Source organism: Notothenia rossii (assembly GCF_949606895.1).
Source record: "Notothenia rossii genome assembly, chromosome: 1".
NCBI classification, from domain to species: Eukaryota; Metazoa; Chordata; class Actinopteri; order Perciformes; family Nototheniidae; genus Notothenia; species Notothenia rossii.
Window position 1 is genome coordinate 65,383,808 of NC_136912.1, and position 72,089 is coordinate 65,455,896.

The 72,089-nt window shown below is 41.8% G+C and overlaps 2 protein-coding genes and 1 long non-coding RNA gene across 8 annotated transcripts; 2 read left to right on the forward strand and 1 right to left on the reverse strand.

The window, feature by feature from the left end:
• Nucleotides 1-5,910: 5,910 nt before the first annotated feature.
• On the forward strand, nt 5,911-42,607 carry LOC307025296. Its single transcript, XR_013804138.1, has 4 exons — nt 5,911-6,071; nt 39,239-39,356; nt 40,042-40,082; nt 41,277-42,607. It is a non-coding gene; the product is annotated as an uncharacterized lncRNA (long non-coding RNA).
• On the forward strand, nt 24,303-28,325 carry LOC307031831 (uncharacterized protein). Of its 4 annotated transcripts, none has more exons than XM_079669288.1 (5): nt 24,303-24,527; nt 25,241-25,340; nt 25,881-26,622; nt 27,227-27,445; nt 27,909-28,325. In XM_079669288.1, the coding sequence occupies exons 1-5, from the start codon at nt 24,480-24,482 to the stop codon at nt 28,123-28,125; spliced, it is 1,326 nt and encodes a 441-aa protein (XP_079525414.1). In that variant the 5' UTR covers nt 24,303-24,479; the 3' UTR covers nt 28,126-28,325. The 4 variants fall into 4 exon arrangements, with proteins under 4 accessions (XP_079525414.1, XP_079525417.1, XP_079525415.1 ...); XM_079669289.1 differs by lacking the exon at nt 24,303-24,527 and adding an exon at nt 24,536-24,745; XM_079669291.1 differs by lacking the exon at nt 27,227-27,445 and having other exon boundaries at nt 24,304-24,527.
• Nucleotides 28,781-33,894, reverse strand: LOC307031820 (G2/M phase-specific E3 ubiquitin-protein ligase-like). 3 transcript variants are annotated; one of them, XM_079669260.1, is made up of 13 exons: nt 33,681-33,893; nt 32,721-32,838; nt 32,474-32,586; nt 32,044-32,353; nt 31,827-31,918; nt 31,386-31,427; nt 31,091-31,158; nt 30,915-31,007; nt 30,498-30,808; nt 30,211-30,389; nt 29,889-30,061; nt 29,542-29,756; nt 28,781-29,430 (listed from the first exon to the last, which is right to left on the reverse strand). In XM_079669260.1, the coding sequence occupies exons 1-13, from the start codon at nt 33,726-33,728 to the stop codon at nt 29,189-29,191; spliced, it is 2,004 nt and encodes a 667-aa protein (XP_079525386.1). In that variant the 5' UTR covers nt 33,729-33,893; the 3' UTR covers nt 28,781-29,188. The 3 variants fall into 3 exon arrangements, with proteins under 3 accessions (XP_079525386.1, XP_079525385.1, XP_079525387.1); XM_079669259.1 differs by having other exon boundaries at nt 32,465-32,586; nt 33,681-33,891; XM_079669261.1 differs by lacking the exon at nt 30,915-31,007 and having other exon boundaries at nt 32,465-32,586; nt 33,681-33,894.
• Nucleotides 42,608-72,089: the final 29,482 nt, after the last annotated feature.

Genomic DNA, 72,089 nt, shown 5'->3' on the forward strand with positions numbered 1-72,089 from the left:
TTCGAGTCCAGTATGACTCCAAAATACTTGAAGTGGGGGACTAGTTCTATTTCTGCTCCGTTTAAAAACACATTGGATCCTTCGATTTTGACTGGTCGTTTACTGAACATCATGCATTTTTTTTTTTTTTACGTTTAACTGTAAGTAAATGTTGTTCAGCCAGTGTTGAACCTTGTCCAATGCATTTGAGATACAGGATGAGATTATTTCAGTCTTTTTCCCATGTACAAAGATGACCGCATCATCGGCATATATTTGTACATTCAAATCAGGACATACATTAGGCAGGTCATTAATGTACAGAGAAAACAGTAATGGTCCAAGAATAGAACCTTGTGGAACCCCAACAGGGTTGACAACGTAGGGGGATTTGGCACCGTTGACCAAAGCACACTGTTTTCTGTTCAATAAGTATGACTCAAACCAATGTATAGAAACTGCAGAAAAATTGAAATGAGTTAGCTTTGTAAGGAGCACTTGGTGGTCAACAGTGTCAAAAGCCTTCCTGAGATCAAGGAAGACAGCACCTACATATGGGCTTGTGTCCAACATACTGTACATTTAACCTTTTCCACAAAGACACAGTTAGCTTTCTCAGTGGAGTGGTGAGCATGAAAACCAAACTGCATTGGGTGGAGTGGAGCGAAACCTTTATTTAAATGTTTGGTGATTAGTTTTGACACCCATTTCTCAGCTATCTTAGAGACACAGGGGAGGGTGCTGATTAGTCTGTAATAGGACATCATTGTCTTATCCCCAGATTTAAAGATCGTGTCACCGTGGCCACTTCCCAGGATGATGGAACTTCCCTCGTGCTGATAGATTGATTTACTAGCATAGTAATTGGTTTTATTAGACTGTAAATATTTGTCTTTATAAAGTTGGTGTCTAAATCACCCTCCCTAGCCTTAGAACCTTTTAACCCTAAGGTTACATGTTTTACCTCCACCTCTGTGATTTCCTCCAGGTCAAAAACTGGATGTGCATCCACAGTGGGGCTATGGGAGACCTCATATGGCGGGAAGAGCTTTGTGAGGTCAAGAGCACTATTTATAAAATACTAATTTAGAGAGCTGGCCAACACTGCAGAGTCTTTTATCAGGGCATCATTGATTTTTAATTCTAGAGCATTATTTTCCTGTTTATTATTTTAACCTAATAGTTTATTTAGGATTTGCCAAACCTTTTTACTATTACCTTTCGCACCTTCAATAATATTGATGAAAAAGTTTGATTTGGCCTGTCTTATAGTTTGAGTTACCTTGTTACGAGCATGAGTATGTCTGTCGGTGGATAGTCCGGATTATAAGCTCTGCTTTAATAGTTGGTCTCTAGATTTAATCAAATTCAGCAGGAGTTTTACCTGGTCATAGAAATCCACCTTAGCGGTGGGTTGTCGGTACAGGCCAATCATGGTGAGGGATATTTCCTCAGAAAGTGTGAACACAATCAAATGCAATATTAGCTGGGAGTGCAATCTCCCTAGAAGTAAAGGTATCCCTCACATAAAGCAACACACCCCCTCCTTTTCCCTTCAGTCTGCCCTTCCTAAACACGTTATCCTGACATAGATACAAGAGTGGATGGTGACGACTGTTTTAGCCAAGATTCAGATATTCCCAAACAGTCAATATTGGTCTCAAGGAGGAGATGTTCTAGTTCAGGGTTTTTCAAAGTGTGGGTAGGTGAGCCTCCCCTCAGAGAACATATGAACAGCCGCGCCCCCCCTCCCAATTATTATTGCTGTTATTATTGTTATTATTATTATTATTATTATTGTTGTTGTTGCTATAATGCAGGGGTATTCAATTGCATTTCAAAGAGGTCCAGTAAGAGAAAATGTAATTAAATGCTCTGTTTTCGCTGTCTACCTTCCGCCATTTTAAATTACTCCGACTGTTTCTCTCCTCTTGTCTCGTCTCTGTGTGTGTGTGTTTGAATCTATCGTGCTGACTGCACCGATTTGATTGGCTGAGTAGCGTCACCTCCTTAAAACATTAAACAATAACTTTTTTAAACATTTTTATTTTTATGTTTTAAACATATTGTATAAAACTCCCCCACTACTTGGACTATTCCTTGCACCCCTCTAGAATAAGCCCGAATGGTCTCAACCATATTGCATCAGTAACATGCACTTGTTATTATAACAAGATTGCAAGGACACTGGTAGCGATCGAAAAATTGAGTGTTGTTCAGTTTGTGTGTTGTGGAACATGCGTGTCCGTGCATGAAAATATACCACACACCCAATTACAATTGCATGTTCAATTCACTACCCTGGAAGTTAATACAGTTGTTAAAGTTGGAACAGCCTGTGGACAGCCGTTCTTCCTTGCATGTCAGTCGCTGACACCTTCTTACAGAGGACAGGCACATCTAGCTGCAGCACGACCCGTATATTTCCGCACGCCGTGTTCTCAAGACATATTTTTTTTAACATTTTCAACATGGTGGATAAATCCTTATATGCTCCCGGTAAAACACTGAACGTCAACTTTGCCTTCTTATTACACTCACCCCTACTTTAGTGGGAACAATGAGTCTGCGTCTTTGATGCACACAGGAATAAACGCAGATCATACTCTGGCTGCAGTCTTTACCGGTACTTGCTTTTGATCAAAGTCAATGCGGAAAACCTGCACTCACACAGGTAGGTGGAGGTGAAGGGAATGAGCACTTTTACAGCCTTTTTGGCGAGGTGGGGGAACTCGGTCTCCAAAGACAGCCACAAGTGTCACTTTACTCGTCTTTTTCTCGTTCTTTTGTGTCTCACGCTGTGCCTCCCCTGAAGCTCTCTGGCGCCCCCCAGGGGAGGCGCGCCTCACACTTTGAAAGCCGCTGTTCTAGTTGATCATGTTTATTGCAGATGCTGAGGAAATGTAAATGTCCACTGAATAGTCCCCTCAGCTTGCACATTAAGGCGTGATGTAGTTTGTTTGTAGCCTAGCGTTAGCTTGTTACTTCAATTGCATTTTATACTTAAAAAAAAATCACGTTAATAGGTATAAATGATCCTGCTGAACAAAATGTGTTAAGTATCATAAATGTGTGTTTGCCACAGAGGTTGTTTCTGCACTATATATCGAAATCCAATGGAAAAATCCCAATTGGACCCCTTGGGATGCTAACTTTCAGAGGGAGGGAGAGAGACGGAGGACATGTTTCTTTGTTTCGGCTTCTACTCTGCAGGTCTGAAAATTGAAGCAGTTTGACTCCAAGTTTTCTATTAATTTGCCAACATAACTTTTACAAGGTGTAAATTAGGGATTCTGTTGCTAAGAGCTACACGCCCACTCGCACTCTCAGGTCAGCTGATCAGTTGCTCCTGAGGGTGCCAAAAACAAAGTCTAAGCGCAGAAGTAGATTGTTGCTTTTATTTGCTTTAAGTGGTCTATTGTTTTTACAATATGGTTGTTTTTATTTTTTAATTGTTACGTTTATTCTGGTTTGTTTTGTGTTTGTATATTTTGGTGATTTTATACTTATTTTTATGTTTTGTGAGCTGAGCTGTGTGATTTTATATTGTATGTATCTCTCTGTACAGCACTTTGGTCTGGAGGTTTTAAAGTGCTGTATAAATAAAGTTGGATTGGGATTGGAAGAGACAATAGCCACTCCACTTGTTTTAGGACAGACATTTTGTAACTGACTGAACTGTTAAAACTCATAGCGTATTATTTGCAGTTATCAGATTTCAAGACAAAGGCTAATGTTTAAACGTTCACTCTATGGATGAATGAACTTGTAACCCTGCTTCAGTGCACTGAGCTGCGTGAACCCAGAGAAACTTTGTGTATTGTGGAGCCCTCTCCTGGGACCCACAGTCTGCTGCTGTGCTAACTTTCATGTTGAAGACTGTAACCTCTCTAGACCAAAATTGGCTGCAGGCAGCATCTGCTGCTCTGTTGTTTCATCAAACCCGAGGCCACATGCAATATGTCCAAGTTGCATCATTATTGCAGTATGTTGTTAACAGTGAGAAAATCAGCATTTCAGTTTTATATTGTTTTCCCTCCAAGTATGTAAAACCTAGCATTTGAAGGGAGAGTTTCCAAGATTCAAGGATAATGTATTATAACTATGCAAACAGTTTTAAACAAATAAATGAAGTTGTTACTTGGTATAAAAACATTTTAAAAAACGTTTTCATCATCCAAGGCCCTTAAATTGTATAATATGTAATATAAGGGATACTGTGCAGAGAGGAGGTCAATAATTAAAAATATCACTGACATGGTGATCAGGAGCATATTGCATCCCCACTTATAGACAAGTTTACGCGCCAAACCACGGGTAGCGCCATAACCCTACACAAATGCACTTCATTTCCGCCGGAAGTCTTTTGCACAGCGTCTGTCGGTGTAAACCGGTGTAAACAGTCAGACGGGCACTGGTGTAAACACAGCGATTTCGATGCTAACAGTGATGCTAGCTTGGGAACACGATTCTACTTCTTTGACTGGAGATGGCGTTACTCTCCCCCACCCGAATTCAGTGCAAAACTGGGAGGATAACATGACGACGTGGCCCAGCATAACGTACAGCAAAATTTGCTCCTACTTCGTTCAATCCATGGCAATAGATGGAAAAGCAATGGACAGTCTGAAGGCATATCATAAGGCTGCGCACATTCTACTTTGCCCACATGCTCCCGAAAATTGTTGACGATTTTGTTGAGGGAAGGTTACAGTTCTGCAGTAAATATCTCAGCATTTTAAAACCAAAATAAACTGCCTTATTTAGGTCATGCCCACAGGAGCCAACAGTTGTCTGTTGTTTACATAATGCACAATTTACATGATCTCTTTATGCTGTGCAATATATCATATGTGCCTGTACTGTTTGAGTGAAAATAAAGTTTGATGTAATTTAATTTCATTATTGCACTGTTATTGCATTATTGCATTTCATATGTTCCTTAGAGTGCTACAATTTCTTTTAACACAGTTCATCATTCATATTAAGCTCATACTGTACATAAATAACTCTGAATGAATTAATTGTTGAGAGGAAACTAAAGAAATGGCTTCAACAAGAAAGATCACATGTTTAATCCTAACAGGTATTACAAATTAAAATATAAAAGCAGCCCACACAATTACATCACTATGAAAATATTCATATATAATATTAAAAAATACAATGCATGCAGTATTTGTTGTGTTTATCTGTATTTAATGAACAACATGGCTGGGTGCTGGTTTGTGGTCGTAGCACTCTCTATCTAACCACTCGTTCAGGTGCTTTCTCGAGTGATTGCAACCAACTACCGCACACGTAGTTCCCGAACCACTTTTCTTCATGTTGTAATTGTTATATCCTCTTTGTCTCTGCGATATCAGTGCTTTGTCGGCACAACGGAGCTAGCTAGCAAAACAAACCCAGTCCGCCAAAACGGAAGTGCATTGCATCGAAGGGAGGAGTTCAGGATGTAGAGCGGAAACGGCTCAATAACTTGTGTATTACATGGCTATGTGGTGGCTGTACTCTTCCAGCCGCCTCCTTCGTGTTTGTTTCCCTTTTCCCTGTCTGTGTTTGTGTGGGCGTGGTGGCTGTCACTCCTGGCTCCCGGCTCAACCTCCACTCACCTGCTGCAATCAGCTGTGCACCCTCCCCGACTACACACCTGATTACAACGGCATATCAGCGGAGGCTCCACAACCTGCTGAAGCAACCCCCAGGATTGCCAAAGCACCCCCTAAGCACCCCCAAGAAATATGTTTTGTTTTTTTTTCGAATGTTTTTTTATTTTTTTTATTAAATTAAATTAGACAAATTATTGATTACATCAATGCAAATGTGAAACAAACAAATGTTTGACCAAAAACATAAAGCCAACACAGGTCAGGTGATATGATTGGGCCAATGGCCAGCACCCATTAGATTTTTGACCTACCCATAGGCTAAATTACTTTGACACTTGAGTGACTTCCTGTTAGCTGGAGCGCCAAATTATTTGCTAACAGCAAAGTGACAAATGGATCGTTTTTTAGTCCTTAAACGTCCACGTGTGGACACTCAATCAAAACCACCTGAAAGCGAGAGGGATTCTGCACATAATAGGCCTCGTGAGTACAAGTAGCTTACTTCTGGCTCTCTGTGTTTCATTCAAGCTCTGCTCTGTGTGTGTGTGTGGCACGAGCCATTTTGTGTGCGTGCCCAAGCACCGGTGGGTCTCTACCGGAGATCGTTGTGGTTAGCATCTCGTGCTAGCTAGCCAAGCTAACGGATATAAGGAGCTTTTTCAACAACAAGGTGGAGGGAGAACTCTCTCCTGTCAGACTGAGAGTCTCAGATAACCTCAGCTCAGGTGAAGTAAAGGACTCTCAGTGTTTAGATAGTTAACTTTAGTCTAGTTATCTCAGTGTGTCTCAAACGGTTTGTTTTAAAAGGGGAGTGATTTGTAAAATATCTATAAAGAAATAGTAAATCTGTTTACAGTTCTGTTTCATATGTATGTTGAGAGATGTATCCATAGATATCTTCATTTTGATCTCAAAGTGCACCAAATTGATGCTTTTAACTTCAATATTTAAAAAAAAAATCTTCCCAGGGAAGCATACCCCCGGACCCCACGAGAGGAGGTGAGGACCCTCCTAAAGGAGGTGAGGTCCACTCCCCACTTGTAAAAATAGCACTTTACCCCTGCTTACACCTATATGCCGTGAGCTGATTACCGAGCCTTCATTGTAACAGTCGTGGGTACACTGTGTGTGCGTACACTGTGTGTGCGTGTGGGGAGTGTTGCATTCATATGTTGCCAACCTTGAAACCTCAGAAATCGGGAGCATTTCAAAATGCAAAATGGGGGTGCTAGTGGATCGCCGGAGCTGTTAGAACTACAATATAAGCATGTTAATGTTAATCTAAGTGCAATGTCTTGCGGCCTGTAGCACCATCTTTGATGGAGCATATGTGTGGGCAGGAAAGGAGTGAGTAGAGTAGTTGTCGATTTTTGTTCTGTTTTCTGTGACTATCTGCCTCACCCTCTCAGACTTTCAGTTGCACCCGCTATTAAAGAGACGTGTTACCATGGAAACCAAACAATGGTATAGCTGTATTAAAGTCCGAGTGGAAACAGTCCTGAGTAAATCTGATTTTGTCAGAAATCGGGAGAAATGCGGGAGAAATATGACCCCGGAAGGAAACCGGGAGAGGGCAATGAAATCGGGAGTCTCCCGCGAAAATCGGGAGGGTTGACAATTATGGTTGCGGTACAAAATTCAACTGTAGCGCTGGTGCATGAATGGGAAACCCTTAAAGTTTGAGCACCCTCTACGAAACGTCAAGCGACCCCACAGCACCCCCTAGAAAAAATCTCTAGCGCTGCCACTGCCTAGCCTACTTAGCATTATTAAGCTATTTCCTAAAACACTGGATGTTCTTCTTACGTGTTTTCTTCTTGTGCTCCAGGATCATTCTCCGACCGCCGTGTTGTCGTCACTAGTCGCCATTCCAGCCGGATTATTCTCCCCGCTCCTCCACCTCAAATAAAACCTTTTTTCAACACTCTGCCGTGTCCTGCGTTTGGGTCCTCTCAGATACCGTAACAGGCAGTGATGGCGAGATGAAGCCTTATGAAGCTTTCCAGCCAATTGGTTCGCAAAAGGGTTCATCTCATGAGGCTTCATCCTGGGCTTAAATTTGAACACAAACCCCCTGTTGGTCAAAGTGTCTAAAACAGGCAGATTGGACATCTCAACAGTGCTCTATCTCATACCGAGTTCCCAATGAGTAAAGCCTTAGAATAACTCTAAACAACGAACATTATATGTTATCATATGTTCATGTTAACAATATTGTTTTTATTCCAGTTGATTGTGATTGAAAAGCCTAAGGAGGCTGGTAAACATTGCAAAGAGGGATTTGTATTCCTTACTAATATTCATAAACTTAACCATGTTGTAGCCTGAGAAAGGCTAAACCATATCAAAGAATACATTTATTAACTACATTATCTCATTTAGCTGTAGCTTTTATAAACAACAAAAAAGACGTATTGACGAGTCGTATAACCAGGTACCCTGCGGTCGTGAGTCAACTGCTTTCCAGCTGAGCCACAGCACACACGCTGAATCTCCCTGAAAACACTAACATATGTATTCCTGTTTTTATTCCTACATTTATTTATGCTTGTATCTATTTATACTTATGACATGTTCCGACCTCTATATAAGTGAGGTTCTGAGCTCTTTTAATTCCATCGTGTCACCAGCGGACCCGGGTACAGGAGGGGTAATATCGTTATTATTATACATCCATGGGTATTATGAGTGTTGTGGTTCAACCATGGTTCAACCTACATCCATGGGTTCAAAAAACGGTTCAACCGATCTGAATCGCTTCCTGAAGCAGTCACGTGGTATCGACAGGCAGCGAGGCTTCGTTTGTCATCGATGACGTCACTGGCCCAAAACGATACAAGCCTAGATAGATGCTTCACAAAAAGCTTCGGGGATTACTCGACACACGCTCCGAAGCCTCGGCGCAATACGTAACATCACTAGTAACAGGCTACCAACTAAATAAACCAACATTTTGACTTACAATATTTAGTCAGAAAGTATTTTATTCATTTAAAATGATTGTATTAAAACATTTATCATGCCAACGTCTAGAACTACGGCGACAGCAACGTTACTTAAAATGACGGCAGAACTGATCGGTTATATGTTAGTGTCCAAGTACCAGAGTACCAAGTACTTCCTGTCTGTCTTCCTCTGTTGATTTCTCTGATGTCCAGTGCTGTGCCTTTTAACCTTTTTCCTTAGCAACAGTCTGTTCTCCTTAGCAGTGGCCTGTTGGAAAAAATGTGCAACCTCAAGAATTTCCGAATTGAACAATAAGAAACAAGTATTCAACTAAGCTGTGTGATAATCATAAATAAGAGCCTCACTGAGGATGTTTTATGTCACGCATTACAGTAACACAGACTTACAGTCATTTCTAAATTCTCCTCTAATTCACCTCGACTTCTACCTGACGTCTCTGTAAGAGTCTTCCTGGAATATACCGCAGCATTACTTAAGCTAGTGAATTCATGCAGAAGAGAATAAGGAGGGAGCTATGTTTCTCTTTAAATGACCTCCCACCATCTGTTTCCCTCCTTTCATTGCTCTGGAGACCCTTACACACCCGGGTTTAATCTCCTTCCTTCTAAATTGTTTTGAAGGAAACTCACACAACTTACTCCACACAACTTTACTCACTGTAATGAGTTGCTGAAACAGTTATCTGGTTCATTAATAATTCATTATATATTATTGTAATTAATAAATCAGTTTAGCTCAGTAGCTGGGGATGTAGTTCCTGTATATCCCATGCATATTGTATACATCAGCTTATTTAAAAATAGAAAGCACTCTGGATGAAAGCCTCCAACAGTCTTTTCTTGACTGTGAGCAATCTGCTTCTACTCTTCTGCTGCACTACATTTCTCTGTCCTGTCTCCAGCTCAGCAGCCATTGACCCCTCCCTCACCTATCCTAACCACTTAATCTGCAGCTGGCTGCAATTGACACCAATTACAACCCTCTGTGACAGACCTATGTAAGGTGTTTACCTGCCTTCACCACGTGCAAATCAACCAATTCATCAATAAATAAATTAAAATAATGTATTAATCCCAGGGGGAAGTTACGTTTAGTGACAGTTACACCAAATTATAACAAAATAAATGTATATTTGTATTAACATACGTTGGAGTCAAAATGATAAGTCCTTGTAGCGTCTGAGGCACAGGAACAAGGCAGGACGTCCTCATCAGCACAGGGACCCTCTAAAGCAGGGGTGTCCACACTTTCTTCACTGATGGCCACATACAGAAAATCTAAAGAAGAGCTGGGCCCCTCACTAGAGGTATATTGCCTCATAAATTGAGTTATAGGTTAGCAAAATCAATCAATTTTAGGTAAATTATTATTGATAATTGAAAATGCTTTAAGAGAAAATACAGCCTACATCTACGAAATATGAAGCGGTATATTTCAAGCTTGTTATGGAAATAAGTTACAGTATTGTGCTTTTATTATCCACTAAGGTTTGTTAGAAAATGTTTTTAACTTGAATTGATTGAATTTATTTGGAAAGTGGGCTAATTAAAACATGATATATAGTTTTAGCAGTGGCGAGCCGTCAGGGCAGGGCCTAAGATATTCTAAAAAATAATATTTGAAAACATAAAAAAAAATAATATATATATTATATATTTTTTAATATTTTGTTGTTGTTACATCTTTTATTAGTTTTGCCAAAATAACTTGATTTAATTGTATTTAAAATAACATTTCCAAAGAAATAAATCCTTCGAATCTGCCTGTTCAGTTTCTGTTGGAATGTGAAGGGTTAAATGCAGTTGTCGGTACCATATGTGTTCGGGGTACCATATGTGTTCGGGGGCCGTCTCTTACAAATGACGTCACGCATTGTACACATTGTGATTGGCTGTACGGTAATTTACCCAGGGGTGCTCGGGGGCAAATCACATCTACAGATCATGACGAACCGAATTGAAGTATTCCTATACTCCTAGCGTGTGAAAATGTTTGAAAAACATGTAAAAAAAACATGAAAACGGAGCAATGGCTGTACGCCATTGGCTGTACGGCAACTCAAGAGGACCATCATACACTGTCAAATTCCGAACATTTAAACATAGCCTACACTTCATTCTTTACTTTGTCCGTTATTATATGTAGAAGATATTACTTTTTTCATGTTGTTTCCATAGCAACAACTTCAAACAGGAAGTTAACCTAAATTACATTTAAGACACTGCAACGAAAGTAAAAAAAACAATGTAAAATGTTTGTGAAAAACGTGTGCAAAGTCTCTGAAAACGGAGCAGTGGCTGCGATGCTAGCTTTGCGGCTAGCAGTTAGCATTTTCAATGGAAATATACATAGAAACATCATGTTTCAGTAAAAACAAGGCCCCACTGATCATCTAATCTCTTAGACGATTCCAGGGATGCCTAACTTGAGTTTCTAGCACCAGGGAAAGTGGACAAAAGTGCCCCAGATCAGCCTCTTAATTTACCCAGGGCCTAGTGCTTAGCTTTGGGCATGAAAATTGACTATTTTATTACATATCTCAACTTTGGAGAGGAGTTGGGGGACAAACGACACATCAAATCACATCTCCACATCAAGCCGAACCTAATTAGAATATTATTGACTGCCTAGCCTGCGGGGAAATTGGTGTGTGTGACGTCATGACGTCGTGACGTCATTGGTAAGAGACGGACCCCACATATGGTACCGACACCTTCTCTGCGAGTTACTAGGCTTGTTTGAAAGTTCGCCTCGAAAGTAGACGAGAATAGCCGATCGCAGCCGGGGGAGGTCTCAAAAAGCTCGCCTGAAGTCGGACAGCTCCGAGTCGGCTTCTTCTTCTTCTTCTTCTTCTTCTTCTTCTTCTCCTTATTCACCTTCTTCTTCTTCTTCTCTCGGTTTTTTGCCGGATTGCAAACAACTTTAAGGTGCATACCGCCACCTCCGGAGTCGGCTTGACTCGGTTTGCATTTATAAAGAATGCATACATGTGTTTAATCGTTAATCTCAGATATACTAAGTAAATACATTTGTTCCTGCTCAAGATTAGATTACACTTTATTGTTATTGCACATATTACAGGTACTGAGACAACGAAATGCAGTTTAGCTTCCAACAAGGAGTGCAACAAGCGGTAAAGTGAAAAGTAATGTAAACAATCTACAGAATAAAATATAGAATGAATTGAATAATGAATAAACAGTGAGGGGTATGAATATACACAGCAGCCTGTGAGCAGTATGAACAGTGTGTATGAATATGCAAGGATATATAAAGTATGAAAACGGTAAGTAGTGCAAGTATAGTATAACATATATAGATATTAATTTCATGATGATAAACATTGTGGAACAATCATGAAAAATGTTAATGGAGGGGGCGACGTAAAACTGACTCAAAACAACAACAAACTTTTGCCGAGCCAATTGGAGAGTTTCATCAGCAGCACGTGGTAAAAACCACCAATGAGCGCTCAGCTCGAGATACCAGCGAGTCGTTTCCCATCAAGCATTTCGCTTCCGCAGCCCGTGGAGAGGAACTGCGCCGCCTCGCCCTCAAGGCTGCGGGCGTATTTGTCCCGCGAGATTTCAACGTCTCATGTAGGCGAGCCTCCAGAGCAAGTCGGACAAAATGACTAACCATCATGCAACGCACTAGCAAGACGTTGATCGAAATTGCGCAGGTCTGCGCAGGTCTCGCTTGTCTCAAACAAGCCTACTGTGAAGACGGGAGGGCTTGTTGGTCCCTCTCTACATTCACAGAGGGCCCGCTATAGTAACTCAATGAGAGTAATGTCAAATGACAGTACAATTGACCAATCATATCTTCCCTCTAAATGGGCGGGCTTTATTTTCGCGGACTTTATGACAAGTTCCGCCCGCTGTGAGGTCTATGCAAGTGGTGCAGTGACGCGTCCTTAAACCCGGAAGTAAGCTGCGCTCGGATTCCCTCGACAGAAAGCAATGGGATTTCATTTCTCCATAGGATTTTGGAAAATAGCTCTAAATAAGGTCTGTGGAAAACGAACCGGTTAGATAAATGCACGTTTTGTTCAGCCGGATAATATCCCTACCCTACTTTTATTATTTTCGAATCATAAATCTAATTGATAGATTACTTTTGTTTAACCAATGAGCTGCATGTAAGTTATTTGGCATCATGATGGATGTCCAAGGATTAACATAGTGCGACCACACAGGATCTATTCTTGAGATGTTGTCTTGGGACGAATAGAATTGAACTAAAAGTAGTTCTCTACAAAGACATCTCTAGTTACCTGCACTCTCTCTGTATCCCGATACATTTTCGGTTGGTTGTTGATATAATCAGAAAACGCAGAAAAAACCGGCAGGCAGGGTGCTTTTGCTGCGCCTCTTATCATCAGTAACGTACATTATTTTATTTTTATTTATAACTAATGCTGTTGATAAATTGTGATTTTAAGGGTGCCTATTACCATCTGGCCGGGGACAACAGCTGGAATTTAGCCATGTCGGCTAAAGCTGCTCAATTTACTGTTTTTGTGACAGTTCATCGATGGGAACTGTCCACAACACTATACATAAATAAACTAAACTAAACATCTATGAAATAACAATCATATCTGTTGTCGTTTTTTACATTTAAATGTATCTGTTTAGCTATAATTTCCTTTCCAAGACAAAATACTAACATGTCACATTCAACCCGACACAATAACAATGACGCAATAAAGGTTACTAAGTGGATCAGCAACATATTATAGACTTTGAAATTATCCCTGAGGCTCAAAAAAGGTATTTTTCATTTAAAAAGCTAAATTAAAGGAGACCTATCATGCTATATTTAAATGATATAGTGTATGACCATAGCTATATAAGGTATATTTATACATTTTATTTTTCAAAATACCAAACCGATCATTTTTTAGCCATGCCTCGTTTAGCTCATTTTCGCTCTATTCCAAGCCTGTCTTTGAAAATTCTGAGCAGCAGCTGACCACGCCCCCCTGCAGAAGAGGGGGGCATGAGCCGGCAAGAGTCACGTTACCATGTTTGCTGTGATTACGAGTGTGGAATAAACATGTCATCTCAGAGCAATGCATGTGTTCAAGCATATTATCAATTTGATCCAGAAACTGACCCTGAAGCAGCGGAGGTTTTGGTGGAGGTGCAAACATCTTGGTTGCAGCAGGACGTTTCTGAATGGTTAGTTGACAACATACGTGTCAACCCTCCCGATTTTCGCGGGAAACTCCCGATTTCATTGCCCTCTCCCAGTTTCCTCCCGGGGTCATATTTCTCCCGCATTTCTCCCAATTTCTGACAAAATCAGATTTACACACGACTGTTTCCACTCGGACTTTAATACAGCTACACCATTTTTTGGTTTCCATGGTAACACGTCTCTTTAGTAGCGCGCGCAACTCAAAGTCTGAGAGGGTGAGGCAGATATTCACAGAAAACAGAACAAGAATCGACAACTACTCTACTCTCTGCTCACTCCTTTCAAGGACCGTGCTACAGGCCGCAAGGCAGTGCACTTACAACTACAATAAGCATGTTAATGTTAATCTAACAGCCTGGCGATCCACTAGCACCCCCCCAATTTTGCATTTTGAAATGCTCCCGATTTCTGAGGTCTAAAGGTTGGCAAGTATGGTTGACAAGCTGTTGTCCCTATTTATTTTACTCTGTTTGTTACGATGCTTGCTACTTATTCCGTTCATATTTTGGCTAATTAGCAAGAATGCAATGTGTACAGTTTGTAACTTAGAGTTTGACCCAGCAATAAGTCTCTGAAAGGCAGGGAAAGGCAGATTCCCCCCCCCCCCCCCCCCCATAGAGCGCACCCAGAGGACAGGCTGCGTCACCTCACTTTGTAACCCAGGAAAGGAGCAGGAATCCTGGGTACGTGAGTGTTAAAAGTGCATTAAACTGTTTTAATCCGACAGCCGCTGATGTGCACGGAAGTCTGTCCGTTTCGTTAACATTTGAATAGCCAAATGGACAGAAATCCGTCCTACAGTATATGCGAATGAGAGGTTTGGAAATGCACGTGACCGTGGCTCATTCCCCTGATAGGTGGAGAGTTGACCAATAAGCGGAGCACCTCTTTGTGAAGTAGAAAAGTGTTGAAATCTGGACATGTTTTTTTCAGATCCGTTGCAGCCCCTTTTTTAGATATTTGGCTAAGGAGGAAAATAGAGAGGGTTGTGTTTTCTGACAGTTGGTGAGTTCCCTGGGACACATATTCATGTATAAAAGACGTACAAAGGTGCATTTTGCATGATAGGTCCCCTTTAACATAAAGGTCCGAGTAAATCAGGCAATTTGTATAATCCTAAAATTGAGTAAAGGTCACTTTTGTGTTACGCTGCTCATTCAAACTGCAAAAAGTCTTATCCAGGTTCTATCAAATTAATTTAGCACCAGAAACCAGCAGTATTTATTTTGGAATTGGTGCTAGCAGCATCTGTGCAAATATACAGTAGTTTGTTTTTGTGATATTTCCAAAGGGCAATGTGCCTCTCTGATTTTCCACCTGCCTTTATCCCATAGCAGGATGTAGCCACAAGGAAGAAAAGAGGGAAGTAAATCCATGCCTTTGACCAGTCTTGATTGATCCATCACTTTAGTTTGGCTTGTCATGTGGAATGAGGAGATAAGCATGTGTGCCTTAAGGACAAAAACCCTGAGATTAAATGTTGTCCCTGAACGAACACACACCCTAAGAATCAATGACACAACTGAATTAACCAGGGAAAATCCGCTCAAAGTCACAGTGAACAAAGTCATTTACGTTTATTGTTTTTTATCATTTAAAGTGAATGTTAATTATGTCAATTTCCTAGTCAAAAACGTGAAAGGTCACTGTGGTGGTGATGATACAGGGCTGTGTCATATCATGATAGCTTTCCATTTAAAAAATCTGATTATAATGAATTCTGTAAATGCAAATCTGAAACCATTCGGGACCATCAGAGCAACATCTTGGGGATAGCCTTAAAAATAATAAATAACAACAACATAAGGCTTCTACACATACTAAGTAGTCAACTATACTCTCATAACAATATAGCAAAATATGAGGATTGAATACATTTCCAATGTATGAAAAAGTGTCAGAATCATCAGGGGAAGCACTGTTTGAGGCTTAAATATCTCTCTCTAAATCTGTCTGTCTGTCTGTCTGCCTGCCTGCCTGCCTGCCTGTCTGTCTGTCTGTCTGCCTGTCTGTCTGTCCAACACGTTCTCAGTCCCAACCCGTCACATGTTGACAGTCGGTCTGGGCCCCTCCCCATTACGGACAGGGTACCCCTTGAGAGCATGGGCGTCGCAGCCATTATATGAGGGTGGGACAAGTCCCCCCCACTTTTTCAAATGATTAGTTTAGACCCCCCCACTTTTACCATGTGGAAAGTCCGTGAATGGGTCTATACACTCAACGCACTTTGTAGAGCGCTGTGTCAGTGCTTCACTATCAAATCCATTCCACTTGCTTATTGAGAGAATGCCCAAATCAATGAAACTCCGTACCATGTTTTCACTGCTACTTTGTACCAAGGCTGATTCTCACATAGCGCGCATGTTCAATGAGTGTTGTCATAGTTGGACAGCAGCTCAGATCTGTTGTATGAAGCGATGCCGGTAGCGGAGGTAAGGCACACACACCAAGTGTTCAGGAAATGGTTAATACAGCGAAAATCAAAGCTGACGGTCTCTTGGTTTGATATATTTTCTCCCCCAGACAACATGGACATGAGAACATTGTTTTCAAAAAAGAGGAAAGTAAGTCTTCAGCTAGTTGCAGTTAATCAGTTAACAGTGATGGCTGCGGCGGCGGTGGCGGCAAAAGCGTATCACTTCTGGAGAGGAGTTTTATCTTTATGTCATGATAGAGAGAGATACAAATACTGAATAGTTTAGATGAGAAAAGGCATTGAAATGCCAGGTTACTAGTATTTATCATGTAAACAGGGAACATGAATAACCCGATCTCTCTGTGCTCATGTAAACACCATATCCCCAATATGATCATAACCGGGATAATACTCATAAATGGCTTACTGATGTCCATGTAGAGACGCAGTCAGTGTGTTTGACTGGAGCCTCAGTTCGATAAGAGATTATTTCCTGAGTTCTTTAAGGTACTCTCTCTCAAAATGATTGCATTATGTTTTAATTATACTTCTTATCGTTCAGAAGCTTTTTGTGTGTGTTTATGCTTTACTGAGTGCTTATAGGCAATTTCCATCACAGTATTCAGTATACTATTTATTTTCTGTGCACATTACATAGACTAGCTAATATTCTACCTACTGCTTGGGGCTTTGAGTCTTCAAAATGTCCAATGTCACAGACTGGGACTTACTTTAGAGTCAGTTGTATTTACATTCAGTATGACTTGTTATTATTCAATGTGAAAGAGTATACTGCTCAATAAATAATAATCACTTCACCACCTCTCTTGACATCTAGGTGCTTGAGAGTGAGTCAGAGGCAGAATACAGGGACAGTGGAGAGAGTTCCATTGCTGAGGTGATGAAAGGGAAATGACAGTTTAGAGTAAATTGTGATGTGGACTCTCATCCCAGAGTTTTAAGGAAATCAGTGGGGATATTGAACAGGAAACATTTCAGTCAAGGGTCATCATATGACCAATATAGACAGAAGAGCAACATTTATTTGAACATTTAAGTCAATGATACCATTCCTAGGTGAACTTAACATCTGTATGGAGTCAGATCAGTCTCAATATTAATAAATGCTCACAGAAGGATTTACAAATATATTTTGCAATTTATATATAAATGACTCTCCACAACAATATCTCTCAATGCACTCACACATATTTATTGTTGTATATAAATGTACAATATATGGGCATTTAAACTGCTTTTTATTCGTTCAAAGACGGCTCTGAATTAATAATCAAATATGTTTCCTTTCTTTACTACTGGATGAAATTACAAAATGTACGAATCATTTTCCTCATGCTAGTATAGCCACATAAAACCACCTAAAATGCACCAGAATACAGGAAATCTATTTTTTTTTCGTGGTGGGGGACCCCCACACCCCCTGTTAAAAATGTCCCCCCCACGTTCAGAAGCTTCCTGCTTCCATGCTTGAGAGTCAGTTTTCAACGGGCAGGACGTCCCAATGACTTGCATAGAGCTCCCTGAATGTTGGTCATAGACGAGTTTGGATCAACCTTTTTCTTACTCAATATCAAGCCACACTTATTGTTTTTACTTCTTTATTTTAATTGAATAGTGTAGGACTTTTTTTTGCCGTCAGTTATGGGGAGATTAGGGGCTCAGAATACTGAAATCTGTATTGTTTCATCGTTTTTTCCTTCTAATTTTGTATTCTTTTCTAAACACACTGTAATTTACTCAACAATAACACATAATTATCCTTGTGTTTATTTATTTGTTTGATTAATAAACACAAGTTGGAGTCCGTCAGGACCGAGGGTCGGAGCAGCTCATAGTAGTTGCTTTAGAGAATTTTACAACTGGAAGTAAGTATTCTCTCCGCTTCGCTTGACAAACCCTGTGATAGTCCTCAAGCTCTGTGTTTGGATGTTTGAGTGTGCGCCGAGGGTTACGCCGAGCGTCGAACAGCACTTTGAAATGGGATGGAACTAGGGCTGTGCAATTAATCATATTTTAATCGCTATTACGATTATGGCTTGCGACGATTGTGAAAACAGCATAATTGACAAAATACGATTATTTAGCTGGGTGCGCTTTCGCCTCGAACAAAAAGCAGATGCCCGCTTGACTTCATCCACCGAGCAACGGCCTACGCGACGAGCTCGCAGAGACACAGAGATATTACAGGTGCCATTACATTTCACATCGCTAAAGATATGTGCCCAGTTAGCAACCAGGGCTTTAAGCAACTTGTCAACACGTTGGACAAGCGTTACGCGATGCCGTCTCGGTATTATTTCAGCAGGTCTGCGCTGCCTGCGCTATGTGACAAATGCCGTGGGGAAGTTGAGAGAGATGTGGCTTCAGCTGACTACTTTGCCACCACAACGGACCTATGGTCTAGCCCAGGGGTGCCCAACCAGTCGATTGCGGGGAGATTCGCAGTCGATCGTGAGATGTGTCTAAAAATAGAACAACAATATTCTGTGTTATCGTTAATGTCCTGTAACATAATCTTCCTGTGCCAGAATAATGCACTTGAACGCATCAAAGCTTTGTGATTGGCCGGCGTCACCCCATGTGTCAGGGCGTGGCTGGTGGGCAGTGGGCACTATTTCACTGACGTTATCCGTGTCAACAGGAGTGACAGTCCGCACCGGTCCGCACACACACAAGACCGCAATTATGGCAGAAGCAAAAAAGCCCAAAATATATAATTTCAACTCCGAGTGGGAGGATGATTATTTTCGTATCTATTCCAATTCAAAGTCCATCTGTCTTATCTGCAATGCGAGTGTGGCTTTATCGAAGAAGGGTAATTTAGGAGCGGCATTTCAAAACAGTGCACAAAACGCTACGAGACCGAATTCCCTCCTAATTCTGCCCTACGCTCCCAAAAGGGGAGGGACCTGAAAGGACAGCTAAAATGCACAACAGTCCATTTTCACCAGGCCCAACAACAAGAGCAAGGCTGCTACCATAGCATCTTATCGTGTCAGTCACGTTCTTGCGAAACACATGAAGTCTTTCAAAGACGGCGAAGTTGTGAAAGAAGCATTCCTGGAGGCTGCAGACGCGCTTTTGGGGGACAGTAAAAATAACAGTAACATTTCAACAGGTTTTTGATATAATAAAAACTCAAGTTAGATTAGTTTTATTAATCAGCTGTAAGTTTTAGTTTGTTTGAACTTATTCATTAAAATTATTGTAAAAAATTGTATAAGAATGCAAACATTAAGATCTGTTCTGTTTAAATTGATTATAGTCTATTATCAATTCAGGTTAAGAAACTAGTGTTGCTTGCATCCTATTTTAAAGGCATTTCTTTTTATAATCTACCAAAATGCAACAAAAAAAGGATTTGATTCTATTAATTTTGTCTTTTTTATTGCACTTTGGCAGCAGATTCCTGTGTAGCTTCAGATCTGAGTTGTCTTATTAGTAAGCCTAATTTATACTTTTGTAGCAACACTATTTTTATATAATGGCAAAGAAAGGGTTCAGAGTCTTTTCTTTTTTTCCTGTGTCATATGTGGCAGCACTGCCACAAGTTCCTCTTCAGAGAGGGTCTTCAGTACAGGTGGCAATATTGTCACCTGCCTGCGCTCATCTCTAAAACCAGACCATGTAAACAGGCTGGTGTTTCTTGCAAAAAATCTTGAGATGAGCAGCCCTACCAGCATTTGCCATGGTGGCCAAAACATTTTTATTTGGTCTTAAATTGTAGTTCAACATTTATTTCCTGTTACTTCTGGACCATGACGGTTGGCCGGCCTTCAACGTTTAACTGAGTGGAATGTGTTGAATATGTTTTACCAAAATGTTAGCTGTTAAGGAGTTTTCAGTAGGTTGGGACAGTGCAGTGCAACATATTTGATTTAATTTATTTTGGTCTAATTTATTTTTATTTATCATATTAATATATGTTTAGTATGGTTTTGGAAGTGCGTTCCAACATATTTGTTGATCTGATTTGTTGATTATTGGTAAAATATGATTTGTTTTAAAGTTCAATAAATGGTCAATGAATAATCGTCAAAATAATCGTGATATCAATTATTGACCCAAATAATCGTGATTATGATTTTTGCCATAATCGCACAGCCCTAGATGGAACCACGGCAGACTGTCCAAAACTGGATTTGAACGGGTCCACAGCATCCCCCCCTCTCCCACCCCGTCCCCAGAACTACACATGCTGGCTATTGTGTGTTTTGCAACATGCTCTATGGCACGTCTCTACTGGGAGTTGTAGTTTTAAAAGACGTTTTCGTATTTCCCATAATAAAAAGTTTCCAGTATTAAACTGTGTACATCCCTGGAGGTTTAGGGGATAGGAAACACTCAAATTTAAAACATATAATTAATAAATGGGTGAAAATTGCTTGTGCCCATAATGGGCAGCATTAATACCTGCATGACAGCTAAGGTCAGAAGAGCTTTATTTAACAGCTGGTCTTATGTCTGTGACCCCTCCTGTTGTTAATTGATAAGCCTGAAACATGCACTTGTCAAGGTTCAGAGGCACATATGGCAGTAGCCATTGATCATCTTAAGATAAGATATACTTTATTGATCCCAAGTTGGAAACAATTGCGCTACATCAACATGTGTAACAGTTGTAAATATGCAGTGATGTTTATTTGTAAATCATTTAGTATAATCACACAAATTCTGTGTTTTATATTTAATAATTCTCTGTTCTTTATTTATTGAATACCTGACAAGTTCGGAGATGAAAAACTTGGGTCGCAGGTTCCTCAAGAGTGCATTACAAGACATCTACCAATATATGTGTATGCCTCCACCATTAAACTGTTGTATTCTGCACATTTCTTATACTATCTACATACATCTTATAAGAGTATAATACATATGTATAATATCAGTTAAAATAAGTGCTTAAACATACAGTAGTTAACATTGCAGGAAAGCAACTTACAAACAAACAAACTTACAAAGCATAACATGGAAACATTTAAGATTAACTTCGACCCTCGGGGGGGGTCTTACTATGGAGCAGTGGCCTATCTCCAGAAAAAAAAGCACCTAAATGACGACATGCAGAGCAACGTGAAGAACAGGTAGACCAACTGGAAAAGTACCACCATTCAAAAGCTTTCTGATGCGGGTCTTGACAAAGCAGAGAAATTATGACCGTTAGTGGCCACAGGTGCAAAAGCTCTCTCCAGAGCTACTGGAAGCCCAATCTCTGGAAACGGAGAAAGTGGAGCAATATTCTCGCCACGCCAAGCAACAGCCTAGAACAACCTCAACCTATACAAGTCACCACGGAAGCCATTCTACTGATGCTGGACAGCTTTTCAATGGCTGCACAATAAACGGCAACATAGAAAAATGAATGTAAATAAATAGCCAAATAATGGATAAACGCTCTCTGTCTAATATGTTCGCTAGCTTTTAGTGTTGTTACATAGCAACCACCTCGCGCTAGGTTTCGTGCAGAAGGCAACGGAGGGACTATTTTATTTTGAACATCATTATTTACTAGGGATGTAACGATACCAAAAACTCACGGTACGATAATATCGCGATAACAAGTCCACGGTACGGTATTTATCGCGATGTTGAATAATAAAGGGAAGAAGAAAAAAATTCCTAAATCTTTTTTTCAATAAAAAATTATTTTACCCGGAAAATGTTTTTTTATTACATAATAAATCTGATTTTTACAGCATTTTTTTAGGATAGCAGTATTTTAAAGTGTCAAAAACAAAGTGACAGTAACAGACTGGAACAAGAAAACCAGTGTATTTGTACCTACTGTTGGAGATTTGGAGGATGTTCAAAACCAACCTCGTCTCCGCGTGTCGTTTGATAAACTGGGTAAATTCGTAAAAAGGAAGGGATTAAGAAACACCAGAATGCAAGTTAAACAATAATCTTGTTTTAATGATAAAAAGTAACAATACAAATACAAATACAAATACAAACACAAAGGAAGTACTTCCTGCTCTTCCTCCAATCTCACGGATCTGGTCAGTTTGAAGAAAAGAAGAGGCTGGTCTAAAGAAAACATCGGCTTATATCCAAAACCCCAGGAGGAGCTATGCGGCTGCCCCCCCCCCCCCCCCCCCCCCCCCGAGGGGTCCTCCACTTAGAAAAGACAGCCAATCAGCGCGAGCCAGAGGCGACCCTTACATTCGAGATAACAAACCCCTCCTTGCAAGTTTCACATACTTTTGGCATTTTATAAAGATAGTTTTAAGATATAGTTTTTTATAGTTGGATTATACAAATAACACATGTGAGTTACCTTAACCTCAAACAATAATAACAAGAGGAAAACATCAGCTCTGATCTCAAGCAGTAAAAAGTACCGCACACTCATTTAGCCTGCAGCTCTTCCAGACACTTGAGCTATTGTTCTTTAAGAATATTCCCTGCAGAAACTTTATTTCAAATAAAAGGTTTCACATTGCATATTTCCAGCTTCCTTTACACATACTGCTATTATTAATACAAAGTAATCAACCACACACATATATTTAAAACAAGTAGATTTCCCTGATTATTTGACATGCTGCTTCCATTTCCCATAGAGTAATAAAACATGTTTAAGCTAATTTCTCCACACTGTTTGTAGCCCTCCAGTACCCACATATGAAAGAATAAAAGCAGAGGAATCAAATAAAACACTAATACAGGAATAGTTGATAAATGATTATACAGGACATCTGATCACAGTAAGAAATACACACACATATTCTCTAGGAAGTGACCCTTGTTATAGGTCCGAATGTCCTGTCCCCTGAAAGTCATGAGTTTTGGTTGATTAACAGAAGTTTAATTGTTCTTGTGGCTTAATGGCTTCCCTGAACTTCCCTTCACCCCAAAGTCAGCTTACTAGGAATGAATACATTTTATTGATAAGCTCAAAAGGACGTTTATCTTGGTTACTGCTGGGTGACCCAAGTCTCCAGGCCTGCAGGATGTGTAGGAGATAAACATTAATTCTACAAGACTTTAACTACATTATCTGAAAATGTATCTGGGACTTCCCCTGTTAATTGCAAGGACTATTGATAATTAACAGAGAGACCCTAGGGGCCTCTTCTTGGTATCTGCTAGGCAGAAGTCACTCAATGCAGAAATCACAAGTTTAACACATATTCTATATAAGGTGACATTAAAATGAATATACCAGATTGAACTTTCCTGCCATAACACGTTACTTTAATACTTCAAATAACTCAAATAATACTTCACTACCAGTACTACCAAACAAAGTAAGCATTTTCTTTATGCCACTGCATCTCACAAATAAACAAAGACATTTAATAATCAGACCCTGCAATAAAATAAATCAAGTTTCACTTTAGTTTTTCAAGTAACTCAACTCAAACTCACTAGTCACTCACTCAGCATCATCAGACAGGTTTTTAGGAATATGAGAATGTCCACATTTCCAGGTATTTATAAACTGGGATGTTTGGGCATTTACAATATCCCCTGCTCTGGAAAAAACTCTCTCGCTTGGTACTGATGTTGCTGGGACACCAGTGGTCGCGTTAACCGGATATTTTATTTAACAATGACGGAAAAATCTGAAAGCAGTCTGTCATTTTGACAGATTAGAACAAACTCGAAACAGCGCCAACGTTTCCCCGCAGCCAGGCTCTGGTGTTATGCCGTGTTATGCATGCCCTCCAAAAGGAAATTATATAGTTTCCAAACCGTACTTTGCCGTACAGATCAATACACGTCTGGGAGGTTTTGCTTTACGCTGTGCCCGTCCCGCGAGGTGCATGCACACACGGCATAACACCGCCCCCCGTTGACAGTTCACGAGCATGCTCTATCGTGAACTGTTCAGACCCGACGGGTAATAAGGGATTATGACGGATATTTTACGATCCTGTCTGTCAAAATGACGGACAGCAAAAAAGTCTAACGCCAGGCTTATTGACATGGTGAGATATAAATATATGGTTGGTACATGTCTCTAGGTGTGTAAATGTGGCCCTGTAAATACGATGTCCTTTTGTGTTATCTGTTGTTTTATTTTCATGTTGTAACCTACTTGCTGCCATGTTGGACAGGTCTACGGTGGCCCTGAGAGGCCAGGGTGCTGCAAATAAAAGAACGCTGCAAATAAAAAAAACGCTGCAAATAAAAAAAACGCTGCAAATAAAAAACGCCGCGATGCAAATAAAAAAGCCACAACGGAAGTGAATTACCGGGGACTATTATTGCTGATGCACATACGACGGAAGTTAATTACCGGGGACTATTATTGCTGATGCACATGCGTTTTTTTTATGCGAGAGAAGAAGAAGGCTGGGGGATCTCCGGGAAACATCTCATGGGTAAGTTTATAATGTTAAAGTTACACAGGATGTAGATAATATCTGTCGCTGCCGTATTTATGACTTTAAATGACGTTATTTTGTGTGTGGGAGCAGATTATGTGTGTAGTGTATAATGTTAGTAGAACATAGCTACTTTTATCTGCTAACGTTAGCTGTTTTCTAAACAAACGGATCTGAGCCGACCGGGACTTAAAGATGATGCTAAGACACACAAAGTAAGTTGAATATGCCTTTATTCAACAGACGAGCTCGGGTCCTCTCCTCAACATGCTCTGAAGGAACAACTTTTACTGAATTAGGGCTGGGCAAGTTAACGCGTTATAATCGTTGCCCAGCCCTATATTGAATACATACAAGTATAGATCTTCACTAACATCCTGTAGTCAATCTTGACTCCATCAACATGTCATCTAAATGTGCCTGTCTAGAGATAAATGAGGGTCTCTTATCCTGCTTAGAGATAGAGAAGGGTCTCTATCCTATCCAAGACGTGCTTCCTTTGAGAAGTGTACTGGCTTTAAATCTTTCTTTTTTTTTTTATGTATTTTGACATTGTAGATGCATGGTTCAGATATTAAGTGATTGCAGCTGATATCTGCTGTTAAATTAGTGTCAGCTGTTTGCAGGTAACATTACCTGCTGCAATAGCTTACCAAGTAGCTGTTACTTAATTGCAAATGAATAACATTCACATTGCTCTTTTTCCACAGGCAATGTATTGTCCATATTGTGGGACTGCTGGGTGTTTTGGGAGGTTTTGCGGCTCCTGTGGCAGCAACATTGAATGTTTGGCTCCCTTTCTCGAAGATGGTAAGCTCCTCCTTAAAAGTCAAGAATTTCACCAGTACAGTGATAATGTCTTATTTGTATATGATTTGTTGCCATTTTAATATATGCTATACACATATTATTGTCAGTCATGGCAATTTCAACATGATTTAGAACTACTGATAAAAAAAAATGCCAACAAGTAAAAAAATCAGGTGAAATACCAAAGTTGACCAATTATGTGCTCCTTCATGTGCTGAGGGTTGAGCCTTCTGATGCGTTTATGCACAAATACAGGCATTAAAAGGGTACCTTTTTGTTTGCTACCTCTAGATTGATATGTATTTTTATCCTTACCAATTATGTAAGTATCCCAATATGTTGTCCTTTGCCTGTTTATTTCTCTTCTTTTTTGCTCCTCATGTCTGGAATTGTTCACGCATTGAACATACTGAAAACATACACTTATGCATCAAACATTTCAGGTATTTTCCTCATTACTGATACATTTTCATTTTTTTCTTAATAGGTTTTTTGTTATTAAGTTTCATTCCTAATGACACTGTTGTCTTTTCCCTTCAGTCACAGCATCTAATGAAGGAATCAAGGCAGGCCTCATCCACAAGTACTTCACGGAGGGACACGCTTATGAAGTGATACTTGATTTTCTAGAAAAAAGACACAACATTTTTCTTAGTCTGAGGACCTTAAAGAGGAGGCTACAGAACGCTGGCTTAACAAGAAGGACAGACTACACTCCCATTGGCACTGTACACCAAACTGTTGCACATGAACTGAGAGGCTCGGGTCGGCTGTTGGGTTACAGAGCTATGTGGCAGACATTGCAACAAAAGTATCACCTGACAGTAAAAAGGGAGGATGTTAGACAGACGATTTCCAGACTAGATCCATCTGGTGTTCAACTTCGTTCCAGGCGAAGGTTTGTCCGAAGGGGATACGTCACAGCAGGACCAAACCAAGTGTGGCACGCTGATGGATATGATAAACTTAAACCCTTTGGTATTGCCATCAGTGGCTGCATCGACGGCTTTTCAAGGAAAGTTATGTGGCTCAGGAGTGGCAGCACTAACAACGATCCGGGCATCATTGCGCAGTACTACCTGCAGTGTGTATCGGAGTTTGGACTACTTCCAGCCCGCCTTCGCACTGACTGTGGAACTGAAAACGGCACTATGGCAGCCATTAACTGCACATTACGATCTCAACACACAGATGATTTTGCAGGAGCCCTCAGTCACATGTATGGTACCTCAACTGCAAACCAGCGCATCGAGAGTTGGTGGTCTTTCTTCAGAAAGCAAAGGTATAGCCTTTTAAGGTCAGGTCCAATAGTGTGTGTGTGTGTGTGTGTGTGTGTGTGTGTGTGTGTGTGTGTGTGTGTGTGTGTGTGTGTGTGTGTGTGTGTGTGTGTGTGTGTGTGTGTGTGTGTGTGTGTGTGTGTGTGTGTGTGTGTGTGTGTGTGTGTGTGTGTGTGTGTGTGTGTGTGTGTGTGTGTGTGTGTGTGTGTGTGTGTGTGTGTGTGTGTGTGTGTGTGTGTGTGTGTGTGTGTGTGTGTGTGTGTGTGTGTGTGTGTGTGTGTGTGTGTGTGTGTGTGTGTGTGTGTGTGTGTGTGTGTGTGTGTGTGTGTGTGTGTGTGTGTGTGTGTGTGTGTGGGGGGGGTGTGTGTGGGTGGGTGGGGGTGTGTGGTACAGAGGTGCCCAAATACTTTAAATCTATCTGGATGAAAAAAATTGTGAAATTACATTAGAGCTGTACACTAACATTTTCCCAAGGGGGTTTATGTGCTCCCAAATGAAATAATGTAGGAGCGCACCAAGAAATGTTCAACATCTCTAGAAATATTGTGACTTTTTACTTGAAGTTGTCTTTTTTTCATGAAATACAAAAGTTTTGAATTCCACCATTAGGACTCAGTTCTGGATCGAGCTCTTCAGTGACCTTAGAGAGAGGCACCTCTTCAATGGGAGCCATGAGCACAAGTGTCTGCTGCGATATGTGTTTTTGGGCATCTTCCAAAAAGACATCGATGAGTACAGACAGCTGTGGAACAACCACACCATCAGACCTGTTCGCCTGTCTCAGTGTCCATCAGGTAAACCTGATGCCATGTACCACCTGCCTCACAGGTTTGTATTCAAATTGTTTGGTAATATTACTTTAAAATATATCTGACTTCATATAATTTGGTGTATCAGCCCAATATGACAAGTTTGTCACTTGATAAATAACGTGATTCATTTAGTCTGAAAACTCATTATTTCAAAAATGATTTCAAGTCTTAAACGACTAAAAATGGATTCCAACACAAAACCTAAATCAGAAGATATCCAAAGCTATTCTGTCGATTTATCTTACTCAATTCCAAAAAGTACCTTGTGTTAGAAAGTGAGTAGAATGACCATATTTGACTGAAAGAGCTGCTGTCAACCTGAGATTAATTTCTCAAGTCAAAGCTCTTTGTTTAGGATTTAATTAACGAAGAACTGACTCAATGGAGTTTTAGTTATAATGCTTATCTAGCATGTTTGGGGGGTTAAATGATCCATTTGTAATCACTTGACTCATGTTTCAATTTATGACTGGTCATAGGTTTGGCGGAAGGGAGTGTGGATTTCCAGTGTCCTGGGAAGCCCTACACCACTTTGATGGCATCATGCAAGCATCATCCCAGTACAATTTGTGTGGTGATGAGAATCTGGAGATGCATTTTGTGGACTTGCAAAGACGGAGTGGGTTGGCTCCACCAGTGAACTGGACAGCTGCTGTTCAGAATTACATTTCCATGAAAAACATGTCTGGAGTGTAGAATACATTGCCCCACCAGCCCCCCAGAACCTTTTTTGTGTGTACAAGTTTCCAATGTAGGTTGAATATTATTTAGAATGCTGCAATTCTGAGTAGATAAGTCCAGTGAAATATTCAGCTTGTATCTTTGCATAAGTCATTAGACTGAAACCTTTCTTTGTTTAAATAAACATACAGCATATTCATGTATTTTGTAAAACATGTTTAGTGTTACATCCGTGTTATCAGTTGAATGGTCGATCGTCAGAAGATTATACACCTAATATTTTGGTAATTGATTTTAATTTTGAATATAAGCAGGTTCCAGCCTCTAAAATGTGAATATTTGCTGGATTAATTTGTTCTCTGTGAGGCTTCACTTTCTGACATTTTAAAGACCAAGGCGTGTCCGAAATCACTCATTCACTACTCCCTACTCCTTATATAGGGAATTCTATATAGTGAGTAGTGAGTGATTTCAGACACAGGCCATAACAAATTGATGAATCAACAATAACATTCATTCATTGCATCAGTCACATATGCTACTGTTATTTCTGTTTTCACAGTGGATCTGAGAATAAAATCTTGTGAACCAGCTACAGCTGTGTCATCTTTGTAGCGAGTGTGTAACATATGCTATACGTAGAAAAACAAGTCCTTACGTTAAAATGAAACACTTTTAAACCATTTAATGAAGAGTCATTCAGCTTTACTCTTTCACAAAGTCCATGTAAAAACATGTTGATAAAATGGGCAAAACAAAATTTGCACAACAAGGTGCCTTTTGCAGTCTTTATTTACTGTTTATGTAAATATTTGTAAAACATCTTAACACATGTTCTGAACTCTTGATTTAACCACGGTCTACCTTACCTACCTAACGAGAATACAATAACAATACAATACAAATGTGTGGTGTTGTTCACATGTTAGATATGAAATAGGACAAATCTGCCATGAAAAATACTCACATCTCTCTTACGTCACAACATTTTGGTCTGACAGATCGCAACATTAAAACAACGGACTGTGTAGCTACTGTGTGTGGGAACATTAACTTTTACCACAAGTTATTTAATTGTTTAAAGGCACCCAAAGCCGGGGGAATTATTAATGCCAAAGTTCATGTTGGCTTTGAAGGCACCATAAGTGTCCAAAAGAGGAAGCTTTAAAATGTTGGCACAGGTATTTGTCATTGGGAATGTTGACGTTGTAGAACATAGGAACTGAAGGCGTGGCAGAGGACTCATACCAGCAGGAGGCACACATGGCACACCTGTAGCGAACATTAACACCTCCTCCAAGGTCACTGAGCTGTCATTTTCTAAAAAGTAGAGAACATTGGAATCAATTGACAGTAAATACTATCTACATCAACACCGGAACTCTTTATAATCTGTGTGTATAAAAATCAGACAAGAGCAAATTGACTAACCTTCACAATCGAGAAGATAATCTGCCCAGTAACTCATAGCTTTCTCTTCCTGAGCCCTTCTGTTGCTTCCCTGTTGACTAAATTCAGGCTGGAACAGATTTTCCATCTCTGCAGCAGACAGCTTCACATCGGCATGACAGAGAGCAGGGGTCAGGACCGTCGGATGCTGCTGCAGAGCTGTCAGAAACTGCAAACTTTCAAGTCCAGCCTTGAATCTAAAATACAATTAAAAGATGCATGCAAAGATACATGTGCATCATGTAGAAGTAAGTAAGCAAGAAAATGGGACAACAGCAACACGTTTTTCATAATTATTTTAGCAATAACAATGAAATACAAAAACCTACCTTTCGATTGCAGTGTTGTTCCTGTGGATTATGTACCACTTCAGGTAATCCTCTACTATCATTCTTTTTTCTTCACATGACCTGACATGTCTGAAGCACCCAGCAGTCTGCAACATGGCACTGTTCCGTATCATCAAGTCCTGAAGGATCTCCACTGAGGGTGAATTCTGAATCTAAAAGAAGAGATAACAGAGTCCCACACATTTCAAATATGACACGTAATTATAAAATATGGTAATGCCAGAAGTATATCTTGAAAGAATGGTTTAAGTGGACAAAACTCTCTCTTTACCTATTCTAGAATTTCACACCCTTCTCATACCTCTTGTAGGACTTTCCCTATCTCCTCATCTGTAATGTCTCCGACAGATGCCTTGAAACTGCTCTGCCCTGAGATGTAGCTGACCAGATCCTCTGACAGAAAATTAGGACCTGGTCCACCATGCACAATGGACACAGCAATCATCTTCCCTGCTAAATAATACTCATCCTCTCTGATAGCTGTCCAAGATAATGCAGAATAAAGAAATATTAAATCAGTTTCTATATTTGAAAACACTGCAAGGTTGAAATATGGGTTCTTTTAAAACATTATACACAAAACAGAACCTGTTGAATTGTAGACCAGGTAGCGGCTCTCCACAGGTCCATCAAATATGGGCCGTTTGTTCAGCTCTTTCATGAGAAGGGAGAGGAATTCTCTCTTGGGGCCACCTGTATCGAGACCTTCCTCAAACCTCCCTTCATCGTCAGAGAATTTCACCAGGATGTCTTTCTTTTCTGAGAATGTTGCCCTTTTGAATCCTCTGACTGCTCCATCCCAGATGTTCGAGCGACAGATGTTAAATCTGCTGACAGCTCGATGGTCAATCTCTAGGGCCAGGTTTGCAGTTATCTCAGAAAGTGATTGCTGGTCCACCCTGTCATCAGATAAATTATGACCATGTGAAATGGTACACCATAGCACACATTTTTGATCAGGAAAAATAACAACCACAGTTGAAGTAAGGGTAACTTTTCTCTTACTTTGTATCCTCTGGAATGTCATGACTGCACTCAACACTGTCTGAGTCATCCTTATCCTCTATTACAATGGGCGCATACAGCTGAGTATATTTGCTGAGAAATTGACATACACAAGTTTACATTGTTGATGTTTTCATATAAAACATACTTGAATTGTAGAAAGGAAAGTATAATACCTATAGCACGCAGTTTCCAGCACACCTCCTGATGTTCCTGGGCCCTCTTGTGAGTCAGAAAATAAGACCTGAATCACAAACCATAACAGGGATAGGACAGGTAAGTTGAAGTATTTTAAATCATGGCTATCTGAGGGCTGATTTAGAAAGAAAAGACTATTCTAATGTACACAAACGTGGATCTCTGGGTCAGTGTGACACGTTATTTCATGTAGTTTAAGAAATTAATTGTGTGACAATATTTCCAGACAAGGCTAAATGTGAACAAAAGACAATGTTTTGGAGCCACAATTACCGGAGCTGCTGAATCACTGCCTGACTCTGCAGGTTCCCATACCTGGAAGTAAAAAACAATATATCAGTGTGACACTTCAAATTTGACAGAACTAGAGCTTAACACATTTGAACATAAATATTGAATTCTATTATTCTAACAGAAAGTGTATGTGATTTGCGCCAGGGGGAATGATCCTTCTTACATTATTACTTTCAGTGAAAAACATACACATTATTATGGTGTGATTTTGCAGGGATCTGCACTAAATAAAGTTGTTTTCTTAAGTTTGTATAATATGTGTAAGCCAGGACGCTGCAACATTTACCGCAATTTAAAATGCTATTTTGGGACATGTTTCATCGTAAAAATATGCCGTCTATGTGAAATCTAGAAACATTTTCACTTCCAGATAGAATTTACAATATAAGCGATCTAAGATACAACAAATGTAGTACTCACTAATGTATCAGCTGCATTGAATTCTGCAGAAGTTGGACTCATGATGATCACCTCTGAATCCGATGAGTTGGATTCAGAGCTGGTTTCCTGAGCTGTGAAATACAAGAACAGGTATAAGAGGATTTTAGACTACTCAGAACAACAGAGTGCTTTCCTTGACAAACAAATCAATTTAAAAAGCTCTTCTTGGTTGGTAATTAATTTCACAATTACTTACAAGATGTAAAGAAATCTTCAGCTGTACAAATGTACAGTGTGATACGTTGGTAGGCCTTCCCCACTACCTCTTTGTACTCGTTTAGAGTGAAGGGTACTTCTGTTCCTGGTATATTAGTTATCTTTGTACCGTCAGGGTAGAGCAGTACGTAGGGACCACCATGTAAATTTCTGTCGAAGGTCTTCATTTTTTGCTCAGCAGCTCTCTGCAATTCGTCCGCATCCGACTCTGGTCGCATCAAAAGGGGAAGTACTGTTCCTCTTACAGTCTTCAGTACACCATCTTTCAGCCTCATAAGGCCTACTGAAATCTACAGAGAAACAACGAAATAGGCGACTGTTAACTAGTTCAGTGACACTATAAATACATGACAGAATGGACTGTCGGCAAATTATTAGTCTATCTCAGCAAAAAAATGTACCTTCACAACCTTCAGGTTGTCTTTTGATGGTGTTTTTTTTTTCTTAAAACCTGCTCGTCTCTCCTTCTCTTTTACACTCCGGAAAGTCCGGAATAACTCCAGTGTGCTTTTTCCTGTAGCCTCTGCTTGAAATAAGAGTCCAATCAATCGTCAATGACAAAGAACAGAGAGACATAGAGTGTTCTCACCCATACTCATAAGATATAGAGTGTACATTGCCTAAGCCTAATTCAAAAAATAAAAAAATAAAAATTACCTCCACTTGTGCCTGTTTTATCAACATCACACAGGAATTTGAGGTCCTTGCCACATGAACAGCAAAAGGCTGATTTAGAGTCCTGCTGCTGTCCACAAAAAGGACAATACATTATGACCTGCAAGAAAACAAATAAAGTATCATTAGGTTGCTTTGCGCTTCAATTGCATGAACATCTTTCTATCTATCTATCTATCTATATATAAAGCAAGAAATGTCCGTGTGTGTGTGTCTGTGTGTGTGTCTGTGGCTCGCATATCTCTCTGACTGTTTGTCAGATCGACCTAAGCTTTCGGATATGGCTTGCGGATTGCATGATGATTTGCATCCTTCATTTAGAATTTTTTGGGATTCATTTTTCTAAACCTTTATTTTTGACGAATCTACGCGCTCCGGTACGCCCCCCGGACAACATTGCAAGCAGCAATTATGGGAGCCAAACAATCGGTCCGCTTAGTACAGGCACAAGCTTTGAACGGCCATGCCCCGAACGGGCACTGCACTAGTTTTTAAATAACACTAACACATTTGGAAAGACTAATCAGTACTACTTTCAACGCTGGCTTAATACAAGGAATCTCCCAAAATGGATTGCAAGTGTGTCTTAATCACGACATTCCCCACTGACAAGGGCAAGACAAGTTTCAGGCAGTTAAACACGCAAGAATACTGTGAGTCTGTGAGTGTGTGTGTGTGTGTGTGTGTGTGTGTGTGTGTGTGGTCTAGATTTAAAACGGTTCAAGCTGCACGGATAAATCGAGCAGAATCAAACAGTTTTTACAGACAAGCAAACAACTTGAAAATAGCTTTCTGCAGTTTTGATCAAAGCTATGTTCTACTAACATTATACACTACACACATAATCTGCTCCCACACACAAAATAACGTCATTTAAAGTCATAAATACGGCAGCGACAGATATTATCTACATCCTGTGTAACTTTAACATTATAAACTTACCCATGAGATGTTTCCCGGAGATCCCCCAGCCTTCTTCTTCTCTCGCATAAAAAAAACGCATGTGCATCAGCAATAATAGTCCCCGGTAATTAACTTCCGTCGTATGTGCATCAGCAATAATAGTCCCCGGTAATTCACTTCCGTTGTGGCTTTTTTATTTGCATCGCGGCGTTTTTTATTTGCAGCGTTTTTTTTATTTGCAGCGTTTTTTTTATTTGCAGCGTTCTTTTATTTGCAGCACCCTGGCCTCTCAGGGCCACCGTACAGGTCTCTATTGAAAAAGAGATCGATGATCTCAATGGGACCACCTGGTTAAATAAAGGTTTAAAAAAAAAAAGTGTTTTAAAAAAATAATATTTAAAAAACAAAATCGCGGTAGATTTTGTCAGTGTCACGACGGTATTGGGAAGTTTATTTACCGCGATACCGCGATATTCGGTATATCGTTATTATTTACTAATAAAAACTATTTAAATTAGAGTGTGTATTTTTCTTTCATATTGCCACACTTGGTAACCGTTTTATAAAAGCAATAGCTCACTTCAGGCTTCGCGTCGGGCCGAACCACGCCCCTTAGCTGTGATATAATGAGCATATACCACGGCCTGTCGTGAGCTATTGCTTAAATATACCGATTGGATCAAATATAAAAGTCAGCGGAATTAGTATTGATACTTACAGTATATTGTGAAGAGAAATTGAAGATTTTGTTTAATTGCTGATATATTTATGATCCACGTCACATATTCAGTTTCGGCGGCAGTTATTCCTGTTTGTCTAGAAGTCCTCTCATCAGGGCTCTATAAATAGCAAACCACGGCATGTAATATGTAATGCAGCCAAACCATGTATTACAATGCTGTTATGTGATGACCTCCAAAGCAAGCAAACTCGGAATAAATTATTATTTTATTTTTAAAATATGTTTTCGGATTTCACATCAACAGGAAGTCCGGGTAACTAAAAAGTCAGTTCGGAAAAATACCCCAACCCATAGATCCGTGGGTGAATAATGTCAATCACCACATTACACACATCACTTCACATTTAAATGTACATCAAAATATTTCGTGAGGCCTTCTAAAATGTTTTTAAATATAATTAGGGTTGTAGCTGAAGAGTTTGTAACGGACAACGGCACGTCCATTAATTCCACAAGCACACACATGGATTAACATCGATTTAATACATTAATGTAGCCTTTGTTTCTGTCTGTCGGTCTCCTTTGCTTTTGTTTATGAGATGTAGAAAGGGATTGGAATTTGAACAGTACAAGGACAAATTTGGAAACAAAGAGGAATAGAAATGATGAATATCAGGCTCCCCTGTTGCCGGTTGAGTATCCTTTCCTCTGCGGTACAGGAGACAGAAGCATCTGAAGGGGTGGGAGTGTGGCTAATGTGTAATTCAAATCTTGGCTCTGACAGATTTATATTTTAGTGCCATGAAAACCAGTACTCCCAAAGGACCTGGACAGCAGAGATACTGGGTTAGAGCTGCATTACAGAGACACTGCTGCTGTAAGACCCATGCAGAGTTCACCCATTTCACTCTGCTAAATCTTATCAACATTTTATCGTATATGCACCTGTCCTCATGCCCTCTAGATGTAATCCCACCCAAAGTTCCTTAAAGAGATACTGCCTACCTTGAGCCCCAGCCTTTTCTCAATTATTAATCCCTTTCTCTGCCTCCATCTCCTTCGAATATTATGCAATTGTGTACACAACCTCTCTCAGTATCTACACATATTGCCACCTTAACAATACTGCACACATTTTATATATTTGATTATTCTCAGTACTTTGCAATCCTTATACTGTACGTAGTTTTTTGGTGTATTCAGATTTCATGTCAATATTTTTTTATATCTTAACATATAATAGTTTTTTTTTATTTGGTTGTTTTTCTTTTTTAACTTCTTTGACTGTGTTTATGTATGCACCATGTACATACACCAAGGGAAATTCCTCGTATATGTAAACTCTGCAATAAGCTGTTTCTGATTCTGATATTATTTTAAAATTGCGCTCTTTTCCAAACCAACCAAATAATTAGAGCTTTTTTGAGAATTCATTCATCTCTGAAATTCTATATAGAAAAATAACACAATTAAAAATAATTCCAAACTGCCTTTGTCCCCAACAGAGCAAATGCACTACTAAGAGTGATTAATGACATCTTACGGGCTGACAACTGCACTCATTTTTCAAGGTCTTCCTTTGCCATTATGTATATTTGGTGATGACATTTGGTCTGACTAATGTTACAGCTGTGTGTCTCAGACCTTGGGGAACAGCTGAAAGACAAGTTTTACTGTTATTTTTTGTATTTGAATGACATCCTAATTTTTTGACAAGAGTGAAGCGAGGCTGGATAACATGTTGTCAAGGAGGAGCATTGAGAGTTTTAACACAAGACTTGGATTCTTGCTGAGGTTGACGCTTGTGACATGGAGGCACTGTCTCAGCATTTCCCGAAGAATAAGGCTGGAGCCACACAAGGACGATAACGCAAACGGACCGCAATCGTTATCAAAAAAGTCTTCCACCACACCAGTGGTCAAGTGGGCGTTGGACGCCGGGGTTCACCGTACCCCCACTTATTTGGAGCATGATTTTTTTTTTAATAGTCTAATAAATATAAAATCATTGCCAGTGTTATCAGTTGCAAGTGTGTATTTGTTGTAATAATGACAAAAACATAATACATTTCACAGTAATTATAATAACAAATAAAAACTATTTCCTTAAAAAATGATGATTCGTCATCACGCTCGTGACCCCGCAGCGAGCTGGGGGTGACACACCCACGGCGAGCCAGGCAGCTCTTTCCCTCAAGAATGCTAACGGAAAAGCTCTATAATGGCAGGCAAACATTTTTTACTTGACTTCTTTTCTAAAAAGAATATAATTCACAAGAAGAAAGAGGCTAGCAGCACCGAAGCTACAAGTAGGGTTGGGTATCGTTTGAATTTCCACGATTCTGATTCCGATTCTATTTTTTCGATTCCGGTTCTTAAGGGTTCTCAATTCCGATTTTATGAGGGGCAGGGTAAAAAAATGATACATGCTTCTTCCACCAACAAAATTAAATTTATTCGACAAACTTTTACACAGGTTAGTTTACAGTAATATTCATATTAATCAGTCTGTTTATATTCACTGCTGAACCTGAGAACCACTGAAGCTACAACAGTGCAACAGTCCAACTTTTAAAGGAAACCCCCCCCCATTAAAAAAAAAAAAAAAAAAGCATATCTGCCTTCTCAGGCATACCGGGAAGAAATGTTTGAACATTTTACTTTAAAATGCTTCAATCTGGTGCACTTTAAGCAGAATTACTAGAGACTAGATCTAGGGGGTACAACTCTTAACACCCGAAAAAGATTGGTTTACATTTTAATAATTAAATAAGTATGTGAACATAACCAATAACCTACCATAGCCAATAACAAATACATGCAACGTATTTTATTTTTGTTGCTCATTCATATCTTATTTTACTATTTTATTTATGCATATTTTTTTATCTCGAGTTTAAAACAATATGTCTGGTTTACTGTCCTATTGGTTTACATTGGAATGATTTCAAACCTGTTTTATCCCAATAATTATAAAGGAGTGCCTTGGAAATATGTGTTTACATAAATTGTGATCAAAACGTTTGAGACTTCTAGAAATTCAAATCAATGTTGATATGGCGTCATTTGAATTAAATATACTATTTAATTTAAATCAGTTTTATTCTGAAAAACCGGAAGTTTACACTATAGAGTGGCGAAGTCACGCCCACTTACTTCTGCATCATGGGACCTTATTCCGAAAAAATAATACATTGAAGTCAATGGAGAGAGAAAACTTAACTATTGATCCCGTTTGAATTGTGCCATGAATTACACATGTTGTTTGTCAATCTTAAAAAATCATTTCCATGTCAAAAAATTCAAAGTTTGTCTTAAAACTGTTGAAATATAAGACTATGAAAAATACGCAACTAGAAAGACTACAAATCCCAGAGTCGCGTAAGTGCTGTCATAACTGATGTATTCCCTCCAGATAGCTAAAAATACATTTACTTACTGTACTTACTTACTTTAACAAGATGCCTGTGTGCTTTGTACCAGGTTGTTATCATACCAGTAATAGTACCTCTTGCTCGTTCTCAACTAAAACAAAACACGAGAGTGTACCTTGTTAGCTAATGTTAGCTAGCTGACATTAACGTTACACATTACACTTGAGTTACTCACTGAAACCTTGTAAAGCCGGTCCCGCATGCTGGCTCTTACGGAACCGACTAACTCCCTTTTTTCGTATGTACAGCTCTCAACATGCCCAGACTTGTAGTGATTTTCACCTCTTTTAATACTTTTCGCTTCATTCTGAAAGAAAGAGGTGAAATGTACCAACGTGACGGCCATCTTGGTGTTGGTGACGTGTGTAAGACCAGTGTTGTAGTTCATTGAGCGCTTCACACAAAGAAATGTGTAACTTCACAGTTTTACGACACATTTAAAAAAAATTGACTTGCAAAATTATCTTTTAAATTGACAAACATCATATGTGTAATTCGTGGCACAATTCATCTCTAATCTTTCTCTCCCCATTGACTTCAATACATTATTTTTCCGATATAAGGTCCCATGGAGGTCCACTGGAAGGGGAGGGACTTCGCCACTCTATTAACTTAACACTTTTATTCTGAAAATTCTTCATTTCCGGTTAGCATTAGCATGTGGCAAAATGCTACGTTTTCAAATCGTGAATTGAAGGTGAAATGACATGTCATGTTGTACACTAAACACACTGGGATTAACACTCATTTATTGACGCTGAATAACGTTTATCAGGGAATGTTTAAATAACCACAGACACCAGAATGATGTAATTTAGCAACAGAAAAAGGCAGGAATTGCATTGGACCCGCCCTACGACGACGCCGGCCAATAGGAGAAGACCTCAGATGACATCAGGAAGAGCAAGCCAAGAATTGACCTCTTCTTCTACCCCCTGACCTGTACTGACTGGTCGGATAAGGAGAGCGCCTCCAATCGCACATTTCATTTTGTACACCACCTCATCTTTTGTGTAATTAAATGCTGTTAACTTTTATAAGCTTCCCTTGACTCTTTTCAGTCTCTCCTGCCTTCAGGGTTCTATAATTGCTTTCAAGACCCACTGAGATAACTTAGACTAAAGTGAACTATCTAAACACTCAGAGTCCTTTACCTCACTGAGCTTTAGTCATCAGCCTCTCAGTCTGACTCGAGAGGACTCTCCCTCCACATCATTGTAGAAACATCTTCTTCTTTCGTTAGAGCAGCTAGCACCAGAAGCTAATAACAACAGCGCTGGCACCGGTGCACCCTCCCTGACTGAAAAAAGTGTAACGACTGTGTCATTTAATCAAAGTACATTTTTAAATAGGTCTAATTAAGAATCATGGTTTCCGTTTTTGACATGATTTTTTCCGTTTACCCAGAATCAAAACACCCCCCCCCCCCTGAAATAACTTAAAAACAATATTCAACCTAAATCGTTATTTTCACTTCCAAGCATGTCACATGACCACGTGACGTACAAAGCAAGGTGTCTTCAAGATCTGCTGCAGCCGCCATTACACCGCTACCCACTGTCTGTGAGAGTGTCTGACCCAAAAACACTTTTAAATAAGGTAAGGATTTGAAATGGTTGCTTTTTTTGTTTTAAACTATGTTTAAATGTTTATCCATTTAGTGTCGTGTCAAGATAAACAACTAATTTACCATCTGTCTTTGTATTTTGCTATGTGTTAGCTAGCAACGTTTAACCACGTGTAACCATTTTTTAAGGATGGCTTAACCCGATAATTTTCCTACATTTATCATGCAAGTGGCGATTTTTTGTTGTGTCGGTTTGACTAGTGAAAAGTTTAAATAGTTGCAAATGTTATATTGGTTTCACATAAGGTATTTTATATGGGGCTATGCAAGTTTAGCTACGTGCCAGCTAGTTTTTAAGCTGTTGAACCAGGTCATTTTCAATGCGTGCTCCGCTCATAAAAAACACCGCAGCATATTAAATACACTAACAGCCAGATCCCAGCCAGCGTTAGAGATGTTTATACTTTTGGCGAGCCGTTATTAAAGCTCCGGGACCGCTATAGTTATGTGGCTGAAGGTGTATCTCTGCTCTGCAGTAACCCGTACTCGGACCACGCCGCTCCGGAGGGGACTGTAAACAGTGGGGAGGGGGAAACAACCCGAATCTCCTTGTAACACGCTGCCCGTCTTGTTGACCATGCTTTGAGGGTGATCTATGATGGGTTAAGATTGTTTAAATACACCTTGTTTATTTATTTATTTCCTTTGTGTTTACAGGTTTGCTGTTTCCACTGAAGGTCACAATGTATGCTGATTTGGTAAGTTCCAAAATGAACTGCAAGTAGTTTTCATGTACGTTTTAAAAAGTATTGAAAAACCCAAAATGGAGACTTACGTCCAGGGTTCAAGTTATGTGGGAGCCAACGGACGCAGTGAAATCATACATCTGTGTGGGTCGTTAATACATTACCAACAACCATTATTTTAATCAAAAATAATGCATCTGTCAATGTAATGAGTATTATTTATGCTAACGAGGTGAATAGGCTGAACTCAAAACTTGTTTTCCAAAAGAACTACGCATCTCTTGAATGACAATATGCCTGCACTGCACCTCCAAGTTTGCGCAATCTATGCCTTTGAGCGTGCTAAGCGAGCCAAGATGATGTGTGTGCGTAGTTGAACCTTTTCATATTTGTGTGTGTGTGTGTGTGTGTGTGTGTGTGTGTGTGTGTGTGTGTGTGTGTGTGTGTGTGTGTGTGTGTGTGTGTGTGTGTGTGTGTGTGTGTGTGTGTGTGTGTGTGTGTGTGTGTGTGTGTGTGTGTGTGTGTGTGTGTGTGTGTGTGTGTGTGTGTGTGTGTGTGTGTGTGTGTGTGTGTGTGTGTGTGTGTGTGTGTGTGTGTTGTAAAGACCCAATAGAGCTCAGTTTATAACTTGAACCCTGGTTGAAGCTTCAACTTTGACGTCACGCTTCGCCGAACTGCATTTTGCTTCCGTCGCTTCACTTTGTCTCCGTTGCTCGCTTCAAAAGTTGAGAAAAGTTCAACTTTTCAAGCTTTGACGGAAGCGTCAGCCAATCAAATTATATGCCAGTACAAGCTCTAGCCAATCAAACCGCGTGCTTGTGTGTCCGCGGCGGGAGATTGATGTGATTGAATTTAGCTTCAACGCACGCTGCCGTGTGGACGCTGCATTACTCTACTCTAATCTCAAGTGATAATATATCTAGTTAGGTACGTAGGTAGTTAAGTAAGGTAATTTAAAATATTAAAGTTAAATGAGAAAAAGTATGTATTGTACAAGTAAATAAAAAATACAAGACTGCAATTCATTAATATTGCTGCATGTAAAGTCAATCCTTACTTCTGTATGTTTATTGAGAGCTACTGGTGGCAATCATTTGCTCTTCCATTCCAGGCATGTCACTATTGTGAGACATACACTGACATTCAGTTGTCAGTGTATCATTGCACTATTACTAATATTATTGTTTATGTTCTTGTTTTTTCTAGTTCCTTTTGGGTTGCCTGAGATGACCGTGAAACGCCAGCCAAGTTACAAATTATTCTGAATCCCGATGACACCAGGAAGCTAGTTCTGCCGAATGGAATTCCAGAGACAAAGTGTGTGAAATCGAGTGCCACAGTGACGCGTCCTAAAACCCGGAAGTAAACTCCTTCCGGTTCCCTCGACAAAAAAGCAATTCAATTTCTCCATAGAATTTGGGAAAATAGCTCGGAATAAGGTCTGTAGTTGACACACATTTAAGAGACGGATCACGTTTTGTTCAGCCGGATCATAAATCTAATTTATAGATTTATGATCAATAGATTTATGATCCGAAAATTATAAAAGTAGGGTAGACATGTGGATATTATCCGGCTGAACAAAACATGATCCGTCTCTTAAATTTGTGTCAACCACAGACCTTATTTCCAGCTATTTTCCCAAATCCTATGGAGAAATTGCATTGTTGTTTTTGTCGAAGGAACCGGAAGTGGTAAAATGCTGACTTACTTCCGGGTTTTAGGACGTGTCACTGTGGTACTCTATAGGTGGACCTTTTAGAATGCAATATCAAGATAGAGACATTGGAGATGCACTAGTCAACCTGACATCCTCTGCTGACCTTGAAGATTTGACAACTATCAAGGTCATCCCAATACCTGATGATGGTGTCCAAGAATACAACTTTACCGTCTGTGAAGAAGCAGCGTCTGCTCAATCAGACGATACTGACATCTTGTCCACACCCTCCAGCTCAGTCTCTACAAGAACTCGTATCTGGTTGAAATGATTGAACTGACACAAAAGGCCAACCTTGTTCAAAGACTGCAATGCTAGGGATTGAGCTGCATTTTTCGTTGCTTAATTGCTTTGGCCTATGTATGTTTCATTTGAAGTTAAAAAACAATGTGACTTCACAGATTCTGGTAATGCTACTTAAACCCTTCTTAATGGCTAAAAGCCAAAGTGATCTTGATTTACTTTTATTTATTTTTTACATAAGTGCAAATTGGTTGCATAATTTTATCAATTAATTGTATTAATTTATCGATGGATTTATTTTGAATTAGAAACATATTGTATTTTATAAAACAGAATAGGTGATGCATATTTTAAAGACATCCCAATAAATGTTAAGGTCTTTTGAAGAGAATATTCCTGTCTTTATGTGAACTGAGCTAAACAAAGTGTTATAAGTCAAATTTAATTTGTTTACAGTAAACAAAACACAGTATTGTATTGATGTACATTAAAGTGTTTGCTTTGTAATAAAAGAAAAATATTTTAAGCTATAATAAAAAATATTGCCTGCAACAAAATGAAGTATTATTTTTAATTTGTTTTCACAAACTTAAAAACTCTACTTAGATCTAATATAAATGAGGTTAGTCCAAAAGGAAAAATTAAGTTATAACAAAGTAATAAATGTTGTGCGGTCTTCAGAATGAATCATCTTATTACTTTACGTGAATGTAAATATATATCTTAGACAGAAGCAATATTTTTCACTTGACTCAACTTAATTTTTTTAGGGTTAAAAAATCAAGTTGGAATAAACAAAAAAAATTAGCTGTAACAAATTAGCGAATTTTTTTAAGTTAGTCCAAAGTATCAATTTTTTCAGCTCTCTCCCTCGCTCGCTCCCACGCTCACTCGTACTGCGGCTGCCAGATAAGCCAACATCCCCCATTTTCATCACTTACAGCGCCCATCGTACAGGGCAAATGAAAAGTGTAACCGGGATGAAAAGGGTGTTACATTTACTTAATTATGAATGTTGTTACATCAAGGCCGAAAATTAGGATGAGCACCAATGGTCAAAACATTTTTTTTTTCTCCCAAAGCTGTCAGCGCAGCGCCTCCCCAGATCTGGCGCCCTAGGCGAACATCTATAACGCCAGTGCGACGGGCCGGCCCTGGGGCCTCATTTATAACGCCGTGCGTAGGATTCACGTGGAAAGGTTGCTTACGTAGTAGAAATCCAAAAAATAGGTACAGATATTTTCCGCCATTTTCCAATTCATCAAACATTGCGTACCGGCGAGGAAAGTGCGTACGGCACTTCCTACGCCAGTTTACCTTTATAAATCACAATCGACTCGAAATGCAGTGCAGCTTTTGCGGGATTCACGTAACGCCCATATTTGCCTATAAATAGTCAAAGAAACGCCCATTCATTCATTCATTTTGACTGTCTTTATGAAGAAGATCGCAGGAAATGATGACAGAACGGCTAAAAAAAAGACATCTCACACCGTGGCCCTTTCTCATTTCATCAAATCCCCCTCCTTGACTCCTCGACTCCTCGGTCCTCCGGTAGTGACCCGGAAATGCATTTCAGCGCGCCATGTTGATGGACATCTCATTTCTCTAAATGCACTTCGAGGACCGAGGATCAAGCGTCGAGGAGGCTCTCTGGAGGAGCTATAACCGAGGATACACTGATGGGTCCTCCACGGTCCTCCACGGCTCCCTCGTGGAATCATTTCCGGAAACAGAGATGTTTCAAAGAGTCGTGACGCACGGCCGGACTTATCTCAGCCAATGACAGCTCTGCATGCATCCCCTGGATATTATTAACTGCTTTCATCGCGACGCACTGTTATTATGAGAGTGCTCAGTTTGATTCTAAAATTGTATATATTTATATAAATATTAGGGCCGGGACTTTAACGCGTTAATTAAGATTAATTAATTACACAAAAATGAACGTGTAAAAAAAATTAACGCATTTTAATCGCACTTATTTTTGCACCGCGGAACGTTTCTCACTGGATGAGTTTCAGGGGTACCGATTATACTGGAGCACCAACTAACGTTCATGACTTCAAACAACAACAAACCACAGTGAACAATAGTCAAACGTGAACGAAGAAGCTGATGAGACCGCTTTGGTTGGCCCCGTGGATGGGACATTTTGTTTTAAAAAACGGACGGATGGAAGCATCGATAAGAGCACGGTTGTTTGCAAATTATGCAAAAAGGAATTTGCATATCACCGCAGCACATCAAGCCTCAAGTATCACCTCAATGCAAAAGCTATAGCAGCTAGCGTGGAATCTAGCGTGGACGTTAGCCCGACTCGGAGTACAAGGACCCACACCCAATTTGCGTTGATCAAACAGTGGCCTATGCAACAGAGAGATTTTATTTTTCATAAGGATATTGGAAGAATAGGAGGGATTGAGGTCAATCACTGGCACTTTTTTTATTTTATTTTAAATGGTACACTTTATGTTGAACTATTTATTACGTTGTTGGTGCAACTGGCACTTTATGTTGAACTGTTTATTGTTTTGGCCAAGGTTATTGAGAGAGTTGGACTGAAATTGATTAGATTTTTTAAATCAACTGTTGCTAAATCAACAAAGTCTGTTATGGCCTCTGAAGCAACAGAGAGATGCTTTCTAATAGTCAGGGTTTCCAATGTTCTGAATGTACTTGAAAGTATTGTGTTTTACTTAAAAAACAAAGTGTTATAGTTTACAGAAGGTCTACCTACCTATAGGCTACCTGAATCTCTGAAATGTACTATATTCCTAAATATGCTATTGCTACACTTTATGGCAAAAATTGCACTTTTCTGTTGGTCTTTAAGTACCACCTTGCAAAAAATAAACAATGTTTTGTTGCTTAAGCTTATGTATTCAGTCATTATTCAATGGTATACTAAAATCCATGTGAAAAAAATTGCTTCTCACTGTTCTCAGGTCAAATATTTAAATGTGATTAAAAATGCGATTAATTGCGATTAATTAATTACAAAGCCTGTAATTAATTAGATTAATTTTTTTTTTTTACAGTGGGGAAAAAAAGTATTTAGTCAGCCACCAATTGTGCAAGTTCTCCCACTTAAAAAGATGAGAGAGGCCTGTAATTTTCATCCTAGGTATACCTCAACTATAAGAGACAAAATGAGAAAAGAAAATCCAGAAAATCACATTGTCTGATTTTTAAAGAATTTATTTGCAAATGATGGTGGAAAATAAGTATTTGGTCAATAAAAAAAGTTAATCTCAATACTTTGTTATATACCCTTTGTTGGCAATGACAGAGGTCAAATGTTTTCTGTAAGTCTTCACAAGGTTTTCACACACTGTTGCTGGTATTTTGGCCCATTCCTCCATGCAGATCTCCTCTAGAGCAGTGATGTTTTGGGGCTGTCGCTGGGCAACACGGACTTTCAACTCCCTCCAAAGATTTTCCATGGGGTTGAGATCTGGAGACTGGCTAGGCCACTCCAGGACTTTGAAATGCTTCTTACGAAGCCACCCCTTCATTGCCCCGGCGGTGTGTTTGGGATCATTGTCATGCTGAAAGACCCAGCCACGTTTCATCTTCAATGCCCTTGCTGATGGAAGGAGGTTGTCCCTCAAAATCTCACGATACATGGCCCCATTCATTCTTTCCTTTACACGGATCAGTCGTCCTGGTCCCTTTGCAGAAAAACAGCCCCAAAGCATGATGTTTCCACCCCCATGTTTCACAGTAGGTATGGTGTTCTTTGGATGCAACTCGGTATTCTTTCTCCTCCAAACACGTCTAGTTGAGTTTTTACCAAAAAGTTATATTTTGGTTTCATCTGACCATATGACATTCTCCCAATCCTCTTCTGGATCATCTAAATGCTCTCTCGCAAACTTCAGACGGGCCTGGACATGTACTGGCTTAAGCAGGGGGACACGTCTGGCACTGCAGGATTTGAGTCCCTGGCGGCGTAGTGTGTTACTGATGGTAGCCTTTGTTACTTTGGTCCCAGCTCTCTGCAGGTCATTGACTAGGTCCCCCCGTGTGGTTCTGGGATTTTTGCTCACCGTTCTTGTGATCATTTTGACCCCACGGGGTGAGATCTTGCGTGGAGCCCCAAATCGAGGGAGATTATCAGTGGTCTTGTATGTCTTCCATTTTCTAATAATTGCTCCCACAGATGATTTCTTCACACCAAGCTGCTTACCTATTGCAGATTCAGTCTTCCCAGCCTGGTGCAGGTCTACAATTTTGTTTCTGGTGTCCTTTGACAGCTCTTTGGTCTTGGCCATAGTGGAGTTTGGAGTGTGACTGTTTGAGATTGTGGACAGGTGTCTTTTATACTGATAACGAGTTCAAACAGGTGCCATTAATACAGTCAACAAGTGGAGGACAGAGGAGGCTCTTAAAGAAGAAGTTACAGGTCTGTGAGAGCCAGAAATCTTGTTTGTTTGTAGGTAACTAAATACTTATTTTCCACCATAATTTGCAAATAAATTCTTTAAAAATTAGACATTGTGATTTTCTGGATTTTTTTCTTCTCATTTTGTCTCTCATAGTTGAGGTATACCTAGGATGAACATTACAGGCCTCTCTCCTCTTTTTAAGTGGGAGAACTTGCACAATTGGTCGCTGACTAAATACTTTTTAGCCTGTGTGTGTGTGTGTGTGTGTGTGTGTGTGTGTGTGTGTGTGTGTGTGTGTGTGTGTGTCTCTCTCCTCTTTTTAAGTGGGAGAACTTGCACAATTGGTCGCTGACTAAATACTTTTTAGCCTGTGTGTGTGTGTGTGTGTGTGTGTGTGTATGTGTGTGTGTGTGTGTGTGTCCGCCCGCCCGCCCGCCCGCCCGCATCTGTAGCCTGTTATTGCCTCATTATACCGCACTGTGAATCAATTAAAAGTAAATATATAAGTCGTCATGAACACATCTGTCCATCAGACAGAGGGCTGCTGTGCCTCTTGTCATCATTAATGGACGTCTCTTTAAAATGGCCGCTCAGAGAGGAGTTCTAATTTCTCTAACCGCCTGCTGCTTCCCCTCCTCTCTCCTCGATTCCCCTCCTCAGCTCCTCTGCTAGCATCTCCTGTGGGCGGGACTACGTTTCGAGGATAGGAGTCGAGGAGTGGAGTTAGAGAAATGAGAAAGGACCCGTGTCATATTTTGGGGAGGTCGAGATAAATCATATTGTTTGGTGGATGCAGTTTGAACCAGAGTAGCAGCATGGAGGTCGGATCGCCACCCAAATAAATAAAGAAGTGGTCCGAAAAAGGTTAATGACAAAATAAAAACACATAGCCTTCCTCAGGCAGTGTGTTTGTACCGGGGACAGGAGACACCCCCTTGATGAGAAACTGAAAGAAATGATCGGGGAATCCCTCCGGAGTGGAGTCATGATGACTGGATCTGAATTATTTGTTTGTATTTGGTGGTTTGTGTCCCAGCTGTCGATCAGCTGTGCGCAGCGTCTCCACTGCAGCCTGTGCATCTCAACCCCCCCATCGCAGCAACTCTATATCCACCAGTTAAAGGAAATACAACTAATGTGTTGCGTTATATTAGCTGTACAATTTACCACATATGGTGTTCTTAGTTTCCATACATCCTGTGTTTTACGAGCGACTTATCAAGTCTTGGCAAGCGGCATAAAACACGATTAAACATAATAGTAGCCTATATAAAACCATGCTCGTATCTACAACCTATAGAAATGTCCTCCTGCTTGCCGCATCATTTATGAGAAAACATTTCATAACATTAACACAACATATTCGAGGTGGTTTTAAATAACATATACGTATTTATTTATTTCTCCAAGTTATGTTTTTGTGTGCACTGAGGAGTCTCAAACAGGCGTTTGTTAAATCATTTTAAGATTGGCTTTAATCAATTTGTGGAAATGAATTCTTCATATATGATAAATGAGTTAACATTTTATTTATGGTATTATTTCCACATATTTCTCTCCATTCTTCCTTCTGCCAACGGTGTCGCAGTTTCTCGCCTCTCCAGTTTTTGTGCTTAGTGCGTACGCATGGGTTAGAGTTTGCGTGGAGGACCGCACATTTTCCCGTCAAGTTAGTATTTTATAAATCGCAAACATTGCGTAGAAACTGGCGTACGCCATTCTTTGAGGCCCCTGGTCTCAGGACTAGCTGTAGGAAGTGTAGGTACAACGCTACATTTTCCGCCTGCTGCAGTCATAAAGTAGGCTACGGAGAGCGGCGAGAAACATTTCCTCAGGCATCAAAAAGCGGAACCGAAATTCACATGTCTAAATGATGATGCGCTAGCAACGTTCCCCTGTCTAGCACAAGCTCACCTCCTCAACGGAGGAAACAAGAGACATACCCGTGGATAGACTGCAAAGCTGGGAAACTGGGCTGCAAAGTTTGTTCATCCATTTCGGATTTATCAGTCTTCAAAACGCAAGGTGTGTGTCAGAATAACGTCAAGTCCAGATTCAATGTTGTTTGCTTAAGTAGGCTATATTTTTCGTTTCGTTAATTTCAGGACAACTTGAGAGAGAGAGAGAGAGAGAGAGAGAGAGAGAGAGAGAGCTATGTTTTCAAATCTGTAATCAAAAAGCTCCTCAAAAACGCTATCGAAGCAGTTCCTGCCGTTACTACTGTAACAGGACTCGGCAGATAAAGAGGAGAGTGGTAGTGCAGCAATCACGACAGAGGCAGTGTTCAAATCCAAAAAGAGGCTTTATTGCTATCAAACTCAAAAATACTTTTCATTAAACAAAGGCTAACGTAGAGCTGGACCGCTAACCGACTTACCAGCTTTCCCAAAACGTTTCCTTACAGTGGGAGCCTCCTGCTCCCATGTGCCACACACAACTGAGCAACTCTCTGTGCTTTGTCTCCATTGAGGGAGTGATTAGCACCAGGTGTGAGGTCTCCACCCCTGCTCCCAATACTGCTAATTGGAAGAGGGTGGAGCCACCTGTTGGGAATGTAGGTGCCTCCCACTACCCTGGGTCCTTCTCAGTTCGGTTAAATGGATTCCTTGCGTCCCTCAATTGGGTCGTTTCCCTGTGACTAGTCCCTCCCACCAGGGAAGCGTGGAGAGACGCAAGGAAACCACGAGAAGCAGGAAAATGAGTTTTAAGAGCAATGGGAGTCATTTCCTCCGGAGCGTCAGGTGAAGCGACGTCCGTTTGTGATGACGCTGCACAGCTGATCGTCTGACAGCAGGCAGCTCTGTCCCCGTTATTTCCACACACACCCCCGTCTCTGTTAGTACACATTTACTGACACAAACATGTGTATCATCTGTTGTAGACCCAAATAAATAAAATAAAATAAGAACTAATTCTCAAAAAAGATAAACGCCATTCTTAAAATGTATAAACGAACAATAGTTTGATTAATAATAATAATAATAATAATAATAACTTTTATTTATATAGCGCTTTTCAATAACCCAAAGTCGCTTACAAAAAAAATTAAAAGTACAGAAAGGGGGTGAACAGGCAGAAGACAACATATTGGACAAGAAAATTGAACATGAACATTACATGAACAGGCAAAGGACAACACAGGGGGGGAGCAAGCATAGGACAACGAGCAAAAGACAACATAATGGAAAAGAGGAAAGAAAAAGTTGATGAATGTATGAATAAGAGATGCAGCGTGGGGTGAATAAGAGATACAGCGTGGGGTGTGAGTGAAGTCAGTGGGTTGGGGGGTAGGGTAAGTTGAAGGCTTGGGAGAAGAGGTATGTTTTCAGCTGGGTTTTGAAGGTAGACAGTGTGGGAGAGTGGCGGACAGATTGGGGGAGGGAGTTCCAGAGGCGGGGTGCTGATCTGGAGAATGCTCTGTTGCCAAATGTTTTGAGTCTTGATGGTGGTACTGTGAGGGAGAGAGTGGAGGAGGATCGGAGGGCTCGGGGGGGGTTGTAGGGGATGAGGAGGTCAGAGAGGTAGGGGGGGGCTAGGTGGTGAAGGGCTTTATAGGTGAGGAGGAGTGTTTTGAAGATGATGCGTTGTTTGATGGGGAGCCAGTGAAGAGAGCGGAGAACGGGAGTGATGTGTTCACGGGTCCGGGTGTGGGTGAGGAGGCGGGCAGCAGAGTTTTGTACCATTTGGAGTCTATGGAGGGAATGGGAGGAGATGCCAGTGAGGAGGGCGTTGCAATAGTCGAGGCGGGAGGTGATGAAGGCATGGATGAGGGATTCAGCAGCACGGGGGGGGAGGTAGTGTTTGATTTTGGCAATGCGGCGGAGGTGGAAGTAGGAGAGCTGACATGGGGGTCAAAGGAGAGGGTGGGGTCCAGGATAACGCCAAGATTGCGTGCCAGGGGGGAGGGGGTGATGGTCGAATTCTCAATGGTGAGTGAAATGGGTCCTGTTTTATTGAGGGTTGATCTGGTGCCTATGATGAGTAGCTCTGTTTTATCACTGTTGAGTTTAAGGAAATTGTGAGTCAGCCATGTTTTTATTGAAGAGATGCAGGTTTCGATATGGGTGAGGGGAGGGTTGTGAGGGGATTTGGTGGTGATGTAGATCTGGGTGTCATCGGCGTAACAGTGGAAATCAAGGTTGAGGTTGCGAATAATGTGACCAAGGGGGAAAAGATAGCAGATGAAGAGGAGGGGGCCGAGGACTGAGCCCTGGGGGACCCCCTGTGTGACTGGGGAGAGGGCGGATGTGTGGCCAGAGAGGGAGATGAATTGTTGCCTGTCGGTGAGGTAGGAGGTGAGCCAGTCGAGAGCGGAGCCCTCAACACCCTGTTGGCGCAGCCTTTGTAGGAGGATTGAGTGATTCACAGTGTCAAAGGCTGCGCTGAGGTCTAGTAGTAGCAGGATGTTGAGGGCACCGGAGTCTGCAGAGGAGAGGAGATCGTTGATTACTTTGACCAGGGCTGTTTCAGTGCTGTGGAGTGGGCGAAAACCAGACTGGAGGGGTTCATAGAGGTTGTTGGACTGGAGGTGGGTGTGGAGCTGGGTGGCGACAATACGCTCCAGTGTTTTGGAGAGGAATGGCAGGTTGGAGATGGGGCGGTAGTTGGAGAGGTTGGCTGGGTCAAGGGTGGGCTTTTTGAGGATGGGGGTGATGGGGGCAAGTTTGTAGATGGAGGGAACAAGACCAAGTAATATTGATTAGAGTGCACAAAATAAATAAAATAATTGAGAGAAGAAAAAGAGATAATTAGAAGAAAACTGACTAAAACAGCAATGTTCAGACAAATCAGATGATTACACATGATCTTAAAATATATTTTATATATATTTTTTTGCATTTTTTTGTAATCATTATTTTTAATACTTTCTGCTGACACTATTTGGGGCTGTGCCTGCCCCTAATGACCAGTCGCCACTGATAATATAAGAATAAAAAACGGAGCCTCTCTTTTCCTCCCCCACTTCTGAGAGCCCAGCAGCAGATCTCTGAGCAGGAGAGGTGGGGAGAGGCAGGGCTATTGCTTCAACGTTATCAGGAAATGGTCGTATAGGCGTAAACACGGAGCCGTCTGCCCCCCCAGAGCGTTTAGTTTGCAGATCTACCCACCTTGGGATTCGTTATCGTTATCGTTTTCTGCGTTTCCATGTCGGCCTTGTGTGGCCTAACCTACTATCTATCTGATATACAACTGTAACAGATAGGACCGTTATCGTCCTCATTTGGCCGGGGCCTAAGAAGGTTCACCCATGTGCCTTTTTGTTTTCAAGTAAGTTATCTCAACCTGAGAGGAATTACAATGTGGGCAGGCATGTAGTACTGTCCCTTAAGTTGGCGCTGAAGGGGTTGAAGCAGGGGGTTGCATTCTCATCAAGCTAGGTGGGCATGTTTTTAATCACTTTTAAGTTTGTCTGTCTTTTCAATTAAGACCGAACTGGACAGTCTTTTTCTTGTCAGTTCAAGTGAGTCAACACTCCAGGGACTCCTACCATCTTCCTGCTGCCCCCTCATTGGTAGGGTCACAGACAGAGGTCAAACTAGCTCAGGTGGCGATACACATGCCTATTGGTTATCGTACTAAGCAATTAACTAAATAGTCAACCAAACTTGTTTGAAATCCTCATGGGAAGCAGAACCGCAATAGTTCTAAAGTCTTGCTTTTGTCCGACACATCTCATTCTCCTGTGTGTGCGTTTCAGTTTCTTTCGGTCAGTCAGTGTCTTATGTGTGTGCGCTGATCCCCCTCCTCCTTATCTCTACTCCATGGTCACCAAAGGTTATGAACATCTGGACCTGCCTAACTTCCCCTTCTTGTATTTTTCTCGGATTATTTTGACAGTGAGTAAACACATTAAGACAGACAATGACCAACAGAGAGGGATGTGTCCTGTGTCTCTCTTTTCCCAGAACCATCACACAACACGGCACACCAAATCTATCAGGATTAGGACAGAGTGCTGCAGCCTCTCGTCTGCCATCTCTCTCTTCTCTGCATCTGTTACAAACCTTCCCAAAACGTCCCTTTTAGAAGTTGTGGTCAAGTAAGCTATAGAACTCATTGAGTACTGGACGTGGTTTTAAAGGTCCCATGTCATGCCATGTCCCCTTCTGTGTTATGAAGGTTTTTATGCATGTAAACGGTCTGCAGAGTCACAAACCCTCAAAGTACACCCTGTAGCGAGTAAAACTATAGGTTACTTACGTAACCCCAGTTCTCAGAGTAACATGAAGTGAGATGTCTCACTATGGGATGCGCCTCATCGCGGAGCAAACAGAAGCATCAATCTCATTACGCCAATCCTGATTGGCTGGTGATCTTGACGTCAGCGTCAGGGAATCTACCCCCTATAAGTAGCTTGCGCTACGCCGCATGCATCATTCAAAATAAGCACCTCTTCTCGCTTCACCATAGCAAGGCCGAGGGCCGTCTGGTGAGACATCTCACTTCATGTTACTCTGAGAACTGGGGTTACGTAAGTAACCTATAGTTCTCATTCGTAACACTCCGTTCGATGTCTCACTATGGGATATTGTAGCTCCCGTATTGCCAGACGAGCTTATCTCGAAAATCACCAAACCCAACCAGAATTTAACAGTTAGAGCTCTAACTCAGCAGGGGGCCCAGCACTGCATGGGCCACACTGGGAGCAGAGACGTCTAATCTGTAAAAGCGGACAAAAGTGAGCGGCGAGGAGCAGCTCGCTGCTGCACAAATGTCTTGGATGGAAACACCCTTGAACAAAGCCCAGGATGTAGCCAGACCACGAGTCGAATGAGCACGCAAACCCGAAGGTGCCTGCAGACCCTGACTTGTTTAAGCCAAAGCAATTGCCTCCACAATCCAGTGAGAGAGCCGTTGCTTAGTAACAGGGTTGCCCTTCTGAGGGTTAGCCCAGGACACAAAGAGTTGGTCATTATGACGAAACTCTTTTGATCTGTCCATATAAGTGCGTAAAGCACGGACTGGACATAGCAAATTCGGCTGCTGTTCCCCGGAGGGACACAATGTCAATGGGGGTACATGAACCAACCACCTTAGGTATAAAGGCAGGGTTGGGCTTCAGCAACACTCTCGTTAACCCTTGGGCAAACTGAGTGCATGAAGGATGTACAGATAGTGCATGAATGTCACTGACTCGCTTGGCGGATGCCAGGGCCAGTAACAGCACTGTCTTGAGTGACAGGTGCTTCATGTCAGCTTCTTCCAGGGGTTCAAATGGGGGTCGAGTGAGCCCATCTAAAACCACTGTCAAGTCCCATAAGGGCAACAGTGACCTGGAAACAGGAAGGAGCCTGCGAGCTCCCTTCATAAAACGGCAGACCAGAGGATGCTGGCCGGCCGTCTTACCCTCAAAACCCACATGGCATGCAGCAATAGCAGCCAGGTAGACTTTGATCGTGGAGAAAGCTCTGTGTTTATCAATTAGGTCCTGTCGAAATGATAAAATCACTCCCACAGGGCATTGAAAAGAGGTGTGCCCTTTTTGAAGGCACCAGTCCTCAAACACCCTCCACTTACAGTCATAAAGAGACCTAGTGGAGGAAGCTCTCGCACTCTGAATAGTGTTTATCACCTTCTGCGGGAGACCCACTGCATTCAGATTATACCACTCACGGGCCAGGCCCATAGGGCCATGCGCTCCGGGTGTGGGTGAAAGATCGTACCCCCCGCCTGAGACAGTATGTCTCTGCGTAGGGGGAGCTGCCACGGCTGACCGCACAGCAGCTGATATATCTCCGCCAGCCAGTACATTGCAGGCCAGTGCGGAGCTATCAGGATCATTGTGTGTCGCCGTTCCCTCACTCTGGCCAGAGTTGGGGGTATCAGCGCCAGGGATGGAAACGCGTACAGGAGGACCGGAGGCCAAATGTGCGCGAGCGCGTCCACGCCTAGTGGTGCGTTTTGATCGCGCATTGAAAAGAAAAGCTGACAGTGAGCATTTTCTTTTGATGCGAACAGATCTACCGCGGCTCGGCCGTAACGCACCCACAGCTGGCTCACAACCATTTGATGTAGAGTCCAGTCTGCATATAGTGGTACGCCTCTGGACAGCAGGTCTGCCCCGAGGTTCATCACACCCGGTGCGTGCGTCGCTCTCAGAGAGAGGAGACGGCCGCAGCTCCACAAGATCAGTTTGCGTGCCAGAATGTGTAACTGGAGAGAGCGCAAACCGCCTTATCGGTTTATATACGATATTGTGGTCGTATTGTCCGTCCTCACGAGGACATGGTGTCCTCTGAGAAAAGGCAGAAAGCGTTTTAGGGTGAGGAACACCACTAAAAGCTCCAGATAATTTATGTGCGACCGCTGGAGGTCTCTGCTCCAGAGACCCCTCACCGGACGACCTTCGTAAATACCTCCCCAGCCTGTCAGACATGCGTCTGTGGTGACCACCTTCCGTGAAAGGACAGCACGCATAGGCACGCCCCGTACCAGAAAAGTCGGATGCAGCCAGTGGCGCAGTGCCATTACGCATTTCACAGTAACCATCACTCTCCGTGCGCCATGACGCGCGGGGTTTAGTTTTAGAGCGGCTACCCAGCGCTGAAACTCCCTCATGTGTAACCGTCCCAGTCGTACGACCAGGATGGCTGACGCCATGAGCCCCAGTAACTGCAGGCATGATCTGAAAAGAACATGCGCAGCTGGAAATGAGCGAGGCAAGCTCTGAAAGCTTTCACTCTTTCCGCTGACAGGCGGGCTGTAAAGGGCACCGACTTCAGGTGTAAACCCAGGAAGAGTACAGTCTGTGCCGGGCACAACATGCTCTTTTCTGTGTTTATTATGAAACCCAGGTTGAGCAGGTGCTTTACGAGGACATTTGTCTGCGTAATAGCCTCCTGTTCCGACTGTGCGAGTAGCAGCCAGTCGTCTAGGTAGGTTGCCAGGCGAATACCCTGTTGTCTTAACGGGGCTATCGCGGCTTCCGTACATCGTACAAACACTCTTGGACTGAGAGACAGACCGAAGGGAAGTACTCTGTATTCGTTACAGATCCCCTGAAATGTGAACCTCAGATATTTCCTGTGTGGGTAATATACTGGGATGTGGAAATACGCATCTTTCAGGTCGACTGATGTAAACCAGTCGTTTTGTCGCACGAGACGCAGCAGAGATGTGTGAGCGAGCATTCTGAATTTGTATCTTTTTAGATATTTGTTCAGAGCCCTCAAATCTAGTATTGGCCGAACTCCGTTCCCTCCCCGTTTGGAAACGAGGAAATACCTGGAATAAAAGCCGCTCTGACTCTGCTCGGCGGGTATTATAGATATAGCCTTCTTTTCTAGAAGTGAGAGAATCTCTCTCTCCAGAATATGGGCTGACATTCCTCGGGCTTGTGAATACAGAACGCCCGAGAAGCGAGGGGGGTTGACAGCGAATTGGAGTCTGTAGCCCCGTGTTACTGTCTTGAAAACCCAAGCAGACGTTGTGAGCATCTTCCACCGTTTGCTCCTTAGAGCCAGCGGAGATGTCACGTCTCTTACCCTCTGAGTCTCTATTTGTTGTGTTATGGGGCCCTCTAGTGTCTGAACACGATGGTACCCCATTTCGACAATCCCCACCGAGACTGCATATGCGCGTGACGGTGGTGCCTTCACAACCCCAGCCGGCACTGCGCATGCGCGTGATGGTAGCGGGTCTATAACCCCAGTCGTCACTGCGCATGCGCATGGCGGTGGTGCCTTCACAGACCCGTCTATTATCCCCCTTTTGAGAGAGGCCGTAGCTGCTCTCAAAAGAGGGACAGGCGACAGACTGTTTATTGTTTTTATTGTCTTTCTTTTCATTTTTTTGGACTGCGCCCTCAGCTTGAAGCCTGGATGCGACAGTGAAAAATGGTTTATTTGAAAACAACAACAATTGTGACATGTGTTTTTGTGGCTTAGGCAGATAGCAGAACTCGCTGTCTCTGGTATTAAGTCTGTTTTTCCTTCTGGCGCAAACTTGAGGATGGCGTTGCGGCCTCACTCGAGGCGGCGGGAAGATGGAGGCCTGGTGGCACCCCGAAAACACATCTGGAGCTGGGGAACAGGGAACTTCCAGCTCTGTCACCGAGGAGAGGAGAGGAGGCTGTCAGGCCGCCCGCTTCTTCTTCCTCGACTGGTGACCGAAAATCTGAGTCGGCTGTGCCTGAACAGCAGCTGCCGAAACCGGAGATTTCCTCTGCCAGCTCGTCCTCGTCTCCTGCCTGGGCTGGGGACTCGGGGCGGGCTGTGGCCTCTGCTGCCTCGGTACCTTGAACCGGGCAGGACGTGAGGAAACTTGGGCGAAGGACTGCCGCGAGACCGTCGCAGTTAGCGGCTGGACCCTTCGGGGGAGACAGAGGTGGAGGGCCTCGTCTTCCTTCTTTTTCGACTCACATCTCCGCTGCATCGAGACTAAAGCGGAGCCGAAAACACCCTTGGGAACGATAGGCATGTCAGGAACATCCTCCTTTTCCCGGTCTGGGAGGTTGGTCAGGTTGAGCCACCTGGCTCTCTCCTGTACCACCATTATGCCCATGACTTTGCCCGTGGCCTGGACTGCACAGCGCTGCACACGGAGGCAAAAGTCCGTAATCGCTGCGATCTCGTCCCATACGGCCGGCCCAGGTTTGCTCGATAGGTCCTCGCAGAGCTCCGCCTGGTAGGCGGTCAGCAGTGAGGACACATTGAGTGCCCCGGCAGACAACGCTGCGGCTTTATAGGCCCGTTCCGTCATCGCTGACTGGAACCGGTCTGCCTTCACCGGTAGCGTGGGATTCCTGCTTGGTGTCAGAGCCAGCCTCGGTTTGAGGTGGGCTGCCACCAGCGGTTCCATGGGCGGCATGCGGAGCAGGCCGAGCCTCTCCATACCGTCACAGTCCAGAGAGGAGGCACCCTGGATTGGGGCCTTATTACTGAAGGGGCGGTATCTCCACGAGACCGACACCTCGTCCAGCATCTCCGGGAAGACTGGAAGGAGCTGCCTCTTTCTCCTCGCTGCTTGGGGCAAAGTCTTCCCCTCGTAGCGAGACCTGGAGGTCTCCTTGGCCATTTCAGGCCATGGGATGTCCAGCCTGGACGCGGCACGTTGACACACGGCCTGCAGGTCCATGCTCAGACAGGGCGAAGCTGGTGCGCTATCGCCCGGGAGAGCAGCCATCGCTCCCGGCTTTGCAGCCTGAGCTGATGACACGAAGACATCATCGTCTTGCTCATCCGAGTCGAACAGGAGGAACTCAGAGGTATCCTCTTCGTCCTCCATGTAGTCCAACTCCAGGACATCATCCGCGGGCGAGACCATGGTGAGGTCCAGTTGGGAGCCCCAGCTTGACACAGCGCGGGGCTCCGCTCTCGCGGCTGTTGCCGCCACCGGGCCCCAGCCTGACACGGCGCGGGGCTCCGGTTCAGCAGCTGCCGCTGTTATTGAGCCCCAGCCTGACACAGCGCGGGGCTCAATCTCCGCGGCGGACGCCCCCATGTCTTGATTGCCGGCCGGCGAAACAGCGGACATGAGGGGGTCCTGTCCCGACAAGCTAGCTTGGCGTGCTAGCCGTCGGCGGAGGCTCTTGATGGTGAAGCGGGCACAATGCCCGCACGAGCCGGGGTTGTCGATAGCCTCCTGGGCGTGTTCCAGCCCGAGGCAAGACGAGCAGACCTGGTGTGAGTCTGTGCCTGATATCTTCAACCCGCAGCCGCAGAGCCGAGCCTCCGAGTCCCTGACTCCTCTGGTGTGAGGGAGAGAAGTGTCCATCTCGTTCGCCGTGGTGACGGCGTGAAGAGGACCCGCTCGTAACAGGTACATTGCTGAGAAAAAATCCTTCCCCACCTGTCGTTAATCCGGAGAAAAAACGACGGTGTAGAATTTTATTCTCAAAGAATATTAACTGGTGCGTTAATACCCTTTTTATCTTCCCCTCCTCTGGTGTGAGAGAGAAAAAGAAAAAACCGTCCCCGCTACCTTGGTGTCGGTAGTGAGGAAAGGCAAGCTAGTAACAGGTGTGTTACCAGCTTGAAAAATCAAAACCTTACCTTTAATTCCGAAGAAAGAAACGGCGAGGTAGATTGCAACACTAACTGGTGTGTTAGTATTAACAGTCTTCTTGCAGAAGTATATATAGAAGTAGCCGACGAGCGCCCGTCGACCGAAGTTAGCTTGGATAGCTTGGTTCCGTCTGTGGACTGTGTGAGCTAGCCCGGCTACCAATAGAGATGTGCTCTGAAGCGAGAAGAGGTGTTTGAATGATGCATGCGGCGTAGCGCAAGCTACTTATAGGGGGTAGATTCCCTGACGCTGACGTCAAGATCACCAGCCAATCAGGATTGGCGTAATGAGATTGATGCTTCTGTTTGCTCCGCGATGAGGCACATCCCATAGTGAGACATCGAACGGAGTGTTACGAATGAGAACTCTAACACAGAAAATACCTCTCCAAAACTCCTTGTTGGAGATACGTCATTGTCCATTTGATTCTTCCGGGTACGCATGATGTCAACCGTACCCGGAACGAAATGGACCAATCCGTGGAGCCGTTACGTTACGTCCGCGGAGCCGTTACGTTAAGCCCCCGCTGATTGGTCCAAATTGACCAATCCACGGACTTCCTCACACACACACTCAGTGCAGGCAGCTCTGCTGATCTTTCCTCCCTGGCTGCAGGCTGATAACAGACAGTTGGGATCGCGGCGAAATTCTCTCTGCAGACCCATTCTCACAGCGTTTATCAACCTTTTTCTTACTCAATATCAAGCCACACTTATTGTTTTTACTTCGGCTGTGACTTTGTGTGTGCTCAGGGTGAGTTTGGATGTGTTTTGCTGTGTATCGCTAAACAAGGAAACCACACCTCCACGGAGCTCAGCGCGATTCACAACGTCCCGACCAATCAGAGCACACTGTGCTCACAGGGAGGGTGGGGGCTGGAGCTACTGGAGCTACAACGAGCCGTTAAAGGCAGAAAGTGAAATTCAGTGAATACACGTAGTTTACAGAGATGCTGTATGAGAAACCAATGTGAGTTTGGAAAATTGCACAATATAAATCTATTCTAGTAGACCTCAACAATGGAATTATGATCAGAAATGGCCATGACATGGGACCTTTAAAGTCGTGCTCCTATCCTTGTTGCAGATACAAATACAGGGGAGGCAACGGGCAATGTTTGTTCGAAAAATGTTGTATTTAATGGGGATGGTTGAATGGGATTGTTCTCTAGGTTTCATGTTGTCACTTGATTTATAGATTCCTTATGCATTTTACCTTTGTTCCTCTGTGGTTTCTAGATTTTACAAATGTTCTCTCCGGGGCAATAAAATGAAGCTCACAGTTTAAGTTATATGTCATCATTCCTCTTTGCCTTTTCCTCTAAACGATGTTATACTACACACATACTCACACATTTCTTAGTATAACAAATTGGATGCATTCAGTATCTGCACCAATGGTCCCGGCTGAATACCAGGACATACACAGTATAATTAACTCTCACCTCTGTTCTACAGAAACACACATTACTATGCAAAGAAACCTTGGCACTGTTTCAGGGTATTAAGCTTCTGGTGACTCCACAGAGATGACGATGACACTGTAGTGGTGAGATGTGCCGCTGCTAACAACTGCTTCTCCACAGAGATTAGTTCCCGTGCTCCAGTGAGCCGGCGTGAACAAATTCTGATATGGTTCTGTCTGGGCGGTCTGAACAGGACAGGAGTGAACAAATATTTATGATTCAGGATATTTTTTCTCTTATACTGTATACAGAAACATACAGTACAACAATATCACTTCTGGCTACAGTTAAAAATACTTCTATACATGCCGTGAGTTATTTTTAAGATGTGAAAAACAAAAGCACATACATGCTGGACACATCAGAGACAGAAGAACATAAAAGACTGAACAAATATAGTCCCCACTTTAGATCATGTTTAGATGAACATTTAATATACCAACGCTGTCTTTAAGATACGAAAATAAGCCTGTTTTCAGCATTAGATGATGTTAAATTTGTTGAAAAATAAAGTAGCTTAAAGCTTCTAGTCTATTCCACAAAAATGCATCCAAACAACACATTCAATTGATGAAACAGGTCATTAAAGTCAGATCCGCTCTGCAATGTCAAGTTATAAACCTGTTAAATTATGCATTCACACAGTAGTATTTTTGCCAGCACCTTGCAGCTCCAACATTAGATTCGGGGGCCGGGGCCAGGGGGTTATGTTGGACCATTTCTGAAACTGATGATCGGTAATTCACACACATGCTGTGATTGGTGAGCTGTGGAGGTGAAAGAATAGCCAGGGCTTTACTTCTCTCTCTGTTTTCCCCCGTTTCTGTACAACGTTTTTGGTGGCAACTCAATGCAAGTCTTTCAGGAAAATAAGTGTCTTTATCCTCATACTTAAACAAGATTGTGTGAACAATAAAAAAAATTCAGGCTGTTTATCTGGCCCAAAAATTCTGAGATTCTAGTTATGTTCTTTACACTCATCTTCGTGCTACAGTTTGCAGTGCTGTTTGAATGGCTTTGTGTGGTAACATTGCATTATGCTGAGAGTCAGAGAGGCTTTTATGCCATCTGTCCGTGCAAGCACCTCGAGAAACGCTCTAATACGTCTAATATTAGCTGCTTTTCCCTCAGTGGCTGTGTCCTGGGGGAGACCATCTGGTGGCTTGTTTTAGGATTTGTACAACAGGAGGAGGGAGGGTGTAACAGTAACACAATGTCTCTAAAGCAAGCATAGTGAGCAAAGGAAACACTCAGCATCGAATACAATGAGCACAGTGTTAGCAAACAACCAAGTTTGTGCTCAACACTCCCAAAGGCTTTTCTTTTAACCCGTAACAAGATGGGATATCCTTCATTTAGGAATAGATTGTAAAGTTGTGTTCCTGTATATGCCTCTTATTGGTTTCAAAACAACCAACAACTATGGTACATTTAATGCCAATATTTTTTGATTTCTGATTTGTTTCTGGCCCCCTCGAGTGGTAGAAAGCAACACAAAGTACACTAAAACACTAAACGTTTGCTTTTATTAAAGGTATTATGTCAACAAATTTCACATAACTGAATAGTTTGCATTGAACCTTAATATTATTGCTTTAAATTATTACAGTTATGTGAAATCTGTGCCATAATACATTTAATTAAAGTCAACATTTCAGTTTGTTCAGTGTGTGCAGCAGGATTTCCTTTCCACCAGAATCATTTGGAAGGTACTTTGACTGTATTATGTAAAACATCAACAAATTTAAAATGTTGCTAAAAATTCAATTGAATGTATTGTTAGTTATAGTGCGTCAAGTGTCACATGACAGACATTGCCCTATCAGTGTACTTAAACTCCAAAATACTCCAAATATAATACATATTATAATAAAAGCAAATGCCAAATGAATGTAATGCAAATGTGACGCTTGTGTGGGTTAGGGTTGATTTCACATTATTTCGTTTTCATGGAATATGAACACTCCTATAGTGCAGTCAAACACTAGCTGACCGATATCAGCTGGCTTATAATTCAATTATCCTTATCAAGTCTTTCTGAATTGACTCTGTTTAAAAGATACAGCCAGCTTTATTTCTCTTGAGAGTGTTAGTCTGTCCCTCAATACGTTCTCATTTCCCTTCACTGTCTGCAGCTCTGTCCCATTTGAGGATGTAAATCTTTTAAAAGGATCTCAAATACCGAGTTTCTTTTCTCAAAATGCGGCTTCATATGGCCACTGTAGTTTGTAGAAAGTTACTCATACTTAATCCCCCAAATCAGCCTTAGTGGTACATTTCATCTTGTTAACATAACCTGCAAAAAAATGGTGAAGATGTCTTTGGATTTATTTGATTTTTAAGGGACAACTCTGGGAACAACATTTCTAAATCCACACTAAGGACTACAATAAACATTTTGGTTACATCTCTTTTTTTATTTTAAAGAATGCCTTATTTTCAGGTGCAAGACATAACATGCAACAATATAATTAACATGCACAGAAAAAACTACAACAAGAGCACATTATGCTGCCTACATTTTTTTTTTTTATTCACATTTTTTCACAGTGGATACTGAAAGTATTTGCAACAAAGATAAGTAATACTTACACATACCAAAGGAAAAATTGAATACATAAAAAGAAAAAAATGAGTTAAACGAAAAGGAAAGAGACAAAAAGAGGAGAGAAGTATTGTGTACTATCTTATCATTTTAAATTGTTTCATATTGTTGTTTGCTCAATTGTTGTTTCATTGGTTCAAGCTCTTGAAAGTAACCTCTTCTAGTTTTGGACTTTAGGTTTATGTCTTAGTAATGTGCGGAGCATCCACTTGATGTACAATATAGCTGTACCATGCACCTCAAATGGTCACTGTCTGCTTCCTCCCCTTACCTGCTGCACTCAGAACTTTTCCACAAGTCCCGCCTCCAGCTCACCTCGCCGATCAGGCCCTCCGCGGTCTTAAAATCCCCACAATGCTTTGCGCACGGACCAATTTCCCCAAATCTGTGGCGGAAAATGTAAGGCGGGGCCCCTCATATGACGCACACCTGCACACTCGCTCGCCTGTTCCACTCTTCGTTTTCCGAATGCCAGGAAGTATTCTTGCCTCGCTTCTGAAGCAAGTGACTCGGAAGACATGTACTACCAAGCAAGCGTACTCGACATTGAGAAACACCCACTGTCAGATTGTTCTCCAGCTCTCATGCAAAACTCTCCAGCACCTTATTCTTCTTCTTGGCTTCCTGTTGTCAACCCTGCCTTCCTCGCCTCATCCCCAGAAAGCCTACCTGCCTCCTGCCCCTGATCTTGCAGTCTCCCTAAGCGTATCTGGTTCCTGTCTGCCTGTGGCTGTTTAGTGTTTTTTGCATTGAGCAATTACCGTTTGCTTGGACTTTTTTATATTTCTGTGCTCAATACCTGCCCTGCTCTGGACACAAATACACCAGAGGAAGGGAGAGCTACAATCATCTTTTCCCTCAAGATGTAAGTGGGAGGACTAGTCAAGCTGCTCAAACTCTATCAGGTGTGGACAAAGTTGTTATGCATGTTTTCAGTTCCTTCCTTTTGAATTTAAGAATAATTTATACATCTACGGTATAACAAAGCATATGGGTTAAAATGATTTGACTTGTGAAAGTTCTTTACACAGTTGTCTAAACTGATTTATTTGTTCATTATTTTTGTCTGTTTCTTGTGTTGCTGTAACGTTGGATCTGACACATTACAGGGCCTTTTCAAAATAATGGAAAAAATAATCCTTAATGACACAAATTAGAATATAGTTTAACTTCACTGATAGAGCTCAAACAATTATTTGACGAATTGATTGGTCATCAACTGAAAAAGGAATTAGTTATTAAAAGTCAAGCAAATGTTGGATATTTTTTCAAGCAAACACTTGCTGGTTCCATCTTCTCCAATATTTTCCTTTATCCTAAAGAGTACAAGGCCATTTTACAGGTCGAATGCCTTGGTTAACGGCATTTGCTGAAACCATTGATGCTGTTGTTAATCTTGGGAGGATAGTGTTGTCAGAACATACTGTCCTTCCTCAGAGAAGTGAGTTAACTGTACCTAACCTTTCTGTTTTCAAGCCCCCAAGGCCAAGAAACAGCCTTGCCATCCTCACATCCATGACTGGAGTTGCTGTTGGTGCCAACTCTAAAGAAACCCAGTCCTGGAGCTGATATTTACAACAGGGCCCAGCAACAATATGATAGAAAACATCACCAGGCAATTCAGAGAGATGCTTAGCTATCCATCAGTGACAAGGTGAGATAACCTTTTATAAATCCCTGGGGAAAATCAGGTGACATAGTGAAATGTGTATGTATGTTGCACTACATACACATTCCAACAACTGGGGCCGTATTCACAAAGCATTTTATCTTACCGCTAGGAGTGCTCCTAACTCGCGCTAAAACATTTTACGTAGGAGTTTTTTCTTAAAAGTTATTCACGAAGCCGCTGAGACCTACTCATACTAAGGATAAATCACTAAGAGTGACGCGCCGTTGCTATGGATTACGTCGATTCTCGTGCATGAGTTTAGAAGCGGTCAGTACGGTGATTGGTTGTTCAGAGCAGGCGGTCTCGGTGAAACTCATCCGCAACATCCCACAAACGAGCCCACTAAATCACCGAAAAACAAGGAAATAGCCTTGGCTAGAAATGTATTCCTATCAAATAGTTATGGACAGTGCAGTTAGCAGAATACATGCATGATGACAAGTTTGTGCAGACCACGATAATGACGTTGTATATGCACGTTAAAGAGAGAGAGCAAACAATAAAAATATGTAAATTGCATTAAATCAAGGAGGCAATTAAAAGCACCCTGCAAACTATTATCCAATGAGCATATTTCCAGCACTTAAACACTTTCAATAACAGCCCATACCGCCGTTCAAGTCCCCCTATCATGATGAATGAAAACAATCTGCGTGTTGATGGAATGTACTTTCTTTCTATTGACGAACACGTCCTCATCTTTTGATGGCGCAATTATTTTCATGTGCGTCCCGTCAATAGCACCGACCGCACCGGGCATACCTGCAATTGCCTTGAAGTTGGCTTTGATCCTGTGTAGTTGTTGATTGTCCAAAGGAAACCGGATAAACTGTTGGATGATATGTGGTCTAGAGAGCGCGTTGATGGTTTGGTTTATGGCACGGCTGACTGATGGTTGCGATATTCCTAAATCGTCGGCATTGCAAAGTTGCATTTTCCCTGTTGCTAAATATTGTAGTGTTGCCAAACATTTTATTTCCGGACTAATCGGGTTATTCCTGTTAGTCGGGGATGTTATTGCATCCCGCACTAATTCCACAACAAGTTTGATACCCTCACGATTTAGCCTATATCTCTTGATCAATTCACAGTCTTCCATTGTCTCCAAAACATTTAGTCTCGCAGCCATTTTCAGATTCTTTGTGAATAGGTCTTACTGAGTTAGGAGTCCTCTCGAGGACTTTTAAGCTCTCCTAAACTTAGGTGCTACTTTTAGGCCTAAAATACTTTGTGAATTGCTCTGAGTGAATAAAATTAGGAGTCCTAAATTTAAGACTGACACGCCCATTATGTTTAGGAGTTTCTTCTCAATTCGCCAGTTAGGAGCTACTTTTAGCCCTAAGATCCTTTGTGAATACGGCCCCAGGTCTGTAATTGTTTTGCATATGCAGTGCATGACATTAAGGATTTTGATGGCCCTGTGGGCCATCTAAGCTAATTTACAGATGGCCCTGAGACCAATAGAGATTGCCCTGAAAAATGCGCGCGGACGAAATGACGCACGAAGGGTTTGGGGGGCCTCCCCCTAGAACATTTAGATTTTTGCAGGTCTTAGATGCTGTCTGGTGCATTGTCTAGACTGAATTATAAGATGAACCAACACAATATTACAATTTCAATTGTATTCTTCATTTCACTTGTTTGTGTTTGCTCGCTTGCATGCCCTGCATAGCTATAATAAATACTTAAGTTGTTGGTCAAGACACTTTCCATCAGATGAAGGCAAATGCCTTCCAAGATGTAAAAAAGTAGAAAAAATTACATTCAGTTGTAACTGCCAAAACAAACATTATTTACGCTATTATGGCCCCTGTTAAAAATGTTTGTAATGTTATCTACTGTAAGTTGGTCGAAGGAATGCCTCCTCATCCAGAAGCTGACCGAGCAGACCCGAGCAGCCGAGTGCATCCGCGAAGCACACACAATGGCGACGTCAGAGTTCCCGTTAGCAAGCAAATCTAAATCTCTTCGGTCAAAATGTCCGGTCAAAATAATTTCCCTTTAGCGCAATACCGCTTCAGTTGCGCCACTTATGTGACAGACAAGAAGAGTATGTGACAGACAAGAATAGTCAATTCTAATGTGTAACACTTAATGTGGAGAAAGAGATGTGCTGTATGGGTTGATTGTGCGTTGATCTGTTGGTAATGCCTCGGGGTTCCGGTGGGCATGTAAACAAATGCATAATGCTGCGCTATACTTTGTGGCCTCACCCAGTTGCATAGCGACACTTATTGTTTAGGTCACAGTGTCTTTTAATAAGCAGGTAGTCATATCATTAGCTAAAACTAGCTGGATCTGATCGATGTGGACATAAACGCGAGTGAAGTCTAATCTGACGGGAGAGAGAGATCAGCTGCTGCTGACGAGTCGATACGCAGCTCTGCATGATCACATGCAGCGTTGAGCGGAACAAAACACACACTTCAGGTTAGAATATCACACGTAGCTATTTTAATTACCTCTCAAACTACCTAAACTAGTTATAGATATGTTTAGTTTTACTGTCGGGTCACTCATTACTGGATCCGCGAGCTGCATGATACTGATATAATAGATTGCCCGATCGGGCAACCAGCAGGTGAGGCTTCATGGCCCGAGCTAAATACTAGATGGCCCCGGGCCATCGGGCAGTCCTTAATGTCGAGCCCTGGCATATGAAAATAAAGCCTTTAAATCTTGAATAGCAACGGAAATGAAACAAAGCAAAGAACGAGTAAGGTTACAAACAACACAAGGACAATAAATATAAGTACATGTATCAATACAAATAGGAATATGAATAGTGTAAAACATTAAATGCTGGCTGTAGATGTCTGGATTTCTGAAAGTAAATGAAGATTTTATACAATTCAAAAATACATATAATTATGAACATGTGCATATGTAAAGTGTTAATGTACAAATATGAATGACAACTCTTCAAAGTTTATTTATATAGCTCAATATTTGTTTCTGAGGACTTTACAGTTTGTACAGAAAATGAATCTGAATACGGCACCCTCTGGGTTTAGACCCTTAGAAAAAGATAATACATTTACAATATAGGTAGTCCAAATACATGTGTCTATAAATAAGATGAATCCAGAATGGGGCCGCCATTAGGTTGATGTCAACAACCCTCTGGGTGCCATCAACTCTTTGACACAGCAAACAAAGAAATAAACTAATAATGATAATAATATACAGTAATATGCAGATTTTGATGCTGGAACACAGAACATGTAGTCAAATTGTGTGTACACTCACTTGTTGTAATGGTAAACAGGCATGATTATTGTTAATCTGCCAGTGATTTACACTGTCTCTATGTTTTAGGGACTTGTTTTTCTAGTACTTTCTGACAAACAGCTGCTGAATGTTGCAGTAATTACATTCAAGGTTTTCATCCACTTGATGATCCTCCTCTTTCCCACAACTTTAGCCGTTCATTCAATATTGTCTACCACCATAACAATGGCTTCAGGCCTTATTCCGTTAATGTATTCACAGTTGACATATTTGTGTGGGTAGTTGGTAGCTCAAAAAGCCTTTCAATAATAAAGTAGTTGTTTGTGTGTATTAAGTATAATCACTTTTGACAAGTCAAGGGTTTATGTAATCTCCAGATGGAGACAGATTTACTTGAAGTCAATTTACACAGGTGGCTGTTTACACATAGATTAATTGACATTAAAGGTCACCTATTATCCAAAATCCACTTTTTCATGTAGTTTATACATAAACATGTGTCCCCTCTGTGTGAAGAGACTCTGAAAGTTTCAGATCCATTTATATAAAAACCTGGCCACTTTATGATGTCATAACGATGTTTTGGCGTGTAAGCATTAGCCAATCACCAACCAAGGTAACCCCCCCCCCCCACCTTATCACCTGAATCTCCTCCTAGAGCACCATTGTGTTCTTTTTAACCAAATATCTCTCAGAGGGGCGTGGGGAGTGGCTCCTTATTTTCATCTAAAGTAACAGACAGAGAATCAGCACTTTTGAAACAGGGCTGAAACAGAGGGGATTATGGGATGCTGCAATGATCTGTTTGGTATTTCGAGCCAAACACTTCAGAGACATGTTTTGTATATATCTGAGAACTATAATATATTGATGAGAAATATTATAATAGGAGACCTTTAATACAATTCAGTTTGAAATCATGTATAAAAATGTTATTTAAGAGTTTAGAATATACAAACTTCACTGCTGCACTCTATCCTTGTTACAGTTGCACACATTGCCTATGCATGTTTCAGTGGGACGCAGTGAGCATGTTGGGGAGATCTGAGTGCCTCCTCTGTAGGGAGGGACTGTTCCCAGAGCAGCCTGTGGTGCCTGCAGCCTCGCCGGGTGAGCGATTAGCATACAGTGATGAACTGGACTGGCTCGTTCATGTAGAAGCAGAAAACCACTTTAATTGCTGCTTCTTGTTCTTGTGGCATCATTTCTTAACTTTTATTTGACCTAAAATCACAATTAAAATCTTCTCTCTAGGCTCAAGATAAAATCATGTGTCTTTTTGCGAGAATAATTATATTGTTGTTCAATGTGTGCTCCTCTGACTGCTTTGTGTTTAAGTTAAGAGTAAAAGCCATATAAATCAATACATTTCAGCCTGTCTTCCTCCAAAAAACGGAAGTAAAACCGGAAGTATTCCCCTCACTGTCAAATTATTTTACAGTCATATCTGCAGTACTCATCCACTGAAAAACATCAGTTTATCCTTTTTAATTACACAATATTGATTTAAATGGTGTACAATACTTTTAACAGTGTCGGCAGGGTGCAGATCTGGACTGGTCAGTGCCACGGAAGCATCAGCTGGATGGACCGGATCATCTGGACGGGTCAGTGCTGCGGGAGCATCAGCTGGATGGACCGGATCGTCTGACAGGGTCGTGAAGCGGTTCTGAAGGCGTAGGCGAGGCGGTGAAGTCACCTCATTCAATAAGCTCCTGCGCACCCCTCAGACCACGATTGCTGGTGGCCAGGTGTCGAGGAGTCGGAAGGCCGTGGACAGGTGGAAGGATCCCACAGAACTATGTCATGGATAGTTGTGCTGTCTAAAAGTCTAAACAAGCTGTTTAGACTGCACCGATGCCACCTGCATGAGACTGGACATGAGAGTCTTTTTCTTTCAGCTCGTCAGAAAGCCGTCTGATGTCCTTCTTAAGGTCTGTTATCTGTGTATTAGCTCTCTGAAGTAGCACATAATCCCCGGGGTGTTTTGATGGCATTTTTCAGTGTAAAAGGTTAGGGCAACTACTGTCCCATGCACCAATGACAAACTGCGTCAAGATGTGTATATACAGGGCTCGACATTAAGGACTGCCCGATGGCCCGGGGCCATCTAGTATTTAGCTCGGGCAATGAAGCCTCACCTGCTGGTTGCCCGATCGGGTAATCTATTATACCAGTATCATGCAGCTCGCGGATCCAGTAATGAGTGACCCGACAGTAAAACTAAACATATCTATAACTAGTTTAGGTAGTTTGAGAGGTAATTAAAATAGCTACGTGTGATATTCTAACCTGAAGTGTGTGTTTTGTTCCGCTCAACGCTGCATGTGATCATGCAGAGCTGCGTGCCGACTCGTCAGCAGCAGCTGATCTCTCTCTCCCGTCAGATTAGACTTCACTCGCGTTTATGTCCATATCGATCAGATCCAGCTAGTTTTAGCTAATGATATGACTACCTGCTTATTACAAGACACCGTGACCTAAACAATAAGTGTCGCTATGCAACTGGGTGAGGCCACAAAGTATAGCGCAGCATTATGCATTTGTTTACATGCCCACCGGAACCCCGAGGCATTAGCAACAGATCAACGCACAATCAACCCATACAGCACATCTCTTTCTCCACATTAAGTGTTACACATTAGAATTGACTACTCTTGTCTGTCACATACTCTTCTTGTCTGTCACATAAGTGGCGCAACTGAAGCGGTATTGCGCTAAAGGGAAATTATTTTGAACGGACATTTTGACCGAAGAGATTTAGATTTGCTTGCTAACGGGAACTCTGACGTCGCCATTGTGCGTGCTTCGCGGAAGCACTCGGCTCCTCGGGTCTGCTCGGTCAGCTTCTGGATGAGGAGGCATTCCTTCGACCAACTTACAGTAGATAACATTACAAACATTTTTAACAGGGGCCATAATAGCGTAAATAATGTTTGTTTTGGCAGTTATAACTGCATGTAATGTTTTCTACTTTTTTACATCTCGGAAGGCATTTGCCTTCATCAGATGGAAAGTGTCTTGACCAACAACTTAAGTATTTATTATAGCTATGCAGGGCATGCAAGCGAGCAAACAAGAGCAAACAAACAAGTGAAATGAAGAATACAATTGAAATTGTAATATTGTGGTGGTTCATCTTCTAATTCAGTTTATAGAATGCACCAGAAAGCATCTAAGACCTGCAAAAATCTAAATGTTCTAGGCTAGGGGAGGCCCCCCAAACCCTTCGTGCGTCATTTCGTCCGCGCGCATTTTTCAGGGCAATCTCTATTGGGCTCAGGGCCATCTGTAAATTAGCTTAGATGGCCCACAGAGCTAGACGCTAACAGGTAGTGGGAGCCTGTAAAAAATGCGACTGTCTTCGTCCGTCACAAGGTTATTTTGGCTTGTGTAACCATTGTAATGTGATACTGGTTGGTAATTAGCCGACTAATTCAGCAGTGTGCCACTTGCCAGTAGCATAATTACTAGCTAGCCGCTAGCTGCTAACTGCCGCCTCGTTAATATCAAATCCATCAAAATAACAATCCAGTACCATGCTGTCATGAACGCGCAATGCGGTTACGCGTACGCAAATTGACGTGCTTGATGTGAATGAGTATTTTGAGGGGCATGATTAAAGTTGCGCATGCGCTATGAGCGCACATACGGGTACTTCTCAGGCATGCCGGGTAATCTGTGACGTTTCGCTCTCTCAAAAGTTGGGCCATTTTATCATCATGCGCCAATGAGCAACTCTCATAGGAATGAATGAGGCCCCGCCTCCCGCGCTGTATCCAGTTCTTATTATACATCCATGACGCAGGATGAGACAGTAGGCTTGTTTGAGACGAGCAAGACCGACGCAGACCTGTGCAATTGTGATCGCCGTCTTGCTAGTGCGTTGCATGATGGTAAGCAGCTTGGTGTGAAGAAATCATCTGTGGGAGCAATTATTAGAAAATGGAAGACATACAAGACCACTGATAATCTCCCTCGATTTGGGGCTCCACGCAAGATCTCACCCCGTGGGGTCAAAATGATCACAAGAACGGTGAGCAAAAATCCCAGAACCACACGGGGGGACCTAGTCAATGACCTGCAGAGAGCTGGGACCAAAGTAACAAAGGCTACCATCAGTAACACACTACGCCGCCAGGGACTCAAATCCTGCAGTGCCAGACGTGTCCCCCTGCTTAAGCCAGTACATGTCCAGGCCCGTCTGAAGTTTGCGAGAGAGCATTTAGATGATCCAGAAGAGGATTGGGAGAATGTCATATGGTCAGATGAAACCAAAATATAACTTTTTGGTAAAAACTCAACTAGACGTGTTTGGAGGAGAAAGAATACCGAGTTGCATCCAAAGAACACCATACCTACTGTGAAACATGGGGGTGGAAACATCATGCTTTGGGGCTGTTTTTCTGCAAAGGGACCAGGACGACTGATCCGTGTAAAGGAAAGAATGAATGGGGCCATGTATCGTGAGATTTTGAGGGACAACCTCCTTCCATCAGCAAGGGCATTGAAGATGAAACGTGGCTGGGTCTTTCAGCATGACAATGATCCCAAACACACCGCCGGGGCAATGAAGGGGTGGCTTCGTAAGAAGCATTTCAAAGTCCTGGAGTGGCCTAGCCAGTCTCCAGATCTCAACCCCATGGAAAATCTTTGGAGGGAGTTGAAAGTCCGTGTTGCCCAGCG

Bases quoted from the DNA above. Each gene is read 5' to 3' on its own strand.
- LOC307031831 (XM_079669288.1), top strand. From the start codon at position 24,480: ATGCGAGAGAAGAAGAAGGCTGGGGGATCTCCGGGAAACATCTCATGG. The intron at 25,341-25,880 runs GTAAGCTCCTCC...TTTTCCCTTCAG, and splicing joins GGCTCCCTTTCTCGAAGATG to TCACAGCATCTAATGAAGGA. The intron at 27,446-27,908 runs GTTTGTATTCAA...GACTGGTCATAG, and splicing joins ATGTACCACCTGCCTCACAG to GTTTGGCGGAAGGGAGTGTG.
- LOC307031820 (XM_079669259.1), bottom strand. From the start codon at position 33,728: ATGCGAGAGAAGAAGAAGGCTGGGGGATCTCCGGGAAACATCTCATGG. The intron at 32,354-32,464 runs GTACATTTTTTT...GTTTCTCTGTAG, and splicing joins ACAACCTGAAGGTTGTGAAG to ATTTCAGTAGGCCTTATGAG. The intron at 29,757-29,888 runs GTAGGTTTTTGT...ATTGTATTTTAG, and splicing joins AACAACACTGCAATCGAAAG to ATTCAAGGCTGGACTTGAAA.